The 72,089-nt window shown below is 35.3% G+C and overlaps 4 protein-coding genes across 4 annotated transcripts; 2 read left to right on the top strand and 2 right to left on the bottom strand.

Annotated features, from left to right (window-relative positions):
- The first annotated feature begins 24,102 nt into the window (after positions 1 to 24,102).
- On the top strand, positions 24,103 to 25,596 carry LOC131605997 (protein DETOXIFICATION 51-like). The gene has a single exon (XM_058878285.1). It carries the CDS (start codon positions 24,103 to 24,105, stop codon positions 25,594 to 25,596), a length of 1,494 nt encoding a protein of 497 aa, XP_058734268.1.
- Positions 25,597 to 32,797: 7,201 nt separating this feature from the next.
- On the bottom strand, positions 32,798 to 35,464 carry LOC131605996 (uncharacterized). The gene is made up of 3 exons (XM_058878284.1): positions 35,147 to 35,464; positions 32,909 to 33,501; positions 32,798 to 32,807 (listed from the first exon to the last, which is right to left on the bottom strand). Exons 1-3 carry the CDS (start codon positions 35,459 to 35,461, stop codon positions 32,798 to 32,800), a joined length of 918 nt encoding a protein of 305 aa, XP_058734267.1. The 5' UTR covers positions 35,462 to 35,464.
- A 171-nt stretch (positions 35,465 to 35,635) lies between these two features.
- Positions 35,636 to 45,025, bottom strand: LOC131605995 (uncharacterized). Its single transcript, XM_058878283.1, has 3 exons — positions 44,857 to 45,025; positions 36,181 to 36,837; positions 35,636 to 36,105 (listed from the first exon to the last, which is right to left on the bottom strand). Exons 1-3 carry the CDS (start codon positions 45,023 to 45,025, stop codon positions 35,636 to 35,638), a joined length of 1,296 nt encoding a protein of 431 aa, XP_058734266.1.
- A 3,464-nt stretch (positions 45,026 to 48,489) lies between these two features.
- LOC131605994 (uncharacterized) lies at positions 48,490 to 49,359 on the top strand. The gene has a single exon (XM_058878282.1). The coding sequence runs from the start codon at positions 48,490 to 48,492 to the stop codon at positions 49,357 to 49,359; it is 870 nt and encodes a 289-aa protein (XP_058734265.1).
- Positions 49,360 to 72,089: the final 22,730 nt, after the last annotated feature.

Below are 72,089 nucleotides of genomic sequence, written 5' to 3'. Positions count from 1 at the left end.
TCCTGGGTGACCCGCATGCGACGGTACTCCTCCGGTACCACATGATGCTGCCACTCCTCCCATATGGCAGTGAGCTGCACTCTGGTCACTGTGTCAGGAGCAGCCTCGAAGGGTGACCTGGGTATGATCTGCACGAACCCAAACTGCCGCATGCACCGCTCCGGGAGATACCGGACCATGATGCCGGTCCCGCATGCCAACCAGCCTGAATATAGAGCAACCCCGTCGAAGGGGACAACCTGAGCATAGTCGGCGAACGGCCTCCAGGTGACGTCGTCGTGCATCGTGCGGTCCAGGTACAGGCGGTATGGTCCCACCGCATCGTTCCCCCTCTGGAGGGCGTATCTGGCGGCCCTGGGCATGGCGTCAACGTACGCAGGATCGATGTGGAAGCCGTGGATGCGGGAGAAGTAGGAGATGATCCAGCTCTGAAACACAAATACGATAATGTATTAAAAATAAATACGAAACATAAATAAATAAATAAATACGAGAATGTGTTAAAATCAAACGTACCGTAAGCAGAGTGCAGGATCCGACCAGCTGCCTCGTCCTCCAGTTGGAGGCCTCATTCAGCTTCTGGTAGAGATATGCTAGAGTAGCTGCCCCCCAGTTCCACTGGTGAACGGTATCCAGGTCCATGAAATAGCGGAGGTAGGTCACGTCGACGTACCTGGCGCTCTTGTCCACAAAGCATGCAGCGCCTACCACATGCATGTACCAGCACCGAAGAGCGCAGCCGCGGTGATACTGTGTGAACAGCTCGTCACCCGCAGCCTCGGCCTCGGCAGCCGCGTCCAGATGGTGCTCAAAATAAGTCTTCAGTGTGGTGAACCGGATATGAGGCCCAGATGTCGTGGCGCACTCAAAGTGAGCAACCTCCTCCTCCATGCCCAGATAGAGCGTCATCCACTCGATGGCCTCGACCCTCTGGATCCGGGAGTGGTCCAACAGCGGCCCCCTAATCGGCAGGTGGAGAAGACACTGCACGTCGTGCAAGGTGATCGTCATCTCCCCAACCGGCAGGTGGAAAGATGACGTCCCCTTGTGCCAGCGCTCCACAAATGCCCCCTGCATGCCGGTGCTGATGGTGGTGTACCCGGTCATGCAGAGCCCGCTAAGCCCTGAACCTCGCACGTGGTCGTTAAACCACTGAGCTGCTGGTTTAAACAGACCGAAAATCTTCCTGGAGTGGTTCACCATTTTCAATGGCTCTCTCTCCTGTTAAAAAAAAACAAATAAGCGAGAAATAAACGGTAAAATTATAAAAAATGGTGACAAATAAACGGCTAAGTTAAAAAAAATACCTCTCCCTCCCAGATCCGCCGAGCGACGTGATCCTGGTAGTGAATCAGCAGGGAAGTGTCAAAAGGCCCTCCCGGAAAGCTATCCACCTCCTGCTCCTCCTGCTCCCCGACTGGAGGGTCAACATCCGGTATGACCTCCTCCTCCTCCTCATCCTCATCCTCCTCCTCTCGCTGGCGGGAAGAAGATACCCGAGCCAGCCTACTCCTAGAGCCTGAAGCAGATGAACTCTCCACCAAGTCCTGTGGAACGCGGACACGGCGTCCCCGTCCCTGCCCCCGTCCCTGGGTCGACGCCAGCTGCGCCGCCGCCCGCTCGCGTCTAGCCGACGCAGTCTGGGACTCTCTCCCCTGTCTGATGCGTGTTGGCTGGTCTGACATGATCCTGTAAACAATCGAAATCGATTAATATGCGAGACAAATGAAAAAACAAAAAAAAAAATGAACTTCTGGTACAGTTCGGAAGTTCATTTCCGAAAACTGGGATGGAGGTGTTTTCGGAAATGAACTTCCGAAACACCCCCACGCAGAGCTTCTCTGCAACCTCCAATGGCAGACCCAAAAACCTAAACCAAATCCATTTTTTTGCCTACTAAACATCCTAATATCAGTACTAAGCTATCTTAATGTCATTTTTTCAGATTCTAAACACCCTAATATAGTTTAATCAAATAGATCTAAAACTTGAAAAAACAATGATAAACTTACCAATTAGTGTTTAATGATGAGTTTGGTTGAGTTTGGAAGAAGAGTTTGGCTACTTCATACTTGCTTCTGCAGAAATTTCGCCTATGGAAGTGTTTGATGATGATTAGGGTAAATGATTTGGGGGAGGGGGAGAGTTCTGCTTAATCTGCAGAACGCGTTTTATTTCGGAAGTTCATTTCCGAAATTGTAGTTTCGGAAATGAACTTCCGAAATAAGACATTTTTTTCAAAAAAAAAGGCGCTTTCGGAGATGAACTTCCGAAAACACCTTTTTCATGCATTTCGGAAGTTCATTTCCGAAGTCAGGGGTATAATGGAGTTTTCACCAGAGGTGGACTAGAAGATAGGGAGGTGGCCAAAGAATTTCTCAACTAAAATGTAGCAACAATACCAACAAGATCTAACAGAAAGTATATTTTTACAAAGATACAATTATAAAATGATGATATTTCTAAAGCAAATGTGTGTCCTATATATATATAGCCAGAATCATAAGACCTTAAAAATCTATATCGTCTAGATAAGTATAATATAAATCAACATTTTTAAAAGCGGAATGGGAACATAATCATGTTTACTTAAGATTTTAATCTCAAACATGTTACAAGTTGCTTTATTTTTTTTCATCCAATTGGCATTCTTCCTCTTTTCTTTTACCAGCAACAAAACCGCATTAGAAGATTCATTTGTGTCAAAACAAGAAGAATAAAATGAAAAAAAATAGAAATTAAAAAATAGTTGAAGACAAATGAAATATCAAACAAATAGTTTATAGTGATGATTTTTCTCGTCAAAGTTCAAAGTAGTAATTAAAGATCAAATAGGAAATGATGGAATTGTGAAATTGATAAGTAGTTTAAGGTTTATGTTGTAGTATATAATTAGTCCATAAAATACTTAAATATTACCAAATTTTATAAAATTAATTTTCAAAAGAAGTGCTATATCGCACCAGCAGTTTGTTCCATAATTTACACTGATATATTTTGGGCACACACGCATTTAATGTGGAATTTTTTTTATTAATTTATTGAGTAAAATAAAGTATATAGCTTAAAATAATTATTAATAGAAAATAAAGTATATAAACTAAAATAAAGATAAATTTTTTTGTCATGATCTATATACTATAATTTAACTAAAAAATTTATAGAAAAACTTTCTGTTCAATTTACAAACAAAATCACACTGCTGGTATACAATATTTTATTCCTTATCTCATTCATATATTATTTCTTCTTCAATAAACAACAAATTTAATCAAAATAACAAATCATTGATACAACACCAAATTCTCCTATTTTCTTTTTAAAAAAGAGAAAATGGGTGATGCATTGACAGTGTAAAAAAGTTTTACACTGTCAACCAATCACGACCATGAATCAGGACAAGTCAGACTGTAATTTTAAAAAAACTTATATGACATGGCAAAACGATTTGTTTCTATTGGATGACAGTGTAAAACTTTTTTACACTGTCAGTGCACTACCTTTAACCTCTTTAAAAAATATTAGAATTTGAGAAATAATAACTCCATAATACATTAATGTAATAATGACAAAAATTAAGGTTTTTTTATATTTCTATAATATATAATTTCTCTGTTTCTTTTTATAAGAAATAAGTTATTTTCTTTTTAAGTTCACTGAATAATCAATATATTTAATTTGTTTATAGATTAAATATATTAATTATTTAATAAAATTAAAAAATGAGTTGTTTCTTATAAAAGAACAGAGGTAATATAACATTTATTTTCTTACGACTATGCATGATATCAAGGGTCATATTTGATAAATGAAGAATTTTTGTACGATATATATATATATATATATATATATATATATATATATATATATATATATATATATATATATATATATATATATATATATATATATATATATATATATATATATATATTGGGGTGATGTACATGTAGTTGTGTTATATCTAAATAAAATGCATGACTCACAAAGTCGTATTTAATGTATGAGAATGATGAAATTTATTAGGTGTGATTATTTAATATTAAAATTTATTTTTTATTTAAAAATAAATGACATGTTTATTGGCCTAAATATATTAACCACTTATTTTACTTATAATACATTTACCAATTGATGTACTTCATTAACCAATAAAATACTTTTTTTCCAATAAGAAATGGTATTAATCACAAGAAGGATGCACAAAAGCAAACAATTACCCCTTTATACAAGATATAGGTAAAATGTTCCAGTAATGAAAATTATAAGTCGTAAAAGAATCATTAACTGATCTAAACCACTTCCAACAAACGAGTACAATAGCACTATAACATTCGTCAAAGTTAAAGACATAACCTTTGAACAAGATGACATTTCTCATCACCCACAAATTCCACAAAACCGCAAGCCAGATAACCCCTACAGTTAATCTTTCGCCTATCGCCTTAATCTTATCAAAGTGATCCAAGAAACTCCTCAATTCAATATTCGACAATAAATGACCAACATACATAATATTAACCATTTTCAAACATTAAATTATAAAATGCATTAACAATCTTTATATTATAATGACCAACTTTATTTTACTACTTAGATATTTTTTTATGTTTGAGAACTTGTTAATGAAATTATGAATTGTATTAACAAACTTTATATGTATTATTTCATTCGGGAATCATAAATGAGTGCTCTAGCTCTACGAAGAGACCATAAACGCAGAGAGTTGGTTAACTGGTGAACTTAAACGATCGCTCTGATCTCATTTATGGTAGCGCGGAGTGGACATGCATGATTAGCACTTCAAGTCAGTTAAGATTCAAGATGAGTATAATGAAAGTGGAGATAAGAGTTTGTCCCTTACTTTTCACATGGGAACTGTTTTATATATTGGGTCGAGTATAGTGGACTTGATATAAATTGAGCCTTTGTTAATTGGGCCTTTGACTGGTCCAGAACAGTTGTCCCCAAGGCTTTGTCGGAAATTGAAAGAGTCGAGGGAAGCCTTAAGTATTATTGATCGACCTCCATATCATGACCCGATGTGGAATGAAACTGTATCGCTTGGGATTAGTTTTGAAAATGTATTGGAGAACAGACACATTTAACGATGTTCCATCATTGAAACACTTTAATACCCATTTGTAATACGGGCAATGAAGTGACCAGTTAGGACATGACGCACTTTAAAGAGAGTACTTGAGTACACTCGATTTGACGTGTATCCATAAATATAAATCTATTCGTTGATCTTGCTATTTCAGTTCATAGTTGGTCTTGATCTTTCAGCTGCCATTGCTTATAAATAGAGCGAGTTGAATATTTAGAAGTTTTTTTGCAACCTTGTAACTGTCAAGATTATAGTTTCTCTCAAACGAAACTTATTTTCTCCTTCTTCCCTGACAATATCATTAGAAGTGATTTAGAGATTCACTTAAAGTTTTCATCTCTTGTTTCATCATATTACATCAATCTCCTCTTATCAGGTACCCTTTTAACTCAAACTTTACCGTCTGCATTACTTGTTTTTTGACCAGGATAAGTGATATTAGTATTGATTTAGTGAGAGATTCTGAAGTGGAAACTTTATTTGGGTCATCCCCTGATTCTCCCCGTCCTTCTTTTAGTATCGGTCCCATAGGACCGAAAACCATATACATAGCTGACGATTATGAGTCTGAAAGGGAATCTAAGAACTCCTTGAAGGAAGAAGCTTCTTCTTTTAGGTCGTTGGATGCCCTTATATCAAATGTTGGCAGAAGAATAAATCGCGTCGAGATCCTTATGCACCTCCTAAATGGGTTCCTCCATCACTAATGATATTTCTTGGCGTGCCATGTCTAGAAAAAATGTTTTTATTAAAAATCTAGTCATTACCATAATATCATTAGTTGTTATTACTATTTCCTCTATCCATTTAAAGATATAGCCTACAGCCACAAGTATGTAAAGATTACCAAAGAATTGGAGAAAAGTCTCATAAAATCTATGCCCCACACATCAAACAATTCAATTTCCAAAATATTAGTGAGTGCTATTTCTTGTTTCATTGAGATATATCCTACCCTTTGACAAGATAAGACACTATAAAAAAAAAGCTTAAGTTGCTGAGTGAATATCACCTATCAAGTGTAAAAAGCACCCTGCAACTGAACAATTGCGGGGTAGACCAAACACCCCCACAAAAACGTTAGTTGCAAATATTTGCGGGATATAAATCATGCCGCAATGTTGCTAAGTAAAAAACACGCTGCAACGTTGCTAAATGAATATCACCCCACAACTTTTTTCCATATATCAGAGCATAGTAGAGCAGTTGGTGTTAGATGATGTATCGTGACATGTGTTTGCTGAGTGAAAAACACCCCGCAACATTTATATTTGAAGGGTGAAAAACACCTAGCAACGTTTAATATAATAAAAAAATGATATATTTATATTATTATAGATATTCATTTTAATATTTAAAATAATATAAATTCAGAAATTTATAAAAAAAATTAAATTCATTAATAATTAAAAATGAAATATTTATTATTTTAATTATTATATAAAAAAAACATATTTTCTAAATAATTTTTTTTACAATTTTATCGTTAAATATATATAACAACATTTCCATTCTCTTCATATTTTACATCAATAAAATCATAACTAATTTTACCACAAATAATTACTAACATATTATACACAAATTAAATCATCCCTAATTTTATCGTATAAAATTTAAGAATAAAAATCTAAACCAACTCATGCAACCCTGTATAAAATAAGACTAAAATTAATTTTATATGTGTACAAATGGGTTTGAAGAAAATCTTGGGAAAAAATTTTGAATTCACATAGCAACAGCAATAAAACCAACGTCGAATATTTATTGTATGAACATTCGATGTTGATCTATGTTGAAGATGAGAGATTTGAGAGCATTTTTTTGGTTTAAAGATGAGAGATTTGAGAGAGTTTTTTGGTTTAAAGATGAAGGGTTGTGTTGAAGAGAAAGAGAGGATTTTATAAATGAAAGTTACTGATTTTTGGAATGTGGGGGAGAAGTTGAAGTGGTGGAATATATAGGAGGGTTGCTGGGTGAAATTCACCCCGCAACATTTAATGTCGTTGGGAGTTGCGACGTGAATTTCATCCTGCAACATTTATTGATTTTCATCTCGCAACGTATGTGACAGAAAAAAACGTTGCGACGTGAATTTTACCTAACACAACGTTTGAACAAATCAGAACAGTCACATGTCCCACTGACGCCTCATTAATTGAGCCTTTTAATTCCCCCTCCCCCATTTTTCTTTAAAATGTTGTGGCGTGCTTTTCATCCCGCAACTTATTTTTCAAAATTTTTAAATTTCCCACCATCAATTGCGAGATAAAAAACGATATAATTTCTTTTAAAAAAATTTGCGTTGCAGAGTGAATTACACCCAACAAATATGTTATTTTGCTTGTAGTGAACCCAAGCAAAATAACAGCTCGATACTCTAAAAGGTATCTTTATTTCTGAGCAATGACACTATTCCGGGTCGGCCACGAGACCAAAGATAACAAAATCCAATCATGATGAAGCCTTGTCCAAGAGCATATTTCCGGGGCGGGCACAAATTTATCTCACTTCTCCGCATCAGAACTCTATTTCATTTCTATTTCATTTGATCTCCACCTATTTGTGATTGCGGTATACAACAATTACCTGCCTTAATTTTGGCACCTTTCTTTGCTTAATCAAAGAGGAAGCCTAAAGTATACTCTAAATAAGAAACTTTGTGTAAGTAGGATAATTTTGCTGTAAGTTCATGTATGAACAATATAGGGCAACTTTAGCCACTGGTAGGTGTAAATGTCTAACCAAAACTAGCCAGCTAGATATCATGCAACAACAAAAATTGCAAAAAGAAAAGAACTTCAAAAAGAAAGCCCGACATGAAGAAATAAATGGTTAAATATTTTACGTGGCATTATGTTAGAGCTGGGACCATGTTGAAGGAGGGGTTTTTGAACAGTGTGGGACAATGAGAGTGTGGCACAAACACAAGAAACAACACTGCATTATGTACACAGAAACATAAGGGTACGTTTGTTTCCTTTAATAGCAGAAAACAAAATGAAAAAGTGATGCCACTGCCTCCCAAATGTGAGACTGTTTTTGCTGTCAGATGGGGTTAGTAGGGACACCATTTTTCTGTGTCACATTCCATCCCTACAACAACAACACAATTCACCACATAATTAATTATTTTGATCTTCTTCACCTTCTCTATATAGTATTCATATCAGGATTTATGAGCAGAGGCGAACCGTCTTAAATTTTTGGAGATCCCATGTAAATTAAAGTTTAAAAAAATAGTCCCTTACAACGATAAAACGGTATTGGGAGATGCCTATACCAATATCATTATTCGATGTGTTTATGATAAAGAATAAATTACAGTCAATTCACACCGCGAAGACTGCAATCAACGTAACAACACTTATACTAACCGAAATCGCAAAACTTTTTACAAGATTGCAACGCGGCCGCAATTGTTATTTAAAGTCTCACCGTTTAATATTTTTATAAATGGTAAGAGCTTGTCTTACCAACTTTGACAAAATATTTGTAAAATCTTAATTAGTCACGGCTAAACTCGGTCAATTTTTAAGTCATGTGCAATAATCGTTCTTACACGCGCTCAAAAACGACATTGGCTAACCCTATGCATGTGAGACATAACAGTAACATGAGCATTTGGAGAACCGTATGATAATGCTATGACAATAACAGTCAACACTAATGAGTAATAACAACTCAAGACGATAGAGACAGATAGAGAAAGAAAGTTAAGTAAATATGATTGTTAGGGGATGTTTCCCTCCAACCTATCTGTTTCATAATATGGGAGCGGATGAATTGGATTTTAGTGGACTCTCATCCGGTAATTGCGCGAGTTTCCATGTGAACCAACATAAGTAACATGAATAACCAAATCATTATACATATTTACCAAACTTTGTTTCTTATCCCTTTGCCTTTTCTAGCCAAGATAAACTTACTACCATACTCTCTTATAAACATGCATATTTGTAGGGTACAACAACTACGAGATATATGACTCCTTTTTGCAATAAATAGCCCAGGCTTTCTACTATTCATGTTAGCATAAATATCTTCACCATTTTTTTGAAATATTCTCATCATTATTATATTAATCGTGTCTCAAGTTTTCAGAAGTTTTTTTTAGATTAAATACAATTTAATCTTAAAAAAAATAAATAGGTGTTCTATTTAATTACTTATGAAACCCTATTTAACTATAGTTTACTCCTGACAAATTTGAAGACCCGTGAGATAATCCATCTTGCACGTTCTCAAAGACGGCTCAGAAATTAATATCTGACAGTTACGGATCCGTTGACACCAGGTGTAAATCTAAAAGACTTACACTAAATCTCAACTGTTAAAAAACGTGATCAAACAGTCATTAACGGTTGAAATTTGGTGAAAGTCTTTTAGACTTACACTTGGTGTGAATGAATCCTGCCTTATATATATATATATATATATATATATATATATATATATATATATATATATATATATATATATATATATATATATATATATATAAAATCAGGATATGTTGACATCAAATCTTAATCATTAATAGGATTGAATCAAACGGTCATATTAAATGAAATAACAAAATACATAGGCTGCTTATATGATCGTTTATTTAATCATATTAACAATTAAGATTTAGTGTAAGTCTTTTAGATTTACACCTGACGTCAATGAATCCTAACTCTTAATTTCTAACTTTACTAGAGCCTAATATACCTTTTGCAATGTTGTATATATTGACAATGAAATAAATGAGAAAGGAAGAAAGAAATATTCTTACACCGAATTGTCTTAAAGGCGTGAAACACGAGTTATCACACATAGTCTGAAATTTATCATATGATTAAATCGTGGTTCAATAAGCTGTCATAAAATATTTGTCTTCACTAAACTATGGTAAAATATAAAATCTCTAATTATTTTGTCTTGGTTGAATTATGGCTTACAAATACATGCCCCTAAAAACTTAAGACGGGTTGGTTCTTACATGATATAAGAAGAAGGACAAAACTTAGGTACAATTTTTTAGGTGTGTTTCTTATTATTTTCCAATGAAAATATGACAAGTGTAGAATTTTTTCTTACACGTATGCAAATTTCTCCTATTTTCACTCACTAAATGATATTTAGTATATTTGTCATATTTTCATTGGAAAATAGTAAGAACCACGCCTAAAGAATTGTACCTAAGTATTGTCCTAAGAAGAAACATGACCCTAATCTTAATCAAAAACATATATGTGCCTATTTTTTTCTTTAATAGCTCAAAAACACATAATTTTAACTCAGACCGTTGTTGTAACAAATATCAAAAATTCCTTACTCGTCACTTTAGAAATGGAAACTAGTCGCTACACTTCATGGTCAGAAGTGTTCAAATCAATTGGATAATCTACCAGGTAGTAGCGAAGCCACGTTACGACAAGGAGAGCTGTAACACCCCAATTTTAATATTTTATTTTAATTGATTTTTGAAGTGTTTTAGTTTAGTTAACTAAATTGAGGAATTTTGAGTAGAGTTTTATAGTATTAAAATCTGTATAGAAGTGGGAAATTGGGGTTATTATTAAGTTAGAATTTAAGTTGTTTACTTAGTGTTTTAGTGGATTTATTGAATTATTTAATATTAGAAATAATAGAAATAATAGAGAAAATTAAATATTGGTATTATTTTAATAAAATTAGAGTAATATTTAATTTAAATAATAAAATAATAGTAAATAAGTTTTTTAGAAAAATATAAAAAATAAGGGTGTAAGGGGGATTGAGGGGTGAGAGAAGAATGGGGATAATTAGGTTAAATAAATAGTTAAGTTGATGGAAACTTTAGGGTATGTTTGGATTGATGGAAGAGAGTGAAATGGAACAGAATAAAATGATATAAATTTATGTTCCATTGTTTGGATTGATTAAAAACAGATGAAATTGAGCAAAATCATATGTAATGCATTCCATTTCATTCCATCACTTTCCATCATTTTTTATACCATTTGATATGGACGAAATGACAAAATCTCTCTATTCTGTCATAAAATACCCAAACAATGGAATGCCATATTTATTCTATTACGCTCCGTTCCACTCCATTCTGCTCCGTTCATTTTTACTATATTCAAACATAGCCTTAGTCACATTGTGAAATTTCGGGAAAAAAGGCAAAAGACTTAAAGCGATCGTGGGAGGGAACATATAGACAAACTTTCATACCCTAATTTTTACTCCTAAAATCCCATCCCATTTACATCATTGTATCAAGATCACAAATTTGGTTGCTTATCTCTCTCCCTCTCTCTCTCTCTCTCTCTCTTGCTTGCCATATAGAAATTACCAAGCACCCTCTTGTGTATCTTTTGATTTGTGTTTATATGCCTTTATACTTTACTAACCTTAACCAAAATCCAAAAATATGCTTTGTTTCTCTCATTTGATTTGCAAGGTATGGATTGGATCAAGAACATTAAGCATGGATTCATTAGTTAGGGTTTTTGATTGCAAGCTCAAATATTGATCAATCATTGATTCTCAAAGGCTTATTCATAAAGTCTTGACTTATAATCTTAGGCATGATCTCTTCAAGCATTATTTAATATCAATTGATCAACGATTGCTCAATGTTTGGTGACTTATTCCTCAAGAAAAGTTCAAGGTTCGTGTGTTTATTTTTATGCCTTCTTCATTAAGTAACCTCAAAATTTATCCTAATTCAAGTAAATTTCAATCAAGATTACATCATGAGGAGTTCATATGTATATCAAGATGCCTTGAATTGCAAGAAAAGCTCAAAGGATTCAAGTTTGATCAAGGTGGTTTGACCAAAAAGTCAACATTTCAAGTTCAAGTTCAAAATATCATAACTCACTCATGGTTCAACACTTTTGAGTAAATCTTTGAGAAAATGACTATTCTTGTTATCCTCAATAACTTCTCTTTACAAGCAAAGAGCCAATTATGTTTAGAGGATCATCAAAAGTTTGAAAATATTAGAGGTCATTATGTGAACTTAGTGAAATTTGACCTAATTTCTAGTGTATTTTGCCTAACTTTCCAAGATCATAACTTCCTCAATATTCAACATTTTTTAGTGCTTATTTTTGTAAAATATCATTCTTGATGTCTTCCACAAGATTGCTTCAATGATCAAAGGCCAATTATGTTTAGAAAACCATGAAAAGTTAGATGACATTATATGTCATTTTAGACTTAGAATTATTTTGACTTGTCGTTTTAGGTCATCATGCCAATTTCACAAGCTCATAAATTTTTGCTCAGACATTCAAATCAATACTTTCTTTGCATATTGAACTCTTTGTGATGATGTGAACATTTTGCAAAAGGAATGAACAATAAAGGTGCAATGTACAAGATTTCACATAGGGTAGAAGATGACCTCATGGATTGATTTTTTGTCTCAAATCCAGAATTGGAAATGCATTAAAATTCAAATGGGACCCATAAAACTTGTGCAAACTTACTCTAAATGGTAAAACACAACTCATAACATTGAAAAAGACCTAAAATTGTCGTGTTTTGATGACTTCATGGTGAAGAATAATCACACATTTCATGCACCCTTGATTCACATGCTTGACACTCAATTTCACACGTATGGATCACTCACACCTCAGCTAAAAATAGAGGAAGTTATTGCCTTCATTTTCAAGATTTGATAGCCCCTCAAACCCTTGCTTGAACTTCAAATTTTCACCAGAATTCTCTAAGATCGTATTCTTTTTTCAGACACTTTCAAAGTCATTTCTCATTTCCTTAAGTTCCATCACCACTCTCTGAAGCTTCTGCAACAATTTCCTAGCCTTGAGAGACTCTGAATGTTCTAACTTAGTCACCAGTTCAGCTACTTCAGTCACCACTTGGAAAAGTTAGTTAGAGGCATCATTTTGACTCAAACTCGATACCATTGTGTAGCTATTGGTTCCCTGATTCTTTCCCCCAACTTAGTTTGCATTGATAACTTGTTTTCATCATTTAATTTTAAATTTCGTTTCTAAAAATGCTTCTTATATTAAAAAATTCTCTTAACAGAGTTTGAAAAATTATATGGAGGTATTGGTTAAGATTGCACTGATGAAACGACTATAATGGAATTGGTTTTATGATCTGAAACTTCCAAATGCTGAACTCCATTGAGCAACTCAGGATCCGAGTTTGTTTCAAATGTCTAAGCCAATCAGGATGCCAATTGTTTTAATTCTACTAGTTGATTTAAAATGAATCTGATGTGTTTTTTCAATTAAATGCCATGGTGCGCTTCTATGTCTCAGCCATTAGATTTTCCAGCGCATTAAAATGATCCAGATCCAACGCTTCTGCTTTTTTTGGATTTTATTTTATTTTTTTAATTTAATTTGATTTTACTTCTAAAATTGATGTTAAATCGATTTTAACTCCAAAAGTTCTGAAAAAAATTCAAAAAAAAATATTTTACCTCATTTTACACCTTGTGTAGTTTTTTGAGATTTTTGTTTTTATTTTCTTTTAATTTTCTCATATTTGACTTGTTTTGATTGGTTTTAAAATAGTGTTGTGATTCTAAAAATATCCAAAATATTTCTAAAAATCATCTGCATCATTTCTAGTTTTTCTATGTTTTTATTTGACATTTATTTGATAATTTGATATTACTTTGTTGTTTTCTCTTTCATTTTCATGCATTTTAATTTGTATTAATGCATTTTATTTTTGTTTGATTGTTGGTTACCTTGGATTATGATTTCTTTGATTATAGGTCTCATCAATATCAATGAACTTTAGGTGTTTATTTAGTTTATAACCTTAATCCACCAAGAAAGGTGATTGATCTTGATAATGACTTGATCAATGTTGTGATCCAATTTGGTTTTTTCTCTCTATAAGTATTTTTTCTCTTCTTCTTTTTATTTTTGAACAATTGGATGATTAGTAGTTCATCTTGTTCATGAAGTTTGGATTAATGATTGATGAACTTTCATCATTTCAAATCTACCTTCCATTGATCATCAGATCATTTGAGGTACTTTGGATTAACGATAAGTTTGTCCTAATAAGTTATCATGAAGATTGATTGAAGTAATGGACTAATCTCCTTGCCTTTGTGCTTGACCCCTCATTGGTTTTTACTTGTGCTACTTGTTTTAGGAGAATGATTTTTTTATTATTTCTCTAACAAGTATTATACATAAATTTTTATTGACCGACCTCATACTTCTATATAAGTATATCTACGATTAGTTAACATAACGCTAAATTTATCCCAAATCAAATCATTAATACTAATACTAACATTAATATTGTACCAACTTTACTTTAATGCTATTTAATTTCTTACCATTTAAATTCTTGCAATTTACTTTTATATAATCTACTTTTAGCATTTTATCATTCATGTCATTTTATTTTATATCATTTATTTTTATGGGTTTCCATTTTTCCCCTTGGGCATTTCTTTTTCTTTTAAAAACATTAATAAAGGCAAAACTCTAAAAACTTTTCAATTGGACTATGGTTATTATCCTTTGCTATGGATATTTCGACTTTTGAACTTAAGTTAGATCTTTTTTTTTTACTTTCATTTAAGACCTAAAGTTCATCTGGACTATCCATTTGAGCCTAAGACTTTTAGCTGAGACCTTAAGAGATTCATCTGATACCATGAGTTTTATCTGTCTGTTTTGTGTTTTTATCTGATGCAAGGATTGTTAGCCGTGACTTTGAGATTTCATCTGATGCATGAGAATTTTCATACTTCATTTGAGAAGCTTGGAATTTCATCATGTATATATATATATATATATATATATATATATATATATATATATATATATATATATATATGGCTTAGCTTGATATTTTGAAGCTATGTGATGCTTTAAGATTCATCTAATGCTTGAGGTTTATCAGATGCAATTGGAGTTTCATCTGCTTATGGTTGGTTTTCTTTAATGCTTAATCCAAAGGAAGAGGAATGCTCATTTTGACTTATTTTCAAATTTTTGCTAATTGCTTGGTTAGATATTTCTATTCCTTAGCTTTTGTCAATATTTTAGGATAGTCCCTTCATCTCTTGCCAATCTTCTTCAATTTTCAAAATCTTCTCCCTCTTTCAAACCTAAAACCTTTTGCGATAAACATTGATTTTATCAAGTGACCGTAAAAACCTTTTTTCTTAATAAATGCTTCAAAACACTTAAGCATATCAAAACCTTTTCAAAAATCATAAAAAAAAATCAAAATCTCATTCAAATCTTTTGCCACTTGGCTTTTCATTTTAAAATCTTTTCTTAAAGATTAGATATTAGTCTTGCTTTAGAAGTGCTTGCAAACCATCATACTTCTACCAACATGGAAAAACAGAGACATTTTCCATTAATATGTTGAGATATGCTAAGTGGACCTAGTCCAAGATGTAAGCTCTCCATATTCAAGATGATGTAAATACTAATTTTTCCAAAATTGTGGAAAGTACGTTGTGTTTCCCACTCAGATAACACAACATGTCTCTTCATAAAAATTAATCAACAAACTTACGTTGTTTTCTTTTTAAGCAGAACTACAAATGCTCTGATTTTCCTATTGCACAAAAGGGGTATGTAGGCATATGATACCACGTCTTGTCGAGCATAATAAAAAATGTTCTTATCTCATCCCATCAGTCTTTCTCTTTTAAATATTACATTAATATAATCAATACTTTTTACTGCATTCTATTAGTTTTTCTCTTATGTTAAATATCCGAGTATCATTTTATACAATTTAGTCATGTATTGCATTTAAAACACATTATGGTATTTATAAAAGATTATATAGTACTTTAAAATGTATTATGTTAAAAATAATATAATTATTATTTTTATTTATGATAAATATTATGGGATTCTATTTTAATTTTTTTAAATAAAAAAGTCTGTTTAGGGTCGGGTAGCCCGAAACCAATCTAGAACTGGATTCGAGTAGTAATTTTCGAACTCATGTTCAACAAATTTTTTTGGCCTAACCCTATAAAGCTTCAGGTCCGCCAGAACCGTCGCGTTTAAAGTCGGGTAGCCCATTTAACAACTCTATCTTTAACCATTTTAAAGGTTTTTGGATTGAATTGTGCTTAGGCCAATTATATTTGTATTTATCATTTTAGTAATACTAATTTTATAAATTTAAAATAGTAACAAATGAAAATAAAATAACATATGAACAATCACATCAGTTTAGATGGCAACAAAATATAAAACATTTCAAAAAATTCAAGTCTTACATAATTTATCTTATTTACGAAATTATTAAATGTGAAAATATTGTAAAATAATTAAAAAATTAAAAGTGTTTGATATTATTTAAAAACTTAAATAATTTTAGTTTGTTATTAAATAATTTTATTTGTTAGTATTTTCTTAAATTGTCTCAATAGTCATCAATATATTAAAGAGAAAATTAATTTGTTAATACTAAACTTAATAAACTGAACTTTGTATTGAGTTGGTGTGGTCATTCCTTCAATTAGAACTGGTAAAATGGACTAGTCTATATGGTTCGATCCGTCTAGCCTAGAAAGTTATAGGATTTGGGTCTTAAAATTAGAGCCATCTTTTTTATGGTTTTTTACATCTAGCCCTGAAAAGTCTGATACGTATTACGGTTGGTTCATATGCATCGTCGCACACGTTAGACCCGCATAGCTATAAATTAAAAATAAATATATTAACATTTATACTGTCTTAATAAAAAATTGATTTTTCTCACCTCACTAAAATTTATTTCTATTTCGTGTTTCTCTTTTAAATATTACACTAATATAATCAATACTTTTTACCGCATTCTATTAGTTTTTCTCTTATGTTAAATATTCGAGTATCATTTTATACAATTTAGCCATGTATTGTATTTAAAACACATTATGATATTTATAAAAAATTATATTGTACTTTAAAATGTATTATGTTTAAAACAATATAATTATTAACTTTATTTATGATAAATATTATGTGATTTTATTTTAATTTTTTAAATAAAAAGTATGTTTAGGGTCGAGTAGCTCGAAGCCAATCTAGAACTGGATTCGGGTAGTAATTCTCGAACTCATATTACAATAAATATTTTTGGCCTAACCCTATTAAGTCAAGGTCTGCCAGAACCGTCCCGTTTAGAGTCGGGTAGCCCATTTAACAACTCTACCTTAACCCTTCTAAACGTTTTTGGATTGAACCGTGTTTAGGCCAATTATATTTGTGTTTATTATTTTAGTAATAGTAATTTTGTAAATTTAAAATAATAACAAATGAAAATAAAATAACATACAGACAGTCACATCAGTTTAGATGGCAATAAAAAAATGAAAAACAAAAATATATACTTAATCAGCATGCCACTTATGGGTGTTTGTTGAGTTGGATTCAAAAAAAAATATAAATTTTATAAGATAAAATAGAAGTCGCTCATATGACCGGTGAAATAGTATTAATAACCTTAAATTTTTAATACAAAATCTATAAGAACTAATTTCACTTGCAAAGTAAAAATCATATATAACGCAAAACCCATTTTTTATATATTATTCAATAAAGAGGAGACGTCACTAAATGAATGTGTGCAGCTTTCATGCTACTATACTCTTTCAAACAAAATAAGTGTCAAGTTTTATATGCTTGGTACATGTATGTAAAACAGGATTATGAGACAACTAAACCGTATTGAGATTATCTCAAAGCAAAGTGGGAGTGAGATAATTGATCTGAAGTTCTGAGAGAATAGTTCAAGTCACAAGAGTTCCAAAATTGTGTGTGCTAGGGCGTGATATTCAGCTTCTATACTTGAATGTGCTACAATTGATTGCTCCTTCGAACTCCATGAAATTTGGGGCTAAAATATAGACATGAAATGAATGTTGATCTTCTATCGTCCTGATTGCTTTCCCAATCATAACCACTATGCTCACAATGATATTTGATGCAGTGGATTATCAGGTGATAGCAACAACCAATGCGTAATAGTCTCACTTAAATACCTTAGTATGCATTTAACCAAACTCCAATACGACTCAAGTGGGGTAGACATGAATTAACATGTTTTTTTACACAAAAGGTAATGTTTGGTTGTGTGAGGGTCACATATTGTAGAGCTCCTATTGTTGATCTGTACAAGGCCAGATCAAGTAGCACATATGTACCATGTTTTCTTAACTTGCAGTGATTGAACATGTGAGTGGTCACTCCATTTGCACCTGACATGTTGACTTTGCAAAGTAAGTCCTTGATATACTTTGATTGCATAAGTAGCTTGGAGCCATTTGATTGATTATGAATTTCTATATCTAGGAAATATTTCAGGACGCCAAGCTTCTTCAAGGATAAATTTTCATGTAACTTGGTAATTAGGTCATGAATCAATGTAGAAGCAGTACCAGTTAATAGAATGTCATCAACATCGATCTACTAGTGAAATTGATGTTTTTCACACTAATCTATGGTGGCTTTGATACCGTATTAGAGTTTGGCCTAGCTCATCCTTACAAAATTCGACTTGTAAGATGAAGGGTACTACTCTATATGATCTCTTTCAAGGCTCTATCTCCAACCAATGCGGGACTTGGGCCAATGCTTAAACCCTATAAAAATAGGGACACCTAGATAATGTAAAGGAAAAGTTCCAATGCTCAAACCAGGGACATGGCCCAGATTCAATTGTTTTTTTTATAGTCATAGCTCCAACGAAAATGGAAGATTTGGAAGCATTGCAAGTTTGACATGAGCAATATACATTTATTTTAAGAAGCATCACAACTTACTTAATTGATTTAGAATTACCTTTGTAGAAGAGCTTGATGTCATCTGCATAAAGAATGTAAGATGTAACTTTCACATTTTTAGTCCCTTTCACAGGCATATTTTGTGGTCCTCAACCAGCTTGAAACTGCAATGTCTTTGCCTCATGGGTTTAAATTTTTTGATTACTTGTCTTTTTCTTTTGGTTTTGTTTATATCATTATTGAGTCTCCTTACTGATTGCACATATCAGAGTTGATTTTTAAATCAGTTTTTTCGTATGCATAAATCAAAGTGCTTGGTTATATTTAAGTAATATGTTTTGAGCAAATTTATTGAATTTTTGAATCAAGAAATATATTTGAGAATAGTTCAAGTCATGACAATGTTAGACTTTCAAAAATACTTTACATTTTGCAAAAATTAAGATTCTAGAGGTGTAATTCAAATCACATTACTATATGACTTGAATTAGAATTACGGAGAGCTCATGGATTAATTTCATGTTATCATTATTTGAATCACTTAATTGTCTAATTCGAATCACAGACCTTTTGATTAAAATCACTATATTGTCTTATTCAAATCACATTGAACTAGAATTTCATTGGTTTTACTTTTGGAACTCTGATTCGAATCGCACATTACATGACTCGAATCACACAAATGGTTTCTCATATATGTTTGCTTCTCGATTCAAATCACTTGATCCTTTGACTCGGATCATACTACTTACTTATTACTCGAATCATACACAATTTTTTCACTCATTTTTGTGCTAGATCTCTAGCACATATAAGAGTTTTTTCACTTACAACCTCTCACAATGTTGGAAAACATACACTTCCACTATTGATCTGAAAATTCACAAGAAATTTGTTCTCTCGTTTTCAAAATTGAGTGTTTTGCAAACAAAAGTTTCATCTTTTAACTCATTCTTGTTGCATTTTTGGCGTGAATATAAATCTCATCTTTGGAGATTTGTGATTGTTAAGTGTCACGACGGGAAAAAATTCGAACGAGAAAATGCTCGAATGACAAAAAAGTCGCCACCGAAGTTTATTTTTAAAGGAGAAAATGTTGATAAAACCCTAAAAGAACTAAAATATGGTCATCGTAACCAAATTCAGGTTCGGGAGTCAATTATGCATGGAGAATGTATTAGCACCCCCCAACATCTATTAAAATAACTATTACCTTTAATTAGCTTTACGAATGATAATGTTAACCTTAAAATGTTTGATTTCTCCTAATTATTAGGACACATTTATAGGAGGAAAAAATAGGTTTTTAATTAAGGTGATTGACAAGATGTGAATCTTGTTCCTATGTATGCCCATGTGCGATGGGAATTCAAAGCTACATAGTTTTGGGCTTGCAAAATCTTGTGCGTTGGTTGAGTTTAAATAAAAAATTTAATCGCATTATGGCGGTAACACAATTTCATTGGTCAATAATAAAAAAAGATTTGCTCGCACTATGGCAAAAAAATATTGTTTATCGGTTGAAAGAAAAAAGGATTTATTCATGCTATGACGGAAAGAAAGTTTGATTGGTTGTATTTGCTTTTAGAAGGAAGACAAGTATTCGAACTAGCAAGCTAAACAACTTGTGTTCCAATGCTCGAGGTCAGAGGAATATACATCCAACTGATCATTTTAATCCATTTTTGTATAGAAAATATCTTAGACAAGTCGAGCCATGACACCTGAAAGGAAGACAAGCATTCGACCGAGCAAGCTTTATGGCTTGTGTCTAAATGCCCGTGATCAAAGGGATATACATCAAACTAATCCTTTTTAGTCTGATTAAGGTAACAGACTCAAAATAATATTAATTAATATTTCTTAAAGAGATGACAAGCACTTGAACAACCAAGCTATACGACTTATATCTAAAAGCTTAGGGCTCAAAGGGACATACGTCCAATTGATCCTTTTTCATCCGATTTTAGTTTATAAAAAAGAAAATAAAGACGATTTATTCAAATTCAAATTTTTAAAGCACCTAATCCTAAAGTTCCTTAAAGATTGCGAGTAAGCAAAAATAGATGCGAAGTAACTACCTATAGATTAAATAGATTCTTGAGGAGATGACAAACATTCGAACATGCAAGCTATACAGTTTTTTTTTAATAAGCAATGGAATTAATTATAAGGAAGTATAAAGGATACTCCTCCCATAGAAACAAACAAAAAGCTCATACATTTCAAAACAAGAGAGCGGTAGAATATTCCAACTATAAAAATTACAAGGATCCGCCCGCTTGTAAAAAGAACAAAGCTAACTGCAAGAGGTAAACACTATCTCCGACTCCGACATACATTCGGTGCAACTAAAAGAGTCATTTTTTAATATCACCGCATTACGTTTGAGCCATAAACTCCAAATTGTAGCTAGCCAAATCACTGCCCCAATAGTCCTCTTGGTCAAGCATTTCAATTTGACACAATTATGAAAGAAATTCACAAACTCCTCTAAAGACAAATCTGTGTAAGTTCCTAACCACACAAACACTCTCCGCCAAATATATATGCATAGTTACCTCACAATTCCTAAACAAATGCGATATCGATTCTTCCTTCGTTAAACAAAAACACAAATAGAATCATTACCCTCCACCAAAATTCCCCTTTTAATCAACTGATATTTAGTGGCTATTTTATTAAGGATAAACCAGCAACCAAAAAATAGAATTTTAGAAGGAACTTTTATCTTCCAAAGATGAGATAAAGCCATTACCCGTAACATGATTAAGAGGTGGCCCCGAGAGCTTGTCTTTGAAACGGTCGTAGCAAGATTTGACCGAGAACACTCCACTCGTTCTTGGCCTACACGTGAAGCTGTCCTCGCCATTTTCCCTTAAACACTGCTGCTGCAGAACCGCTAGCAGCTCTTGCATCAGGAAATCCTGCGTCTGAACAACATGAGCAGCGCTGCTTGCACACACTAGAGCCGCGACATCCCATCTCCAAATGCCATCTATGAAAGAACCTGCATTCTTGACAGCAACCAAGTGATTTTCCACAAATTGAAACAGCTCAAGGAAAGCTTCCATGAGCGACTGCGTACCCGTCCAACTCGCATACCAAAAAGGAATTTCAGCCCCGTTCCCAACACTACACGAAATCGCACCAACAAATGATTATTATTTAGATTCTGATCGATTGATCCTTTTTCAATAATTTTGATAAAAGAAACAAAAAATTAATTGTTTTTTTGGGTTTGGATTATTAATTGTCACAATTCAATTGTCATGAACTAAGATTGACAAAATCTATCAATTAGTTCCACTTTATTAAAAAATTTAAATACCTAAAATTTTAATTTAGAATCATGAACGGATGAACCTCAAAACAAATAAAAATACTAATGGTACAACTAGTAACATGCATAGAATCCAATCCAAATATTAATCGTAAAAAAAATAATATTGTAAAATAACAACAGAAAAGAACACTAGTCAAATGTGTGAGCAAAAATGGACTTGAAGCCCAATAAAGTGATAAATAATAATTAAAAGAAAATTAATATATATATATATATATATATATATATATATATATATATATATATATATATATATATATATATATATATATATGAACCATTAAATCTTGATCGACGATCAATAATTACTTAAATAAGTGCGTCTATTTTTGATTGCATGAGATTTGTTTTCGAGTGTCGTGGGTGTCGTGGAAGTTGCAAATAGGAAGAGTAGAAAAAAGTTTTTGAAATTTGCACATAAAAATGTGGCGCAAGGTTGGTTGAAAGGAGGATTGAAATATCAAAATGACCGTTTAGGTCAAACTTTTATCCTTTGTAGAAATTGTTGTCAAAGTCTAACTCAGAGTCCATTGCATTTTTTATCATGCTCCACCATTTTTGTTTTCAGCTTTTTGTTAACTTTATCAACTGATTTTTTTATTTAATTATTTGAATGTTTTATAAATTGAATTTTATAAATTAACATTAATTATAAGATAAACACTGTATTTATTAATTTTTTACTTATTTTTTTAATTATGATTGAAACAATTAAACCATTTTTAAAATGTCTCATTGGTCAGTTCTTTGACCAGCTTTTTAAAACTAAAATAAATATTTTAATCATTAAATTTGGAAGTCAAATCCTTTAAAATGGAAATAATCAATCAGTTTTATTTTTTTTGTTGTTAACCATTGTCCTCAGAAGAATGGTTAAGCATTTCAAAAAAAGAAAAATATTTTATAGAAAATTTAATATTTTAATTTTCAAAGTATTAAATATCCAAATTATTAAAATAAATTTATTATTTTAAAAATCTTAACCATTGCTCTGAGGGTACTGGTTAGCATTTCTCTATTTTTATTGTTTACTAAAAAAAATTGATTGATGTTTCTTTATAGATATTTTGATTGATGACTAAATTCAATGACATTTTCTTACTTTTAGGAATTAATTTTCTATTTAACTAATTTGAAAGAATAAATTGACCGAGAATATTTCATGTGATATTTTATTTTTTAGTATATATGTTTATATTAAGTATTTAATAGAAAAATGAGAAATCTTTTAAAATGAGTTATTGAGACAGAGAAAAAGTAAAATGATCATCAAATATCATCAACAATGATGCATATTCAAAATAAAAATAAACATATATATATTAATTAATTCAATTATATATATATATATATATATATATATATATATATATATATATATATATATATATATATATATATATATATATATATATATATATATATATATATATATATATATATATATATATATATTACTGGCTATTGTGGAGATTATTAGAAAGAAGAAATGTGTGGTGGATGGAGTAGCTCAGCTGACACTTGATAGCTGATATGCATTGTCTTCTATTTCGTATTATCTTTATTTATATATAATAAAAAATATTTTTATAAGATTATTCATAAACAATTAACATAATTTTTAAATACTGAAAAGGTTTAAAATGTACTTTTTATTTCTCTATTTTTAAACAAATAGAGTCTTGATATCTTCGTTTAAAGAAAATAATTTTTTATTAACAATTTAATATTTTTCACTCTATATATACACCAACTCTCCTTCTCCATCTTCACTCTCTCTCATATAAATAGAGATAGAAAGTACCTATGCAGTAGTTTGCCACTTCCACAGTCCTTCATCTAAACTCACTAGTATACCCCCCTTATCATTCATTTCACCCCCTTGTCTTCCTCTGACCTCTGACAAGACACACAGTAATTATGGAAACAAAAACAGAGCAACTTCATCATCTTTTACCTACCAAAGAAAAAACATGTTCCTTTTCAACCATCATCATGGAAGAAACAAAATCTCTAATGACCTTAGCATTCCCAATCGCCCTAACAGCTCTCATTTTCTACTCCCGTTCCATGATATCCATGATGTTCCTTGGTTACCTAGGACAACTCGAACTCGCCGCCGGTTCACTCGCCATCGCCTTCGCCAACATCACCGGCTACTCCGTCCTCTCCGGTCTCTCCCTCGGCATGGAGCCTCTCTGTTCACAAGCCTTCGGAGCAAACAATCCTAAACTCCTTTCCTTAACTCTCCAACGTTGTATCCTCTTCCTCGTACTATGTTCCTTACCCATTTCACTTCTATGGCTTAACATGTCGCAAATCCTCGTTTCGTTACACCAACAACCAAACATCACAACCATGGCTCAAACCTATCTCATCTTCTCTCTCCCTGATCTCATCACAAACTCATTCATCCACCCTATACGTATCTACCTTCGCGCACAGGGAATCACTCACCCTGTCACTATAGCTTCACTCGCCGGAACTCTCCTCCATATCCCTTTCAGTTACTTCCTCTTCCTACACTTCGGCTTCGCCGGAGTCCCAGCCGCTTCCGCAGCTTCAAACCTCTTCATCTTACTCTTCCTCGTCGTTTACATTCGGTTAACCGGCTTACACCGCGCCACATGGATAGCCCCGAGCCGAGAGATTTTCACCGGGTCGAAGCCGTTGCTTCATTTCGCGGCTCCAAGCTGCGTTTCCGTTTGTTTAGAATGGTGGTGGTATGAAGTAATGATAGTTTTGTGCGGTTTACTAGTGGACCCCACTGTAACCGTCGCTTCCATGGGGATTCTCATTCAAACAACTTCATTTATTTATATCTTTCCATCTTCTCTTGGATTTGCCGTTTCCGCACGTGTCGGAAACGAGCTTGGAGCTAACCGTCCTTCTCGAGCGAAACTATCATCCATCGTAGCAATTTTCGTGGCTGTAATAATAGGATTCTCAGCAACGGTTTTTGCCACAATGATGAGGTTTCGCTGGGGGAGAATTTTTACTTCAGATGAAAATATTTTAAAGTTGACATCATTGGCGCTTCCGATTCTTGGACTATGTGAGCTTGGTAACTGTCCTCAGACGGTGGGATGCGGTGTCATTAGGGGGACAGCGCGGCCGTGTGTGGCGGCGAATGTGAATCTTGGTGCATTTTACATGGTGGGGATGCCGGTGGCGGTTGTGTTAGCGTTTTGGTTGGATGTTGGGTTTCGTGGGCTTTGGTTGGGCCTACTTGCGGCCCAAGTTTGTTGTGCGGGGTTGATGTTGTATGTGATTGGGGTCACCGATTGGGAATTTGAAGCTGTGAGGGCCCACATGCTTACTTCTGTTGATTGTGTGGAGAATGGGAAGGATAAAGATGATGGAGTGATGTACTGCCAGAAACCGTTGTTGACTGATATTGTTACTCAGACTTGACGGTTGATGAAGATTAACACCCATGCTATTGCTGATGGTGTAATGTTTAAAGTTTAATAGTGTTTTGTAATTTGTGCTAAAAATATATTTAATGTACATCTAATTTTTTTGGTGGGATCGGTTAATGATTAATAAATTTATGATTAATTTAATCAAATAGATTATATAGTTGAATTAATTATTAATTATAATATATAATATATTTGATTCAATAGTTATCCTCATGAAATTTTCACATCTTTTAAAAAAATAATTAATTACGAAAATAATTAATTACGTTAATTTCAATAATAGAATGAATCTCATTTATTAAAATAATCTTATTAATAATAGGCAGTGGAGTACTTAAATGAATTAAAATACAATAAATAAGGATAAGTTAGTGAATAAATAAATAAATCTCACATTGGTATTCTAAATGGACAAATAATTTGTAACAAATAAAAATAAGAAAATGAACCCCTATTGTGATACAGATGGAGTATTAGTTAAATTAACTTTATTTAATTAAAGTCGTTAAATTTTAATGTGATTAAAGATATGTCTAAGTTGTAAAATAAAATGAGTGTTTATTATTTTGTAACTTTATGAAAAATAATGTAATATTTATGAAAAATGAAAAGATATAAAAAAATGTAATACTTATAAGAATGGTTAAATTGACAAGAAGCTATCTCGTGGATAATTAATAAGTATATCAGTGTACATCTAGGGATTTTTATAAGATCGGGTGACAACTTCTAAGCTCGTCTCGACTTCTAATGGGCCGGGTTCTTGAAGGGTAGTCCACTACGGAGTCATTATGAGCAATTAAATGGTTGGTTCCGATACAAAGTGTTAATGGTCGGACCTGTTACAAACGACGCTAATAAATGCGACGATTATGAGTGGTTAGTGGTTATTAAACCCTGTTAAAACACCGTGACTCTTGGGCATCCAAGAGTAGGATGAGGGCAGTCCAACAATGGCTTTCACTGCCTGTCTCCCCTAGAAACACCTAAATTCCCTAGAATCTGTACAATTGTGGTCTCGCTCGATTCACCAGTTGAACTATCAATCCAAAGCACAAATTTAGAAATGGATTTTGATATCGAATGATGAATCCAATTCGAAATCATGGTGTTGCAATGAATCCAATGAGCATATAGAGGATCAGGGATCAGAGGCTTCTTGAGAGTTTCGTCAATGAACTTTTCGTTGTTATTGAAAATCAAAGCGATGTGCATTGATATAGCCCAAGTGTGGTAGTTCTTATCATCAAGCAACGGTGAAACAAGAACAAGAGATGGATTCTCATTTGGATGCCGATAGTATGAACTTGTCAAATTCCTAGAAAAATCAGTGAAGCTCTGGTATACCATTAATGGAAGAACATGAGCAAGAAGATACAGATGATTGCGAAACAAAAAAAGAAACAAATTTTTTAGATGAAATCAAGGATAAAGCAATCAAAGAATAAAAACAATAGCTACCAGAGCTTTTTAATATCTGATACCATGTTAATGGTGAAATGTGTTGCAAATCTTTTATGGAGGTAACTGTATTTTTCATATTGTTACCTTGCTTTACAAGATGCTATATATACAAGCATATATGTACAAGAATACATAAACTATCTATACAGATGGCACACTATATATACAAGCATATATGTACACATGCCACTCTATTAGTGGCTAGAATAATGTATGCTAATAAGGGTACTATCGCTACCGCGAAAATTAACAGAGTCGCCACTAACATATTTATCCTGAAAAGGAAGGGAATGCCAGCAAACCACAAAACAAAACAACGGTCTCACGACCAGAGAAAAAGGGTAATGGAGTCGGTTACGCGAGGGGAAGGTGTTAGCACCCCACGCGCCCATCGTACTCGATGGTATCCACGCCTGTGTCTAAAACTATGGGTGTGTAAGCAAACTGCGCTAACCTGGACTAAAATGAATGCAGAATGTAGGGAAAAGAAAGGATTGTGCTTGCACAGGCCCTACCCCGCTGCCTACGTATCTGTTTTGCAGAATCAGAGCTACCGTAGCTCGGCTAACTAATTTCTGTTTGTTTTGTGTTTTTTAGGTGAACAAGTTACATTCACACTCCGCTGCTCGACCTTTGGAGACTTATGCTGGGAATGGAGCGGAAATAACAAGCTCTTAAGAAAAGAAAATCAAAGAGTGTGGTTTGTGTTTTAAAGAATGCATGAGGAAAACCTAAGCTAAGGGGGAAAGCTTGCTACCTAATGTTATCATACAAAGGGTGCAAGTCTAAGCTAAGCTAGCAACCTACGGGGAGAAAGGGGAAAGCACACAAGAATATCACACAAACGAGCATCCGCTCGTAAAGCAAACAAAACCAACGGTACTGACCGAATGGTAGAAAAGCGGTCCCGCCATAGCCAAGGGGAGCAACTCAACCCAAGTCAACCAAGCATTAGACCTCGCGAAAATGACCGGGCCATAGACAAGAGGGCGGACCCCTCTCAGCAACCAAGCTGTCACGGATCGTAAAGCAAAACGGTGCGTGCGTACACCGAGCATCAACGTCGAGCAACGTGAGCTATAAGAAAGGCGGGGGTCCGACTACATGAACTCTTTTCCTGACATACTCGATAATAAGATCTTGTGCAGGTTCAGAAGCGAGCCACGCGTAGCGTGCGCATAATGAACAGACTCGATGAGACTAGGCGGGGGTTGATTGCTAACCCTTTCCGCATGCCTCCCATGAGGACTTAACGGAGTGCCATATAGGACTTATTACACCGTGACTCCCTGCCGCAAAGCACAAATATAAACACACCAACAAAAACAGAGCCTCTTTCGAGGGCTTGGCCAGATGCATGTCTAGGTCCTACTTCTCATGTTAAAGGATGATGCGAGAAAGCGATAAAGTGCGGAAAAAATAAAATGAAACGGGATCAATACCAAACGGATGATGATCCGTAAACTAAAGCGAAGCAAAGCGAAGACACTAAGAATCCCGCGAGCGAGCTAGCAAGGCAAAAGCAAATAGTCAGCACACCGATTAGCCATGAAAGCACACAAAGATCGACACGCGCGTCGAGCACAATCACAATACACCTGCAAGAGGAACAAGCAAACCAAACAAGCAGATATAGAGTAATAGAGATGTGTCTCCAGGATGAGAACACAAAGCAAGCGAATGAAATCGTGTCCCGCAAGTAAAGCGGAACACTCATAGAATGAGCATCGATCGGTGACCGTCCAAAAGCCTCGCACACTAGCATACACGTTAGAGATAACAAGACACCGCAATTGGAATTGCGTTATTGCTATTCTAAAATAAAACCGAACAAAGCAAACATGGAAAAGGTACGATAATACGCGAATAAGCATGCAAAAATCACACCGGAAGCCGACAAAAGTACCATCATGGAAAACACAAAATTCATAAATACAAATTATTCCACAAAATAGTATATCTTACAAGCTTTCCAACGATATAAAGAACATGCAAATCGGAGTTACGAGCGAGAAGATATGAATTTTTGAAGTTGAAATAAATCTGCCCACACTCAGTGGTAACCGGTTACTTGAAATGAGGTAACCGGTTACTTCAGAAATTTTAGTGAAAAACAGGGCAAGTAACGGTTACTCCAGACATGGTAACCGGTTACCTCAGTCAGGCAGCGTGAAGAAACAGGCAGGTAACCGGTTACTTGAAATGAGGTAACCGGTTACTTCAAGTCAGAAGTGCAAAAAACAGCCAGGTAACCGGTTACTTGAAATGAGGTAACCGGTTACTTCAAGTCAGAATTGCAAAAAATAGCCAGGTAACCGGTTACTTGAAATGAGGTAACCGGTTACTTCAAGTCAGAAGTTCAAAAAACAGCAAATTACATCATTCAAAAGCAATCTACTCATGCATCAATCAAAGATACTATCAAGCACGAATTGGCATCAATTCACACAACATTATGAACATCAAACCACCACAATTAAGCATCAATTCACATAGATTTCAACTCATCATCATTAACTACCAAACAACAAGTTCATGCAAGCATTATAACAAACACATAGTGCACCAAACTTGTATCGATATGCAATTGCAAGCAAAGTTTCAATGAATCTAACATTTAATCATCATCAACATCAATTAAACATCATCAACAACTAGATCTAACATTCTAATCATGTTAACATCAACAATTAAGCACTTAATTCAAGGTTCAAAGGCTTACCGGATGAAGATCTAAACCGAAGTACGAACACGAACGCGACACGAACGCGAACACGACACGAACTCGACACGAATGCGAAAGCAAAATCCAAGAGGGAGAGGAGAGAGGCGCGCGAGATGTAGAGAGGAAGGAGGAAATTCGAACTCGGAGTCTTGACCTTCAATCCATGTTGATCTTGATTCTTGAAGAAAATTGATGAATATTGATGAAAGATTTATGTAATTTGTGGTTTTGATTCAAGAGAATTGAGAGGGAATTGAGAGAAAGTGTTTATGAATTTTTTTTTGGTGAATTGAAATTATGAGAGTCCTCCCCTGATTTGTGAAGAGCAAAATGTTTATATATTGTCAACGCGAATGCGTCTTATTTTGGCTCGTTTTTAAGGAAACTCGGTTCGGCTCTCAATTCCGGAACGAAACCAATGCCACTATGAAGATGACCAAATTTGTGACTCATCGCCGCGATAATCACCTCAATCCGATAAGCGGTGAAGAAAATACGCCCGTTTGAATGACGAGAAATGCCGATTCATCTGATACGACTGTGCAAAATTTTGTGAGTACCGCTCAAAGAACTCGATAAAACCCTACCTTCGGCTCAAAATCTGAACAAGCATGTGTGACGAAGAAACGAAGCTAACGAAATTTTCGAGAGAATGCCGCCGGAATGGACTTCATACGATAAAAATCGAAGGAGTTATGAATTTTCGAACTCGGCGCGACATACTCGAAAACACACTTTTTACCGGAACAACGCGACGATCCTTAAAATTCTGGGAATTTTCCGTGCAGAATTGGCCTTCGGTCCGAACATATGAAATCTTGGTAATGATGGTACGGAGCTCCAGTTAAATTTTCAAGTGAATCCGGCGAGCGGATTAGGAGATACGAATTTTCCGAGGTCCGAAACCCTACATTCAACACTGTTTTTCACCACGAAACCTCAAGTAAATTGCAAATCTGGCGACCTTCCTCAAAGAATTGGCTTCCAAGCCGAACACGAAAGTTGTAGATATCGTCGAAACGGTCAGGAATCGCGGGAACTTAGCTCATATCACCTTCCAAATATGACTTGCGAATTTTCCCGTATTTCCACGGTTTAAACCATTTTTCACGCCTTTCTTCTTAAACCCATGAAAACTCTTTATTATTTTTCTTCAATTTTGGAATGACGAAATAAACGTCATTAATAACTTATAGCTCAAATAAAGAGGACAAATTTTGGGGTGCAACAGGTACATTCCTTGCAAATGTTGGGTGTAAGATTATTTTTTTTTTTTGGAATTTTTTCATTTCGTGTGGTGTAAATGTTGAATGGGAAATTAAAGTTACCGATTATGCGAACCTTTAAGTCTTTACAATAGTTTAAAAAATAATTTTTTTTAAATATTGTTGTTTTATAGGAGTGTGTTCATTGCAAAAATCAATGTAGTATATTGATGAGTTTTTAATTCAACTGAAAAATGTATGAGTTAACAAGATTGTTTTCGTAGGGGTTTCATCCCTGTAAATTTTAAAGTGGCTTACTCCTTGCAAATTATGAAAGCATCGTATGACTCTCTAGATTTGGGAAGACCCTTGCGGAAGATTTGTCCATGTGAAAATCACTTCATATTGAATGTTATAGTAAAATTTGAATTTGTATGACTCCAACCAAAATCGTTTACCTTTGATGTAAAAGCACAACTTTAGTCGAGTGCGGGTGCAGGTTAATGATATATAAATCTCAAGGTGGGGAAATGGTTGGGAATATTTAAAACCACCATGCACTCGCCATTTTAGTAACATATGTAATTTTATTAATAAGAACAAAGCAACACAACTTCATTGATTGTAAAAGATGATGTCAATAGATATTTAAAGATGAATGAAGGTCCATACTCTACATCCTAGAGGTGTAAACATATAATCAAAGCCTCCATATAACTTATTACTAATAGTAAACTAAAGGCCAATTAAAGGAAAGTTTGGCTAACTAACTATCTAAAAGTGAAAAACTTGCGGAACAAGTTAGTTTTTTAAATAACTAACTTATAACTATCTCATTATGTGTTATTCCCTAAGGCTGTGTTTGGGAGTTTTAAAACAAGGGGAGGGGAAGGCTTTGGAGGGAAGGGAAAGGAAAGGGAGGGGAGGAGAAAGAAGGGAAACCCCTTCCCTTGTTTGGGAGTTTAAAAAATAGAATCAAAAGACAATGAAGGGCTTTTATTGTATTATTACCTTTTTATCCTTTTTTTTAAATTCTTAATTTGTATTCTCTACTTTATAGTTCTTATCTAATAAAATTATTTAAAATAAATATAAATGTGATTTTTTTTTATAAAATGATAATAAATTAATTTTTTTAATTATAAAATTATTTATTTTATTATTAATTTAAAAAATTCAAAAAATGATAAATTTTTCTAATAAGATTAGAAACTATATCTAATAAAAAATTTAAAGTTAAACTACATGTAATTCGAAAAAACTTGATAAAATAATAATAAATTAAAATTCATTTTTTTTTAAAATGTGTTATTTTTTATTTCATTATTAATTTGAAAAATACAAAAAAGTGGTAATTTTTTTTAGATAAAATTAAAAACCATATATAATAAATGAAATTAAAATTAAAATACATTTAAATATGAAAAAACTTGATATAATAATAAATTATAATATTTAAAAAAAACTATAATATTTTTATTTCATTATTAATTTAAAATACAACAAAAAATTGATAAACTTCTCAATATAAAAATATTGACGATATTTCTTATTTTATTCTTGAAGTCCAAAATAAATAAATAAATGTACTAAAATTTTCTTAAAATCAATTTAATTGACAATCACAATGTAGATTCGAGTTTTTACAATTTTCATAAGTACCACATATATCGAAATTAGTTACAATTCAAGATAATGTATTCGAGTACAACTTATGCAACAATCACATAATATCGACTTCTTTCTTCCATCATCCACAAATTACTTCAATATTCAAACTTCTCTTTTTCATCATCTCATAAATTCCTACAATATTCAAAACAAAATAACAACATATCATCAGCATATATGCTTTTAGTAGAATTAGTAAGTATATGGAAAAATGTTCAAAACAATAGGTAAATTACCTTGATGGACGACCTTGACCAAACATAAGTTCAACTAAATAATTCTTTTGCATATCTTTGGGAAGTCCAAGTAAAGCTCTAACCTTTTCAGGGTATTCAAGAAGATAAGTATATGCTGGAGTGAGCATATGTCTCTCCACTTGCATTTCCTGTAAAAGTTTCCAAACATCTGCTTCTGAAATTGGAAGTTTGATGTTAGCTCTCTCATAAGCAGCAACACTTTCTTTAAAATATTTATCATGAGATGCAGTACTCTCTCTAAAAGCATCCGCTATGGTCAAAAGAGCAGATTTTATCCCTTCAATTTCAGCTTCATCTTGAGCCTTTTTAGATCTTTTAGCTTTAGGTTCTTGTGGAATTTGCACCTCAGGAGAAGTAACATCTTGATCATTGCCTCCCTCTTGCAAAGTCTCTAATGTCGCTTGCTCACTAGTTTCAATGGACTCTGACTCACGATTGAGTGGATGATTTTGTCGAATATCTTCATCATTCATAACTTTTTCTCCAGTGGCCCTATCATCTCCACAAGCAATGGACAACTTGTCATAATTAGGAACCGGTTTTGTCATCCATTGTGCAGCTTCTGGTTTTGCCTACATAAAACCAATCATCTAGTCATGCACCCACAAATCACATACAACTCATCTTCCAATGCCTTTCCCAGTTACAAATAAGAAATAAACATCAATGTTATGAAAGTAAACAATTGGAGAAATGCACATCAATTGAAAATCAGAAACACAACAGAAAAATAGTAGAAAGAGAACTACAAACCAAACTTACAACCACCAATTTAACTATGCATGGAGAAAACAGAATACTTAAGACATGATATAAACTCACAAATAAATAAAAAACACAAGAATTACACACATAGGAGTGAACAACAGAGTAATCAGTGTTTGCAAAGCATAATTATCCTTGATCACAAGTTAGGTCTAAACAGTGAACCTTGTAACTTGTAACAAGAAACAATCATAGATATAAAGTTCTCTCCAAAGCAGTGATAGTGGTTTAAGTCTATCTTGTGTAAAAATGATAGAATCTAGCTTTAAGTTTAATCTATTAGGATAGTAATTCCATCATCATATTCACCTCTTTTTCGCCAATTCCATCATCATATTCACTGCTGGTCCTAATTTTCAACTAGTATTGGTCCCTGTCCCAAAAACAAATATAATTCATATATATAAGGATGGTTTACAAGACAGGCAACACAAACCATCCTTGCATTTCTTTACCTGCATTTTACAATCCCAAAGTATAACCAATGAAAATACTTATCGGATAGTTTCTCAATTATGTCATGGACATGGCTCTACAAATCAAACACAACAGCCATTTCCAAAACAAATCTAATCCGCCAACAAACCAGTGACAGTGATTCTAAGATATCATAATCAACCCCAATATAACGAACAAGCTTTGTATTGACAGTTGACACTTAACAATATCTCAATCACAGGTTTCTCCATATGCTTATATACTATGAATCTAGGATGTAAAATGATAAATTAATCATGATTTCTTACTACTAATCCAGTGAAGCATCAATACAATGCTTCTTTACTATATTGGGATTGGTTATGAATTTTTAGAATCAGTCACTAGTTTGAAATCATACTTCTACCATATGCTTCTTTACTAGGATGGAAAATGATAAATTAATCATGATTTCTTACTTCTATCCATTTTGAATAATTGTTTCACTAAAGTAAAAAGTTACAATAGCAGAAGTAAGAAAGAAATGTTTTAACAGGTCATGTGTATATCTATCTTTCACTAATTCAGTAATTTCTTTTGGAACTCCAGTTTCAGGAAATCCTTGTCTTACAGTGCAGCTAAAAGTGAATCACACAAACAAATAACACTTTCAATAAACATATTACAAAACAGTCACAAGCTATATCCAGTTCAGAGTACAATCATGCTCAAGGTTAATCTGTCTAACCTAATTAACCCAGTTACAGCCATACTATACAATCAAAATTAATTAACTGTCAAACCAGCCCTGCATTTCTAACTACACTAGCTACTAACAGTAGCTAACATTTTATTTTTGAACCAATCTAACTAACTAATTTACATCCCAATTTGAAACTAACTTACACCATTAGCCCACATAAAGTTTAACAATTAATTGATGACATAACACAAATTAATTCAGAATCAAAATGACATACTTCATTATAATTATTGCTTAGAATCCATGTGGCATAATTAACAAGCAAAACATACCTCAATTAGTGTTTTCCAAACTTCAGGTTCAGCAATCCAACGATGTGTGTTTGAATCCCAAGCAAATCCACTCAAGTTCTTGAAAATGTCATAACATTTATGAAAATTTCTTTTCACTAATTTCCATCTACCTTTCACCTTCTCCTTTTGAAAAGGCCTTTGAAACTTTTCACTCATCTCCTTTGTAATGTTGTTATACGCTTTTGATGTATAGGTTCCGTTGACTTTGTTTCCCTCATTTACTTGATGCACAAAGGCATCAATAAGAGCATTGTCCATATCCGTTGTCCATATCTCTCTTTCAGAGGTTGACATGATTCCTGATATATTACAATTGCAGAAAAATAAACATGATAGAGAAATAATGATGATATATAAAGGAATTCATTACTAATGAAATAAATTCAAATCGGACAAAATACATCATAATAACCACCAACTATGTAATGTTTCACATTGCACTAATCATAGAATTTCTACAAATTTTCTCTAATCGTGTGTTATGTAATCGTTCCACATTGCATTAATCATAGAATTTCTAAAAATTTGCCCTAAATGCGTGTTTTGTTCATCCTCGTCTACTTCTAAATGTCCATGATTGGCTTGAGGAGCACTTTGATTGCCAATTTCTTCATCTACCTCAGCAATCAAGTCTTCGTCGGGATCTACTTCCATCAAATAGTTATGCAAGATGCAACATGCAAGAATAATATAATTTTGAGTGTCGACTCCATAAGTCGCTTCAGCACCACTTGAGATGATTCGAAATCTTTTCTTCACAACCCCAAAAGCCCTTTCAACAACATTGCGCAACGATGAATGACGAAGGTTGAATAACTCTTGAGGTGTTCTAGGGGGGTTTGTGATGGAGAACTCTTTCAAGTGATAACGTGTTGATCTAAGTGGTGTAATCAACCCCTTTCTCAACATGAATCCAGCATCAAGAATATAAAATTTACCTATAAATAAAAATTTTATTACTAACATTTCTAGGAAAAAATTTAAATGAGAAAGAATCAATAAGTATTAACTACCTCTAGGTATTTTAAGACCATTTGTTCTCCGTAGAGCATCTTTTAATATTCTAGAATCGGAAGCAGTGCCCTCCCATCCAGGAAAAACATAAGTAAACCTTAGATCAAATGAGCATGCGACCAACACATTTTGTGTAGGAAAGTCTTTCCTACCACGATATCTTGAAGCTTGAGCCAATGGTACTTTTACACGAACATGAGTACAATCAATTGCCCCAATACAATCTTTAAAATAAGGGTAAAATCGATTGTTTCCAAGAATTTCTGCAGGAATGCGTGAACCATCTGGTTGTTTGAGATATGTACGTCCTATCTCAATTATCGACCTAAGCACACGATGAAAATGACGACTAGTAGTCTCACCAGAGCGTCGAAACCAAAACTGAATATCTCGATTTCTAACATTGTGAGTTAGAATATATAGCGTCTTAGCAACTTGTTCCTCTACTGTTACCCTTTGTGTTTGTCGAAGACCGCCCTCTTGTTGTAATATAGAACATAGGTCCAAAAAGGCTTTAGGACTCATTCTTATTATCTTCCGACCTTCACTAGTTGCAACTATATTCATTATCTTATCGCGTACTCTCTCTTTCTCTAGCGTCAAACTACGATCAACAATCCTAATTCGAGATCGAATTTTAATTATGCAGTAATAAACTACAAGACATAGAACATGAACAATAGTCATTTGTAGTCTTTCTCTCCATCTGCTCAATGCATTAATTGTTCGATGATCCATTTAACAATTGAAACCTAAATCCAATCAAACAAAAGTGATTATGTTTAAATAATTTTATACTCCAATACCAAAATCAGTAGCTATGGTTTATGAAAATGACAATAAAACTATGGTTTCCATAAAAAACTAGTGCTAGCTACCTCTTATTAGCATTTTTTTCCAGAAAGCTTCATTGTGAGAAGAAGAATGACAATAAAACTATGGTTTGCAAAGCATAATTGTTCCTAATCTGAACATGGGTAGAAGTAAGAGTGAGAGAGATTTGTACCAGAAGCAAGTTGCTCACGAGTAAGAGAGAAAGGTCGCCGCCGGAGATTGTCGCAGAGACCGTTTTCGTGAGGGATTGTCGCAGAGAGCCGACAAATTGTTGTTCTGCGAGAGAAATCGCGAGTGAGAGAGAAGAAATTGCGAGTGAGTGAGAGAAATCGCGAGCGAGAGAGAGAGAAAAAACTCACCGGAAATCGCCGGATTCGTGAAGGTTGAGAGAGGCGACGACAACGTTTTCACAGAGAGAGAGACGTTAGTTTCTGATCCATGAGATTAGGGTTATGTCTGAAATTGGAATTTTGAAATAATTATGAGGGTAAATTTGTCAATTCAGTCATAAATCCCCTAAAACCCTCCATATGGGGGAACTCTAAAATTGGGTCAAATGAGGACTTTGGAGGGTTTTAAAAAATCCCCAAAACCTTTCTCTCTTTTTTTTTAACTCCCAAACAAGGGTTTATCATCCCACAAACCTCCCCTTCCCCTCCCTTCCCCTCCAAAACCCATCTCCCAAACATAGCCTAAGGGTGTGGGTTCAAGTCTCAGCCTTGTCATTTTATGCTTTTTTTCATCTTTTTACAAAACTAGTAACAAACCCGTGCGTTCGCACGGGTTCTGGTACGGGACGCGCATTTGTTTCACATATATATTTTTTAATAGAAAAAAATTAAATTAAAAGTAATTAACATTTTGTGGAAAAAAATAAGAACAGTTAACATTAAATTGTGTCTAAAAAAAATAAGGAACAAAATTAAATTGTGTCTAAATAGCCTTTTGTAACTTCACGTTCCCGTTAATAATCAATATTTTGACCAGTAACTTCATGCTCCCATTAATATTTAATATTTTGCTCAGTAACTTCGTTCCCGTTAATTTCAAAATATTTTGATCAGTAACTTCATGTTTCCGTTAATATTCAATATTTTGATCAATAACTTCGTGTTCATATTAATATTAAATATTTTAGTCAGTAACTTCAAGTTCATGTTAATATTCAATATTGTGATCAGTAACTTCATGTTCCCGTTAATATTTAATATTGTGATCAGTAACTTCATGTTCCCGTTAATATTCAATATTTGAATCAGTAACTTCCGGTTCCCGTTAATATTTAATATTCTGATCAGTAACTTCATGTTCCCGTTAATATTCACTATTTTGATCAGTAACTTCATGTTCCCTTAATATTCAATATTTTAATCAGCAACTTTAGATTCCCGTTAATATTCAATACTATGATCAGTAACTTCATGTTCCCGTTAATATTCAATATTTTAATCAGTAACTTCAATTTTCCGTTAATATTCAATATTGTGATCAGTAAATTCATGTCCCTGTTAATAAAAAATATTTTAATCAGTAACTTCAGGTTCCCGTTAATATTCAATATTGTGATCGGTAACTTCATGTTCCCGTTAATATTCAATATTATGATAAGTAACTTCATGTTCCCGTTAATATTCAATATTATGATAAGTAACTTCATGTTCCCGTTAATATTCAATATATATATATATATATATATATATATATATATATATATATATATATATATATATATATATATATATATATATATATATATATATATTGTGATAAGTAACTTCATGTTCTTGTTAATAAAAAATATTTTAATCAGTAACTTCAGGTTTCCGTTAATATTCAATATTGTTCAGTTAGACGAATTTGGATACATAATTTATTTTAAATAAAAATGTTAAAAAAAAAAAGAAAAAAGTTAGATAATTAATTGATTATTTCGTATATAAAAATATTTAGATCAATAATAGATTTTCTCCCGTATACCATTTTTGGATTAAAAATATTTAATCATAAATACCATTTCTCGTATATAAAAATATTTAGATTAATAATAGATTTTTTTGTCCGTGTACAAACTTCATTTTTGTTTATGTATCATTTACAAAAATATTTGGATCAATAGTAAATTTCGTATATAAAAATATTTAGATCAATAATAAATTTTTTCCCGTATACCATTTTTGAATAAAAAATATTTGGGTCATAAATACCATTTTTTGTAAATAATAGATTTATTTCCATATACAAATATTATTTTTGTTTAGGTATCATTTACAAAATTATTTGGATCAATATTAAATTTTCGTATATTAAAATATTTAGATCAATAATATATTTTTTTCCTTATACAATTTTTGGATCAAAAATATTTGATCATAAATATCATTTATCGTATATAAAAATATTTAGATCAATAATAGATTGTTTCCCTGTATACAAGCCTCATTTTTGTTTAGGTATCATTTACAAAAATATTTGAATCAATAGTAAATTTCGTATATAAAAATATTTAGGTCAATAGTAAATTATTTTTCCGTATACCATTATGGAATAAAAATATTTGGATCATAAATACCATTTTTCGTAAATAATAGATTTTTTTCCATATACAAATATTATTTTTGTTTATGTGTCATTTACAAAAATATTTGGATCAATATCACATTTTCGTATATAAAAATATTTAGAAAATAATAGATTTTTTGGCCTATTCCATTTTTGGATAAAAAATATTTGAATCATAAATAACATTTTTCGTAAATAAAAATATTTAGATCAATAATAAATTTTTTTCTCGTATACAAACTTCATTTTTGTTTAGGTATCATTTACAAAAATATTTGGATCAATAGTAAATTTCGTATATAAAAATATTTAGATCAATAGTAGATTTTTCTTTTATATATCATTTTTAAATAAAAAATATTTAGATCATAAATACCAATTTTCGTAAGTAATATAATTTTTCCGTATACAAATATTATTTTTATTTAGGTATCATTTACAAAAATATTTGGATCAATATTAAATTTTCATATATAAAAATATTTAGATCAATAATAGATTTTTTGAATAAATTTTTCCTGTATATCATTTTTTACTAAAAAATATTTCGACCAAGAATATCATTTTTCGTATATAAAAAATATATATCAATAATAAAATATTTTTTGTGGAAGAAAGAAGTGAGAAAGTGATGAAAGATAAAAAAATAGAGAATGGAGAGAGATTTGATAAGTTTAATAAAATATAAGAGTTGTATTATTTTAATAATAAAATTAAGAACTTTTTGGTGCAAAGACCAAAAAACCACAATTTTAATGTGGTGGCAAAAAACTAAATAAGGGTGTTTTTGACTTTTCCACAACCATTAATTTTCTTATATTATAGATTTCCTTCATATTTTCATAATAATTTCACCTTTAACTAAATAATCAAAACCCTAACCCTAACTAATCAATATTAATTCTAATTTCACATAAAAATTAAAATCAATTTTATTTCTTTAATTTATTTATTTTTTCCTTTTTGTAATTAATTAATTAAATCCAAACTTTCACTTATACTGGATTTTTAGGTTTTGATCAAAATTAATATTTTTCTCAAATAAAACCTAATTGGACATAGTAATTAGAGTTGTCGCTCAATTCAAATTTCTCTTTCATAAATTAATCATGTAATTAATTAATTAACCTTTAGACTCTAGTTTTAATTTAATCAAAATTTTCATGACAATTCCAAATTTAATTATTTTCCTAAATATTAATCTTAGTTCTAGAATAAATCTTCTCCATCTCTAATTATTCATATCTCATCTCATTTCTTCTCGATTTTATTTTTTTATGCGCGTTATTTAAATTTTAGAAATCTTGTATAGGTTGCAAAGTCTTATTGTAATTTATTTTCTGCATCTTAGATATTTTGTATAGGTCGCACGGGCGACACCTTTATATGTAATAGCGTAGGACCTTTATATTCCTGCACTTTACTTTTTGCATACCATAACTGCTTAGATGTATGTTAATTAGGATTGTATGGCAAGATTAAAAATGAATATAGCTCACCTAACAAAAAGATAAAAAAAAGGCATGAAAATAATCATTTCACACACTCTCAAACTTTAGGGTATGCCTCTCAGTCGCAATCAAGAAATAAGCAGCAGAGTCAAGTCCTAGGTCCCTAATTGATCTCCCAACTTCCTCATAGTTGGGACGTTCAAAATTAAAATAAAAAACGGAATTGACCCGATAATATCCAACACTTAGGTTGTTCATTAATCGATAGTGAATTAGTCTTATTAATCAAAAGGGATAGAAAATAGCAGGAAATAAACCTAAAGTAGGGTAGGTCACTTTTAATCGCTTGCTCATCTTTTAAAATACTTTTTGCACCTCACACTTTTAAAAATAAATTCAAACAAACAAAAGGTAAAAATTTGTGTAACATTCGTACAAGGATTAAAAACAAAGTTAACCCTACTTTTTCTCAAACTCTTTTTCTAAACACTCCTCCACTTTTCAAACAAAACAAACATCAAAGAGCTAAGAAATTAAGAGCCCATGGATAACCATGGATGCGAAGGGTGCTTGCACCTTCCCTTCGCATAATCTACCCCCCAAACCCAATTTTCAAAATCTCTAAGGTTTTTCCTATTCTTTTCTCACATTTCCTTTGGATAAAAGAAAAGTCGGTGGCGACTCTTGCACCGCAACATTTCAAATTAAAATAAATAAAAAAAGTCAGTTCACCGAGTAACAATTAGCTACCCCTATTCAATCTTCTTGAACCTGATAAGTGAGAAGACACGTCGGCTTCTGAATGTTCATGGTGGAAGAGGATTGAATATTGAGTGAACTCGAAAATTTGCGCTTTGAAATATGAGTTTTTCTGAATTGTTGATTGAGAATGTAGATGTTTTTAAGAAGAAATATAGACGACCCAGATTCGGGATAAATCTTCAGCATGGCTGGATGTTGTAGACGACCTATCAGACGGCTCTTCAGTATGGACTAGAACAGTGCATGGGTATTCATGGTGATGGAACATACCTTCGGTTTCGCTCACCGGTAAGATGCACTTAGAAAATCCTTCAGGTTCAGGACATACTTTTCCGTTTCGTTCTTCGGAAATTTGTGCGACGACATTTCTGGCTCGGACCTCTCTTCAGTATGGACTGGCAAAGTGCACAGGTAGCCATGGTGATGGGACATTCTTAGGTTTTGCTCACCGGTAAGATGCACTTAGGAAATCCTTTAGGATCAGGACCTACTTTTCTGTTTCGTTCTTCGGAAATTTGTGCGACGATCTTTCTGGCTCGGACCTCTCTTCAGTATGGACTGGAAAAGTGCACAGGTAGCCATGATGATGGGACTTACCTTCGGTTTCGCTCACCGGTAAGATGAATTTAGAAAATCCTTCAAGATCAGGACATACTTTTCAGTTTCGTTCTTCAGAAATTTGTGCGACGACCCTTCTGGCTCGGACCTCTCTTCAGTATGGACTATTAAAGTGCACAGGTAGCCATGGTGATGGGACGTACCTTCGGTTTTGCTCACCGGTAAGATGCACTTAGAAAATCCTTCAGGATCAGGACGTACTTTTCCATTTCGTTCTTCAGAAATTTGTGCGACGACCCTTCTGGCTCGGACCTCTCTTCAGTATGGACTGGTTAAGTGCACAGGTAGCCACGGTGATGGGACGTAACTTCGGTTTTTCTCACCGGTAAGATGCACTTAGAAAATCCTTCAGCTTCGGGACGTACTTTTCTGTTTCATTCTTCGGAAATTTGTGCGACGACCCTTCTGGCTCGGACCTCTCTTCAGTATGGACTGGCAGAGAGACGACCTCATGGGGACGAATCTTCGGTATGGACCGGATGCAATATACGACCCTTTGGGGACGACTCTTTGGTATGGACCGGATGTAGTAGATGACCCTTTGGAAACTAATCTTTGGTATAGACCGGATGAAATGAATGAACGACCCTAGCAACAGGAAATTCTTCGACTCGGACAATCATGGACGACCCTGGCGATGAGATGTGTTTATCCTTTTGATTTGGGAAAAACATGGACGACCCTGGCGCAGGACGTGCTATTCCTTTTGGTCTTGGAAAAATATGGACGACCCTGGAGATAGAACGTGCTTTTCCATTTCTCAGGAAACTAGCGACATTTCTCAAGAATACCAATGATTTGAAGCTTTTTAGTGGCTTCGCAGAAAAAGGACAAAATGCTTTATGCAATGATGTATGTAATGCGTATGTATTGTATGTTTGGATTAGTAATACCCCATGATTGTTGGAAATACTACTGGGAAAATGTATGTTATGTAATGATGCATGATTTCGTCGAGGGAAAACACCAACATATAGAATTCCCAAGACGTTTGTCTTGCTATTATAAACTTCGTAGGGAATCTGCAAAAATAAATTTCAAGATCCTTTGGAGAAGACAAGATTGAATTGTTTTGAAAGAACCCCACTGGGGAATATATGGTTTTGAAGCGAGCCAATTAAGCAATTCCATCGAGGCATTAGAATTTGTGTATGTTTGCTCGAAGAGAATCAACTTGTTGATCTTACGCTAGAGAAGAGAGACCTTATGGACATAACTCTTGTTGAGGACGAGGTAATCTTCGATGGCGGAAACCTCTATTAAGATGCTATTGTTGGGAAGATTAGAACTCTTCAAATAGCAAGTCTTGAGAGAATAAGTCTGATGAGAAAATAAGGAAAGAACTATGTGGGGAACTTCCTTAACAAGAATATGCTCTGTCGGGGGAGAACGGAGAATTTCCATATATGAATTCTTGGTGTCAGAGAAAAATCTTGGATGAGATTAACCCGCCGTGGGTTTGAGAAAACATGGGTTCAGGCATCGCAAAGCAGCGTTGCTGGATGTAAACGAGAAAACATGGGCAAGGAAACTCGAAAAAAGACCTCTATTAGGGATTAGGGTTCCCCTTAGTCAGTACTCCGCTAGGGAATATCCTCCATCCAACTTGCTAGGGAGAAATAACTTGTCAACCTCTCAATGGGGAAGACAAATTTGGCTTGTTGGGAATAAGAGAATTCTACTAGATAATAAGATGACTCTGGGGCGAGAAATCTTAGAGCAACTTCGTTGAGGCCACAGAAGTATTAGATAAGATTAAACTGTCGGGGGTATATGAAATCCTGGGCAGGAGTCTCAAAGTGACACCACTGAGGGTAATGAAGAGTCTTTGGTGAAGACAAATCTCGGAAAGCAATATCTACTGAGAAGAAGGATATTCATCCAATCACGATGATTATTCTGTTGACAATGCAGGGGAGAAGATGATAGGCTTCTGTAAGATTAATTGACAAGCGTTTCAGGCATCGGTATGGTAACCGGAAATAAACAATTAGTAAGGTTATTGGCATCGGTATGGTAACCGAAAAGAATGATGCAAGGTCAAGCAAGCTAGCAGATCGTAGCAACAAGGAAATATGATTTGGAGAAAATCTGTTGAGGAATGTCAACCATATGAACATGAATCCCTGACATCTGTTGAGAACAAGGATCCTTATAACTCACAAGTTATTTAGCTTGTGACTGGACTTAACCTGATCAATCCTAGCAGAGGGGGAAATGCCCCTTGTATACTGTCTTGCCCCAGTCTGTAAGACTTTTGAAGAAATTCGCTTCGAGAGGACTTTGATAGATCTGTGTTGTTATAGATAACTTGCCCCAGACTTGTAGGACTTTAAGAGACCGAACCTCGACTCGGTTGCCCCAGGTTGGCTGGAACTTTGAGAGATTGAACCTTGACTCGGTTGCCCTAGGTTGGCTGGAACTTTGAAGATATTTATCGACGTGACTTACCTAGATTTGTTGGAATATTATTGGGAGAATACCTTGCTCCAAGCTCAACGGAGTCTCTAGCAACATGCCCTTTGATTTCATCGATTCTCTTGAAACAATTGGTTTCTAATTCAATGTCGTGATCAAGTCTCTCTTCTTTGACAAGCTTAAGCTCTTTACTGATGTTCATTGTGTAATCTCTTTTGAGGTCAAGCAGTTGTTTTGTATGTAGAAAAATGTTTATTATGAGAATGACAATTAAAATGCAAAAAATATGTAAGCCTTGAAGTTTGAAAACACTGAATGAAATAAAGTCACAACTCTGTTGTGAACGAGTTCACTGGCTAGAGTGCGACGCTTGAAAATCTTTTTGTTTTATAAGAAAGATAAAATGTACATAAGATACAAACATAGACATGTGACACATCTTTTGGGAGTCAGGAAACGCTATCTCGTCGTAGCATACCTTCGAGCTAAGCCCTATTTCAGTTAGGACTTTTGAGGGTTGTAACATGGTTTGGTTCACGGTGAAATATGGATGTTTAGGCTCAAAATATTTTGGTTCCCACCCCCTTCATGATGTTCTCCAGTCCTAAGTTCAGTCGACTTGATATGAGCATTCATCTCTCAAGAGGAATTTGCATCTTCCAACAGGAAGTTGAAACGGTTGATGGACCAACACGAAAGTCTTTCGATCATGGCAGTCACTCACTTTACGGCTTCGCATTGTCGTGGTGTTTGACCACACGACTTTGTTCTTACTTCTCATTCCTTTTTTTTTCCTTTTCATTTTTTCCTAAGTCATTTTTCATTCAATTTTTTCAAGCTTCGACTTAGAGTTTTTTTCAAGTTAGAAATTTTTTTGTTTCGTTTTTTTTAACAAGTCGTGCAGTCTTTGTATTGTCTTTGATTCGTTGGAAGTGATCGTGACTGTAACGCCCCATTTTATTTAATATTATATTATATTAATATTTTTGAGTTACCGTTTGATGTTTATTTTTGCGACGAGAATTTTTATATTAACCGATATACCCGTTAATATATCCGGCTACGTTTTCGAGGGACCGGTAATTATTTTATTTGGTCCGGTATTTATTTTGAGAGACCGGTAATTATTTTATTTGGTCCGGTATTTATTTTGAGAGACCGGTTTTTATTCCGTTCGGTTCGGTAAAATATTATTCGGACCGATATTTTATTATTTGGAGTTATTTTAATTAGTTGGGTTAATTATATTATTTAGTGATAATTAGTGGAGATATTATTTTTTAAGAAGGGCTTGTTGGTAATTTTGGCCATGTCTTGCAAGACCATAAACAAACCCACACCATTTGTTATATGTCATAACACAAAGAACACACTTAGAGAGAGTGAGAGAGAGCTAGAGGTCTTGGAAGGAAGAAGAGGAACAAGAGCAAGAGCAAGAAGCTAGGGTTTGGTTGGTTGAAATCATCAAGAATCATTCAAACATTTGAGGTAAGGGGTTTGATTTTCCAATGCTTATAGTTAGGGTTTGATGAATATATGTTGGATTTGGGGGAAATTTGATGTTAGGGTTTGAATTTATGGATGAATTATTGGTATAGAAACTGAGTTATAAGAATTGCAGTAATTAGAAACGGTCTGTTTGTGAAAATGGAAAATTGTCTGTTCTTAAGTAACTGCGTTAGAAATTGAAACAGAAAATGTATATGCACAGTGAGGGGGGAGACGCCCATCTCCTCACATGCCTTGGAGTGGAGACGCCCATCTCCTCACATGCCTTGGAGTGGAGACACCCTTCTCCTCATTCTTAAAGGGTGGGAGACGCCCACCTCCATTGGTGGGGCGTCCGTCTCATTAATTTTTGCCGTTTCCATTTTCTGTTCCCAGTTCTATATTTTGCCTTGTTTCTATTTTCTGTAATGCTTTCTGTTTCTTGCCAATCTCCATAAATATCATGTTATATGATTATATTTAATTAAAAACAAATATGACATAAGTTAGCTGATTTAATTTGGAACCCGATTATGTTCCGATTTCCCAATTTCGGCAATTTCGGCAATTTTGGCGACGGAGCAAGTTTCTCTGAATTGAACGAAAATTTACGTGCTAGCTAATTTTGACGTGTAGAACATCGTGGTGAGGTTAGTTTTTCAAGATTTCGAGTTTTTACGACGCGAACCGAAATAAGTTGTGTGACGGTTAAGTTGAACCGAATTATGTTTTAGTTGGTTTAAGTCGCGTATGGACAATCCGATTGTGGTGTTGATAATTATAATTGATACCGATTATTGTGAATGACTTTTGCGACGATTATTGATGTTTGATTATTTTTCCATGTTTGGAATTAAGTGATTAAATTGATGATGTTGTATGTGATTGGTTATGATGTTGCGACGGTTTATTCATAATGAACACTTGATGACATGCGATGCGATGATATGTTTATCTTGATGTGGATAAATATGGCGACGTAGGCTTTATGCCAAATTTTGATGTGCGATGATGATGTTGTTTGTTGTGTCGTGTTTGTGATGTTGTGTTGTCGAGTCACATACATTGCATATGCGACGAGGGCTTTTATGCCAAGGTGACGTGGGCTTTTATGCCAAGGCGACGATGGACTTTTATGCCAATGTTCCTTAATGGACAAAGCGACGAATTGGTACCACATGCATAACATAGTCGTATCTCATGGAGTCGGTTATGTTTACTTTGAGTCTTTTGGAATTGAGTTTATTTGATGACTTATAATAAATTGCGATGTTATATGATACTTTATGTTGTGATGATTTTTGGTGTTGAACATAAAGCGAATATATGTGATGGTTTTATGATGAGTAAGCGATGAATATAACATGACGGTAAAGTGACGATATGAGTATATGGCGATGAAGTTCATGTATTATTTTTGACATGATTATGGTGATTATGTGATGAAATTAAAGTGTTGATTTTGTATACTAGATTATGATTTAAAGTATGTGAGAATCAGATATTTATCGACATATTCTTATTATCCTATATCATTTATGATTCCAAAACTATATATATATATATATATATATATATATATATTTTATCATGCCTTCAATTATATGTTTTGGAGTATCTCACCCTTTACTTGTTTCGCCGTTGCCTTTATATTGGTAACGTGCAGGTGATCCACGAGGATGACGAGGATTAGCTCGAGTCTCTTTATTTTGATGTCGCTCTGCTCTGATAGTAGTAACACTCGGGTTGTGGGCGACGTTATTATTTTTGGATAGGATAGTTTATGTGTACTATGTTATTATGTCATAACTTTATGTAATGATGATAACATGATGGCATGTATATTTTTGTGAACATATCCACTGTGCTGTGAATATTCATATGTTGATATGATGATATATGATATGGATCGGTATATCCGACTTTTGATTTTGATGATGTGCATTATAATGCAAAGTGATGGAAACATGAATATGTGATACCTCAATTTATGTTTGGATGAAATTTTAAAACTCTGATTTTATTATTAAATTACGAGGGGTAGAATTGGGGTGTTACATTAGTGGTATCAGAGCAGGTCGGTCTGTCCGGCCAAGTTGTGGAGTTTGTTGTTGTCTAATAATCAAGTATTGTTATTTGTTGATTCTAATCCTTGTTTTGTTGTGATCAGAAGTTGTTATGGCGGGGAGGAACGCTGGTAGGAATAATGAGGCTCTTGTTGCTACTGTTGCTATGCAGGCAATGGCTGAGGCTTTCCAAAACCCGCCGAATGCTGACGAGAATGTTGTATCTCGTAGTTTGGAAACTTTCCAAAGAGAGAATCCTCCTGTTTTCCGAGGAAAGTTTGATCTCGAAGGCTCTCAAGATTGGTTTCAAGAGATAGAAAGGATATTCAGGGTCATGGATTACACTCTTGTGCAGAAGCTTCGCTATGGCACTCATAAGTTAATTGTTGAAGCTGATGATTGGTGGGTTGAGACCCGTCAAAGGTTGGAACTTGCTGGTGAGGAAGTGACGTGGGAAGTTTTCAAAAGGGAATTCTTGAGAAAGTATTACCCGGAGGATGCAAGGGGAAAGAGGGAGATGGAATTTCTTGAGCTAAAACAAGGAACCTTGTCCATTACTGATTATGCGGCGAGGTTTATTAAGTTGGCAAAATTCTATCCACGTTATGATGGGCCAGGTGGGGAATTCTCTAAGTGTGTAAAGTTTGAAAATGGATTGTGTGCTGACATTAAGAAAGTTGTGAGGTATCAAAAGATCTGTGTCTTTGCGGATTTGGTCGATAGTTGTAGGATCTTTGAAGAAGATAGAAATGCTCATTATAAGATTATGTCTGAGAAGAGAAACAAAAGGGCATCTAGCAGAGGTAAACCTTATGATGTTCCAGCTGGTAAAGGGAAACATAAAGCGTTTCAAGGGAGAAGAACTAGTGGGGGAGATGCTCATGCTAGTATTGTTTATTACAAATGTGGGAAACCTGGCCACAAAAGTAATGTTTGTCGAAGTGATGTGAAAGCTAAAGAGGATGAGGTGAGATGTTTCTGATATGGTGAAGCGGGTCATATGACTCGTGATTGTAAGCATAAGGATGTGGTTTGTTTTAACTGTGGAAAAGGAGGTCACATTAGTGCTCAATGTAAGGAACCTAAGAGGACTCATGGAATGGGAAAGGCGTTTGCTTTGTCGGGTGCTCCGACGGCAAACGAGGATGGTCTTGTTTGAGGTACTAGTTTCATTAATAGCATTCCTCTTATTACTATTATTGATACTGGTGCTACTCATTGTTTTATTGCTGCGGATTGTGTAAAGAGATTGGGTCTCACTTTGTCGTCTCTGAATAGAGATATGGTGGTAGAATTTCCGGCTAAGGGAACGGTTACTACTTCTTTTGTGTGTGCAAGTTGTCCTTTATCAATCTTTGATAGAGACTTTGTTGTGGATCTTGTTTGTTTACCACTTGTCGGGATGGACGTGGTTCTAGGTATGGACTGTTTGAAAGCTAACTATGTCCATATCAATTGCTATAACAACACAGTGATGTTTTCTTCTTTAGAAGAAGAAGAACGAGCCATGTTGGTGTCGACGATGCAACTGAATGAATTCATGAAGGATGAGGTGTCGGTTTTCCTGTTAATGGAGACTCTTTCTATCGAGAGTCAAGCTGTGATTGCAAACTTTCCGGTGGTGTGCGACTTTCTTGAAGTATTCCCCGATGAGATTCCTAGTGCACCTCCAGAGAGAGAAGTTGAATTTTCTATAGACCTTGTACCTGGTACCAAACCTATCTCTATGGCACCGTACAGGATGTCTGCATCCAAGTTATCTGAAATGAAGAGTCAATTGGAAGATTTGCTCGAGAAGAAGTTTGTCATACCTAGTGTGTCACCGTGGGGAGCTCCTGTGTTATTGGTGAAGAAGAAAGACAATAGTATGAGACTTTGCATTGATTATCGTCAGTTGAATAAAGTGACTATCAAAAATAGGTATCCACTTCCTAGAATTGATGATTTGATGGACCGATTGGTTGGCGCTCACATGTTTAGCAAGATTGATTTGAGATCGGGTTACCATCAAATAAGGGTGAAAGAAGAAGATGTTCAGAAAATCGCATTCAGAACGAGGTATGGACATTACGAGTATTTGGTGATGCCTTTCGGTGTTACTAATGCACCGGGAGTATTCATGGAATACATGAATCGTATTTTCCATCCTTACTTGGATCGCTTTGTATTTGTTTTCATTGATGACATTCTGGTTTTTTCTAAATCGGAAGAAGAACACGTAGAACATTTGTGTATTGTGTTAGAAGTTCTGAAAGAGAAGAAGCTTTATGATAAGTTGTCAAAGTGTGAGTTCTGGCTAAGTGAAGTGAGCTTTTTGGGGCATGTCATTTCTGGTGATGGTATTGCTCTGGATCCTTCTAAAGTTGATGCTGTGTTGAGGTGGGAAACTCCTAAGTCGGTTACTGAGATTAGAAGCTTCTTAGGATTGGCTGGTTACTATAGAAGATTCATTGAAGGTTTTTCTAGGTTGGCACTTCCTTTGACAAAGTTGACTTGTAAAGGAGTTGCGTTTGTGTGGGATGTTAAGTGTGAGGAAAGTTTCGTAGAATTAAAGAAGAGGTTGATAATGGCTCCAATCTTGATTTTACCTAATCCTGAAGAAGCGTTTGTTTTTTATTGTGATGCTTCTAAGATGGGCTTAGGTGGTGTGCTTATGAAAAATGGCAAAGTTGTTGCTTATGCTTCTCGTCAATTGAAGATTCATGAGAAGAATTATCCTACGCGCGATTTGAAGCTTGCGGCGGTTGTTTTTATGCTTAAGATTTGGAGGAATTATCTTTATGGTTCTAGATTTGAAGTATTTAGTGACCATAAAAGTTTAAAGTACTTGTTCGACCAGAAAGAGCTTAATATGAGGCAAAGGCGGTGGCTTGAATTGTTGAAGTATTATGATTTTGGATTGAATTACCATCCTGGTAAAGCTAATGTGGTGGTCGATTCTTTAAGTGGAAAGACTTTGCATATGTCACTTTTGATGGTGAAAGAGTTAGAGATGATTGAGCAATTCCGCGATATGAGCTTAGTAATTGAAGTGACGCCAAAGAGTGTTATCTTGGGAATGTTAAAGATCAATAATGATTTCCTTGATAGCATAAGAGAAGCTCAGAAGCTTGATGTGAAACTTGTTGATGTGTTGGTTAGTGTCGGACAAACTGAGAATGAAGATTTCAAGTTGGATGCTCAGGGTGTATTGAGGTTTCAAGGTAGAATTTGTATTCCCGATGATATAGATCTGAAGAGGATGATCTTAGAGGAAAGTCATAGAAGTAGTCTGAGTATTGATCCAGGAGCGACTAAAATGTATCAAGACTTGAATAATTTATTTTGGTGGCCTGGAATGAAACGAGATGTGGCTCAATTTGTTTATGCTTGTTTGACTTGTCAGAAGTCTAAAGTGGAGCATCAGAAACCTGCAGGGTTGATGCAACCGTTAGAGATTCCAGAATGGAAATGGGATAGCATTTATATGGATTCGTGACGGGGTTAGCGAATACACCAAGAGGACATGATACAATTTGGGTGATTGTTGATAGGCTTACGAAGTCGGCTCATTTTATTCCTATTAACATTACTTATCTCGTGTCAAGGTTGGCGGAGATTTATACGAATGTGATTGTGAAGTTGCATGGCATTCCTCTATGTATTGTATCAGATAGAGATCCAAGGTTTACTTCTGATTTTTGGAAAGGTTTGTAAGAGGCTTTGGGTTCTAAGTTGAGGTTGAGTTCGGCTTATCATCCTCAGACTGATGGTCAGACTGAGCGGACTATTAAATCATTGGAGGATTTGTTGAGAGCATATGTTCTTGAGCAAGGAGGTTCGTGGGGACACTTATCTTCCATTGATAGAGTTCACTTACAATAACAGTTACCACTCTAGTATTGGAATGGCGCCTTTTGAAGCGTTGTATGGTAGGAGATGTAGGACTCCGTTGTGTTGGCATGAATCTGGTGAGAGTGTAGTACTTGAACCTGACATTGTTCGAGAAACTACTGAGAAGGTGAAGATGATTCGTGAGAAGATGAAAGCTTCTCAAAGTCGGCAAAAGAGTTATCATGATAAAATGAGAAAAGACTTGGAATTTCAAGAGGGCGATCATGTGTTTTTGCAAGTTACTCCTACAACCGGTGTTGGTCGAGCTTTGAAGTCGAAGAAGCTAACTCCTCGCTTTATTGGTCCTTACCAAATTACTTGTAAAGTGGGAAAAGTGGCTTACAGAGTGGCGTTACCGCCAAATCTTTCGAATTTGCACGATGTGTTCCATGTGTCACAACTTCAGAAGTATGTTTCGGATCCTTCACATGTGATTAAGATGGATGATATTCAAGTTCGAGATAATCTTACGGTGGAGACGATGCCTTTAAGGATCGGAGATCGTGAGATAAAGTCTCTTCGTGGTTGAAGTGCCTCGAAAATTAAATAAAGATTTAAATTTTCTATAGACAGAGTCGCCATCGAATATTTATTTTATCCCTAAAGAAAAGGTAAAATAAACGAATAAAACCTAGAGATTATGGATTCGGGTGTCGATTATGCGAGGGGAAGGTACTAGCACCCCTCGCATCCATCGTACTGTTTCCTTAAAAACCGCGTGTTTTATTTTATTATTGCGCTCGTATCGGATTCGAATCCGACTGCCTACGTATCCTCATTTGTGTATTGAGGAATCAGAGTGCCGTAGGAAATTGAAAGATGAAAGTAATAGAAATAAGAGAAACCTCGGAGGTTTGTACCCAAATTAGGGTTTCATAAAGAAAGGCGACAGAAAGTATTATCATGGCAAAATAAACAAAAGAACAAGGCATACAAGGCATGGCGAAGTAATAAAATAGTTACGGGAAAGGGATGTACCAAATCCCAAGAAAAGAAAATAAGATGAAGAAAATGAAGACAGATAAAAATTGCAGAAATAAATAGATAAGGGAAATAGGACTGTGTACCTGATATCTTCCCCGCTGCAAGAAATGTTAGTGACAATGCAAAATAATTTACAGTAAATAAAAAGAGAGGGAAGAGGGGATGTGCACCTTGTATCTTCCCCAAAACAAAACACTCAAAAAAAAGTTAGCAGACAAACCATGTGACTATTTGTAATGAAAACATAAGTAGTAAGAGAACAATCGAAAGTCAGGGATTAATATGAATGAAAACCTCGGAGGATAAACAAAAGAAAAGTTTAAAATTCATATGAATATGATCAAGGAATCATGACAAAGAATATAAACCTAACCCTAATCTTATTTAGATGAATTGAGAAAATTAGCATGTTAATTATATTTACAAGAATTAGTTAGTAAAGAATTAAGTCAACATTAGTTATTACATGAGAATCGAATTAATCGGAATCCTAATTCTAACAAGTTAATTATTGACAAAAATTTAAAATTAAGTCCTAACTCTAACGTGAATTAAATTACAAACAATTAAAGAAATTTTTTGTGTATTTTTAAATAAATCATGTTAAAAGAAATATTTACAAGATTCTGAAATCAGATGAAAGTTTGAAAATCTAAGTCTAATAAAATTAAATCATCATTTTAAAAAAAAAATAAATTAGAAGTCTTTTCCCCTTTTTTAAAATAATTAAAAAAAATACTAAAAAGAAGTAAGGAAGATAAAAGAATTGTAACCTGCAGCATGCCAGAATCGAACCCAGGTCCTTGCCTTCACATTACCACAACTCTACCTCTATGACACAATGTTTCCTTGAACAGTGTTCCAACTTTATGATATCTAAGTGAGTGTAGTTTTGACATGATAAAACGAGAGGGAGTTATCCCCAATTTTTCTACTGTGTCTCTCCTTTCCCAATTTTCTTTCACGATAAAAAAACTTCCTCTCTCTGTATATTTCTTCTCCCAAATAATCCTTCAAATCTCCATTTACCTCTATCGTTGTTGCTTGCGGTATCGGAGGTCTCGCACGGAGGAGGTTGTTTGCGTCGCCGACAGTGAGGAACGACGGAGAGAGTGTGTTCGTTGTTGTTGTGTTGACGGAAGGGCCCGCGACAGTTGGTGGAGGGTGTGTTGGCTCGGAGTGGCTGCCGTTTCGTGGGTCGTGACTGGGCAGGGAGAAAGCCGAGAGATGTGTTGACGGCGGAGTCGGAAAGTGACGGACGTTGTTGTCGATGAGTGGTGATGAAACTTCTCTTCCTGAATCGACCTGCCACAACAACAAGCATAAATTTTGAACAAAATTATTAGTTTTAAAGAATTAATAGTTTTATTCGTTTGTCTTTAGAAGTGATGAAATTTGACAGATGCTTTAAAGTAAGATTGGCAATGGCTTGAAAATATGGTGGTATTTTGATTGCAGATGGATTGGTTTCGAAGAAGTTATATGTGAGCGATGGATGGAAAATTATCGACAAGAGCGTTGGTCCGTGGAAGCGCGATGATGGAGACGGATGCTGCTGGATCATTGACGAAGGGAAATTTGATTTCTTCTATCACTTCTCCTCGGCTTATATTGATAGCTGTTAAATATACAAACGAGACATCATTAGCATAAAATCAAACAAAAATTAGTAATAAGCTCAAGCTACATGATTAGTTAGTAAAACAAAACCGATTTTATGTATGAAAAGGAAAAAGAAAATCAAGGTTAGAAAACTCCCTCTGAAAGTGAAAATATGGGTATGGTTTCTTGAAGGCCAGTGGAATAAGGTTTCGAAAAGTTAGGAGGAGTATGTACATGAAAAGGAATTGGTTAGAAAATAAGGGTTAGGAAATTGTTAGTAAATTGTTAGTCGGTACATAAGGGTTTCTGTATGCTGTCTGTACATGAAAAATAAGGTTTAACAACATCCTTTTTATAGATGGGAATTAGGTTAATCTGGCGGGCTTGGACTTGAAATTTGATTTATGCAAGATTTGATGAAAAAATAAGTTTTCCAAGATTTGATTCTATTTTCTAGTATTTTATTTAAATTAAATCGAATTTAAATGATTAAATTCAAAATAAAATAAATAATAATAATAAAAAATAGATGGCAAGGTTTATCGATCGTGGATAGCTTATAAGTCAAGTTTCAAAACCATATTTTAAGCTCGTGGACTTGAAAAAATGAATTCGGTCATATTGTCTTTTATGCCGCTTCTCAAATCTGGTCAACTTCAAAAATACGTAACTTCCTTAATTTCGATCAGAAAAATGCGTTCTTGGTCTTTTTGGAAAGCTTAAGATGTAATCTAACCAATGCCTTTGGTCTCATGTCCATTTGATCTGTGATGCTCAAGTTGTGAATTTTTGAAGATAATGTCTGTTTGTTGACTTTTGAAACGGACCTATAATGTCTTAAGTCATATCTTCCAAACCATGCATCTTTTGGTTTCAATTCTTGAACCATGTTTTTAAGGGAAAAATTCTCTTCAAAATGAGCCTTGGTTGGAATTTTTCTGATGAAGTATGAGTATTTGATTAATTTTCCCAGTTTGGCTGCTTTTCACAGTTTCTTAGGAAACAGTAACTTTTGCAATTGAGCTTTCTGAGCTTTCCTTGATTCATCATGATCAATCCTTGATCAAATGATGATTTTAGGACCACGAGGATGATGTTGACCAAAAATCTCGAGCATTGACTGCTGTTGGATCTGAATTGACCATTCTGTCTTTTTAGAATCGACTGTTGATCTAATTGACATATGAGCCACCAAACCTGTGCCGTTTGACTCGAAACTTGACATGAAGATTATTAGGAGCATATGTGACCTTATGAAGCCATGCCAGACCTTTGATTGATCCATTATCCGTGTGTATACCAAAACCCTAATTTTACTGTCTCTAAGTTAGGAAGCGTTACTGTTCATTTGATCATATTTAAGACTTGAGCTTCTGCGGATGTGCTGGGCATATGGAGACTGTTAAATCAAGTTGCCCTTGAATAGGTGAGGGCAAATTTTAGGGTACAACAGTGGTAAAGAGATTCCTTTGGTTAAAGTTGTTTGGACAGGAGCAACTGGCGAAAGTGCGACGTGCGAGTTAGAAAGCAAGATGCGGGATTCCTATCCCGAACTTTTCGAGTCAGGTAATTTCGAGGACGAAATTTTATAAGTGGGGGAGAGTTGTAACGCCCCATTTTATTTAATATTATATTAATATTTTTGAGTTACCGTTTGATGTTTATTTTTGCGACGAGAATTTTTATATTAACCGATATAAATATATCCGGCGACGTTTTCGAGGGGCCGGTAATTATTTTATTTGGTCCGATATTTATTTTGAGAGACCGGTAATTATTTTATTTGGTCCGGTATTTATTTTGAGAGACCAGTTTTTATTCCGTTCGGTTCTGTAAAATATTATTCGGACCGATATTTTATTATTTGGAGTTATTTTAATTAGTTGGGTTAATTATATTATTTAGTGATAATTAGTGGAGATATTATTTCTTAAGAAGGGCTTGTTGGTAATTTTGGCCATGTCTTGCAAGACCATAAACAAACCCACACCATTTGTTATATGTCATAACACAAAGAACACACTTAGAGAGAGTGAGAGAGAGCTAGAGGTCTTGGAAGGAAGAAGAGGAACAAGAGCAAGAGCAAGAAGCTAGGGTTTGGTTGGTTGAAATCATCAAGAATCATTCAAACATTTGAGGTAAGGGGTTTGATTTTCCAATGCTTATAGTTAGGGTTTGATGAATATATGTTGGATTTGGGGGAAATTTGATGTTAGGGTTTGAATTTATGGATGAATTATTGGTATAGAAACTGAGTTATAAGAATTGCAGTAATTAGAAACTGTCTGTTTGTGAAAATGGAAAATTGTCTGTTCTTAAGTAACTGCGTTAGAAATTGAAACAGAAAATGTATATGCACAGTGAGGGGGGAGACGCCCATCTCCTCACATGCCTTGGAGTGGAGACGCCCATCTCCTCACATGCCTTGGAGTGGAGACGCCCTTCTCCTCATTCTTAAAGGGTGGGAGACGCCCACCTCCATTGGTGGGGCGTCCGTCTCATTAATTTTTGCCGTTTCCATTTTCTGTTCCCAGTTCTATATTTTGCCTTGTTTCTATTTTCTGTAATGCTTTCTGTTTCTTGCCAATCTCCATAAATATCATGTTATATGATTATATTTAATTAAAAACAAATATGACATAAGTTAGCTGATTTAATTCGGAACCCGATTATGTTCCGATTTCCCAATTTCGGCAATTTCGGCAATTTTGGCGACGGAGCAAGTTTCTCCGAATTGAACGAAAATTTACGTGCTAGCTAATTTTGACGTGTAGAACATCGTGGTGAGGTTAGTTTTTCAAGATTTCGAGTTTTTACGACGCGAACCGAAATAAGTTGTGTGACGGTTAAGTTGAACCGAATTATGTTTTAGTTGGTTTAAGTCGCGTATGGACAATCCGATTGTGATGTTGATAATTATAATTGATACCGATTATTGTGAATGACTTTTGCGACGATTATTGATGTTTGATTATTTTTCCATGTTTGGAATTAAGTGATTAAATTGATGATGTTGTATGTGATTGGTTATGATGTTGCGACGGTTTATTCATAATGAACACTTGATGATATGCGATGCGATGATATGTTTATCTTGATGTGGATAAATATGGCGACGTAGGCTTTATGCCAAATTTTGATGTGCGATGATGATGTTGTTTGTTGTGTCGTGTTTGTGATGTTGTGTTGTCGAGTCACATACATTGCATATGTGACGAGGGCTTTTATGCCAAGGTGACGTGGGCTTTTATGCCAAGGCGACGATGGAATTTTATGCCAATGTTCCTTAATGGACAAAGCGACGAATTGGTACCACATGCATAACATAGTCGTATCTCATGGAGTCGGTTATGTTTACTTTGAGTCTTTTGGAATTGAGTTTATTTGATGACTTATAATAAATTGCGATGTTATATGATACTTTATGTTGTGATGATTTTTGGTGTTGAACATAAAGCGAATATATGTGATGGTTTTATGATGAGTAAGCGATGAATATAACATGACGGTAAAGTGACGATATGAGTATATGGCGATGAAGTTCATGTATTATTTTTGACATGATTATGGTGATTATGTGATGAAATTAAAGTGTTGATTTTGTATACTAGATTATGATTTAAAGTATGTGAGAATCAGATATTTATCGACATATTCTTATTATCCTATATCATTTATGATTCCAAAACTATATATATATATATTTTATCATGCCTTCAATTATATGTTTTGGAGTATCTCACCCTTTACTTGTTTCGCCGTTGCCTTTATATTGGTAACGTGCAGGTGATCCACGAGGATGACGAGGATTAGCTCGAGTCTCTTTATTTTGATGTCGCTCTGCTCTGATAGTAGTAACACTCGGGTTGTGGGCGACGTTATTATTTTTGGATAGGATAGTTTATGTGTACTATGTTATTATGTCATAACTTTATGTAATGATGATAACATGATGGCATGTATATTTTTGTGAACATATCCACTGTGCTGTGAATATTCATATGTTGATATGATGATATATGATATGGATCGGTATATCCGAATTTTGATTTTGATGATGTGCATTATAATGCAAAGTGATGGAAACACGAATATGTGATACCTCAATTTATGTTTGGATGAAATTTTGAAACTCTGATTTTATTATTAAATTACGAGGGGTAGAATTGGGGTGTTACAGTGACTGCACGAGTCTTTGGTGGATGAAGGATTACCATTTTGGCATCATCATTTAGTTGACCTCCTGGTGTGCGAGGGATACCCGTTAGGATATGGTCCTTCTTTGATGCATATTGGTGATAGACGAGAGATAACCATTATGGTTTCTACTTTGCTCAACCTTTGTAAAGATAACCATTGCTATATCCTTAGATGCGCACTCCTGTTGAGTTTTAAATGCTCAATCAGATTAACTGAACACTACCCTGCCCCGGTTTAAAAATAAGGGTTTTTTCTGAACAGAAAAGAAACTCCTACTTCGAAGGCTCAGAGAGGTTAACGAGGGTTTCACTCCCTTATATCTCCAGTGTTTAGGGATTTGAAACAATGCATGTACATCTTCAACAGGGCTCTACTCAAAAGCATACAAGCTGAGATTTTGCATTTTATTTTTCATCATTCTCCCTCCAACTTTTGCTTGGGCGAAAGGATTGGTAATGTTGGTATCAAAATGCCAAAAAAAAAATTTTATGAGTGAAAACGAATGGATGAGTGCAAACAAATGGATTAAGTAAAACTAAAGAATTACTTTAAGACAAACATAATCAATGTATTAAAATTAACATTAAAAAATAGACAAAGTTCTACATGCAGACAATGTTTAGACAATAAAGCAAGATACAAATGAAAATGCAGTAAGGATACAAAAGATTGCCATCGTTGAGGAAACTTGGCCTCCGTCTGGACTTGTTGCTCCTGGCGGTGCACTTTGCGGTTTTGACATTTGTTGAGTCAAATGAGAATTCAATTCTGGCTGTCTGGTGTGAAAACACTAGCCTTTGAATCAAGAGGGTCTTGTACATTATCTCTGAATGACATACAACATTAAATTAGATGGCCAGGTGCACCGGAATGATAGTCAAAGTAGGCGTCAGGATCAATCCTCGTAGGATAAGGAGGAATGAAATGCTTCAACTGTTCGGTTTCCTTTAATGAAAACTTGGGCAATAGAGAGAATAAATGAAGATGAGGCCCATGAACTATATCAAACCCATTTATTGGTTTCCTCGACCCTTGATGATCTGCATGAGCATTCAGATGATGCGGATTCTGATTTATCAATTGATTCTCGCAACTTGGAACAAGCAATGAGTGTTGGGAAGTGATCGGAAAAATAGCAAGTGTACTATTTTTACGAAGTAGTAATAAAAGGTTGAAAACCAAGTATCGATCACGAGGACTGCGTTGGAATATAAGTTTTATAATTATTCAATTAAACAAAAAGGCAACTGGTGTTTTTGATTGATTTATAAGTTCTAAATTTAAAATAAAAATAGCGGAAAGTAAATTTAAGCTTTTTCACTAATATGAGTGAATGCCAAGTCAAGGTGTATAATTTGCTCTGTAATAACTCTGAATCCTTATTTGAGATCTTTTCAACAAGTTCATGGTATTCAATTACTACCTCTTTAGAGTGTTTGCCCCTAAATCCTTATTGGGCAAACCTTTGGTTTTTCATCTACAAACCTAAGTCCTTAGAGAGAACAGATAAAACCAAGCTTGTTTTCCATCAAGAATTCATAGTGACCATAGGGTATCCCTAGTCCTAGGTGATATCTACTATGGTTCAATTTAATACAAATCTTAACAATTGCGAGCCAGCAACTTGTTAATCACAGAACAATCTTTATTGGTCCGATAAAGAAGGCATTAAGAACAGTATAAAATTGAATTGAATAACATAAACATGAAGTTGATCAGATCAGAATATCAAAAGTCATTACAAACCAAATCAGGGACACCCCCCTAGCATTGGGGGGGTTTAGCTACTCATATTGTTCAAAAGAAATTCAAAAATATCAAAGTTAAACATTACAGATAATCGGGGAATTTGTGATCTTCAATTGCTCTTGCTCATGAATGATCTCTCTTCTCCAATAATCTCATACGTTGCTCTGCTTCAGATTCAATTCCTTTGGTTGTGTCAAGATATCCCTTCTCTTCTCAATTCCTCACTATATATTGCAAACCCTTCTTTTTTAAGTCGTAAAGTCCAAAACGCCCTTCTGGATCACTTTTTGAGTGAAAATCATAAAAACATGAAAATCTGCGTAACCAGCCAACACGGGTCGTGTTAGGCAACACGGGTGCCCGTGTTGGTCCTCTGGATCCATCAAAGAAACAACTTGCGCTCAGTAACAGCAACACGGGTCGTGTTAAGCAACACGGGTGCCCGTGTTGCACCACTGCTTTCTCCACTTCTTCTTTTCTTGACTGCCCAGCAACACGGGTCGTGTTCCTCAACACGGGCGCCCGTGTTGCACTGCTGATCTTCTCTTTTCTTCTTTCTTTTGCTCTTTACGTCCGACACTTCTTGCACAGGTTCGCGTAACGAATTTCCTAGATCTGAAGTACCATTGAACAACCAAACCAACGCATAAAATGGGAAAATAAACTCGAAAACTAACAAACGGATAAAACTTGCAAAAACAAACAAACTTGCTTAAACAGATTAAAAAGACTATACTATGACATTAAACAGTGCAGAATACCTGGATTATCATCAGGAAAGTGACAAAGACATAGTGAGAATCGTGACCGATCACAACCCCAAACTTACTTCATTGCTTGTCCTCAAGTGATGCTCGAGAACTAGCAGGGATCCCCCAATTTATCCGCAGATATCGTACCACAGTACTGCTGAGATCTTTCGCAACTTTTTTTTTGTTGGCCTTTCGATTGATTCCTTCTTCCCTGAATTTAGCGATTCAGCCCTACTTCCACAATGAGATGTTTCTTTACCTGTAAGCTTATTCACACTCTCACCAAAACTCTCGGGTTAAAGTGTTTTCACTCAAAGATCAAGGCATGCAAAGTCAGCTCATAGGTTTGTATAACATTTATCTTCATCTCCTACACACAAGAAACACACTTTTTGAGGTCTTTTACGGTTGTAACGGGGCTAAGGGACAAGGTGGGATCAACAAACAAATGGGAAAACTAGTGGCTTTTGGCTTAGAATCAGAGTTATTATCTCGCTCACTGTGTTAGTATGGAGTTCACAATTACCAATGTCGGGCACCGTTTCTTAAGATCCTTCACTGACTACTCATGTATTTCTTTGAGCATCTCTTTTCCTTCGCATTTTTATTATCAGATCAAATTCTCCTATAGGTAAGTGCCCCTTTTTGTATTTATCATTTCTTTTTCTCTTTTTTTTTTTTCTTTTTGGTTCTTTTGCACTTACCTACTTTTCTGCTTTCGGTGTACCGACCCCAAACTTAAATTGTTTCACAGCTTGCAACCATAACAACTCTTATCTAAGCAGGGTGAGGAAGTGTTTGGGTTATTGGTTAATTCATGCATGTAATCAAACAAACAAAAGGATGTATGGCTCAAACGGGGTGAACAAGGGATAACGTGAAAAGGTTAGCTTGAAAGGCTCAAGTGTAAAACAAACAAGTGCCTCAGTGTGTAGACATGTGCATAGGAAGTTCCAACAAATACTTACACAAACCAAAAGTGACGATGACATACCTGACAACTCTCATGATGATTTTTGTATTTGGCCTTTTATAATCCTCACCGTGTTTGGTCATGCTTACAGGATCCAGGAACACTTCTTGTGTGGTACAACCTTATCGCCTCATCAGTTCTACAGGTCTATCGTCCGGTCCAAAGCTTAAAAGTGCGTCCGATCATTAAGCTCAACAGTACCAACTCTTTGGGGTTCCTTTCATCACTGTGAGGTGCAATTCAGTTCACTATCTCAGGTTCTCATCACTTGTCCTGCTAACAATATCAACATCCTGCACTGACATGTCATAGCTAACACACAAACTAACATAAAGTACAGAAAACAATAAATAACAAAAAAAACGAAATAATAATGAAAATGAAAGGAAAATACTGAAAAACAATAAAAGGCTCCCCCCACACCTAAACGAAACATTGTCCGCAATGTTTTCGCACAAGCATGAGAGGCACATACCGGACCTACTGAGGAGGGGGTGGAAATTGCAACATCAGGCGTTGCATCATCTCGTGCATATCAGTGATCATTATTCCTTGACGGGTCTGCTCTTCTCCCTGCCGGGCTTGCTCAGTTCGCAGATGCCCAATTTCAGATTGGACCCATTCCCATTGATTCGGAGCCATTGAAGAGGGTCCTGAACCATAAGTATCAAAATGAGAGGGCTCCTGTGGAAACTGATGGTGAGTCGGGTCGTCGCCGTCTCTTTGATTACCTGCATCAAAATCAACATCTTGGTCGTCTCCTTCCGGAGCGACATTAGAGTAAAGCCAGTTAGCACGATTAAACGGGCTGGCTTTTGCCGGGTCAGGTAATTCAAACAAGAATCCACTTCTGCTTGTCAACCAATAGCCACCATTGGAAATAGTAATCATGGATTGATGAATAAGAGACTCCATATCAATCTTAGTTTTACCTGCAATAGGAGTGTCAGTGTCCAATAATTCTTTGTACCCAAAATGAACCGCAATTTGGGTGATAAGACCACCCACAGAAATTCCACCCGACGAGGCCCGACCTACCTTGCCCAGAAAATCAGCCACGAACGCGGCGGCATTAAGCACATCCTGATGAAGCATTGCATAGAGGAAAAAGAGTTCCCTCATGGTCGCAACGCCATGACTATCACCCCGGCCAAATACAGTGTATGCAAGGCCTTTCTGGGCATAGCGAATACATGGATTCTGAATCCATGAGGACTTAGCACTCGCGGCGACATACGCCTCCAATCCTGTGATATCGCCCCAAAATTGTTGTCCTGGGAATTCATCCGGAACAGCCCCTGGTCCATAGATGGGCAATTTGAGGATACCCCCTAATTCCTCTACTGTTAACTCATGGGTTTGGTTAAACAAGCGGAACTTAAGAGTACCAAAGAAATACTTAATAGCCCCGTTCCACTTTCTTTCTAAATGAAACTCTATGGTGCTTAGAAACTCAAGAGTGAGGCGTTCATAGGATGGTGCCTCCATATACATAAATTCCAGCATGCCCACAGAATGAAATAGCCTATCAATATCAGTTTTAATGCCAAGAGTATTCATGGTGTTTTCACAGATATACCTGGTGGGAATGAGCTTCCGTTTGACATGGTTCAAATATCTTTGGTGATGCTTAGGGTCTTCAAAGAGAATGTCATGCGGGTTGGATTGGCGGACCGGCCTTTTGCGAGTGCCTGCAGCCTCGGCGACTTGCTTACCCGTGTTGGTTCTTTTCTTTGGTGGCATTATGTGTACCTACAAAAACAAAAATTTGCAAAACGAAAAATTTAAGAATTAGGATAAAAAGCTACCGTAGGGTTGGAGAGGATGAGGAGTGGAACGATTTTTGTGAAGGTTGATAGGGGTTTAGAGTGGTGTAGAGGAAGAAGGTGGGAGCTTTATGGAAGGGTTGTAATGGAGGTTTAGGTTTTTTGGTGGAAGAGAGAGGTTGAAGAAGGGGTTTAATGAGAGAAAGAGAAAGAAAATAAATTGAAAATAGGGGTAAATGAGGGAAATTCGTTGCTGATTGGATGGAAAAGAGGTGGGATGGGTGGGGTCCATGGGCCCATATAAAAAATTTTTGAAAATTTTTTCACGCACAGGCAACACGGCCCGTGTTGCGCAACACGGCCACCCGTGTTGCCTCACTGATTTTGTTGATTTTTTTTTTCTTCTGAAAACAGCTCGCTCCCAGTGGACGCAACACGGCCCGTGTTGTGTAACACGGCCACCCGTGTTGCTCCACTGTTTTCACCCTTTCTCTCTTCTTTTTTTCCCATATTTCGCCTGGGGCAACACGGCCCGTGTTCCACAACACGGCCACCCGTGTTGCACCCCTGGTTCCACTTTTCCAACAAATTTCTTCTTCAGTTTTTTTTTCTTGTTTTTCCTCCCCTTGTGACCACCACTAGGATCAGCTTTTCCTGAAACATTAAAAAGAAACAAAACACACATAAAATAACACAAAGAGAATACGTTAGAAATATCCGTGGGTTGCCTCCCACGAAGCGCTTCGTTTAACGTCGCTTGGCTCGACGATCGTTCATCTTATCCTGTAAGACGAACACTGTGAATCAGACCACTTTCTTGTCCTTGATAATACGGCTTCACACGCTGTCCATTCACTTTAAATGTATCCCCGTTGGTTTGATTTTTTAATTCTATTGCTCCATGAGGGAATACTTTGTGAATTAGGAATGGTCCTGACCATCGTGACTTTAACTTTCCAGGGAAAAGTTTCAACCTGGAATTAAACAGCAATACCAATTGACCCTCCCGCAGTTCCTTTTTCTGAATCCGCTGATCATGCCATCTTTTTGTTTGTTCCTTGTAGATTTTGGCATTCTCGTATGCTTGATTGCGGAACTCTTCCAGTTCGTGAAGTTGAGTTGTTCGAGCTTCACCGGCTTTCAGAAAATCACAGTTTAGGAATTTAGTGGCCCAAAACGCTTTGTGTTCGAGTTCAAGCGGTAGGTGGCATGCCTTTCCATACACCAATTGATACGGAGACATACCTATCGGGGTCTTGTACGCTGTTCTGTATGCCCAGAGAGCGTCATCTAACTTGGTCGACCAGTCTTTGCGAGAGGCACTAACAGTTTTTTCCAGAATTTGTTTGATTTGCCTGTTAGAAACCTCGACTTGCCCACTTGTTTGGGGATGATACGGGGTGGCGATCTTGTGTTTCACATTGTATTTTTTCAACAAATTCTCCATTAGTTTATTTAAGAAGTGAGTACCTTCATCACTAATTAGTGCCCTGGGTACTCCAAACCTAGAGAAGATGTTATGCTTGAGAAAAGTCACCACCACTTTCGCATCATTGGTGGGTAAAGCTACAGCTTCCACCCACTTTGATACGTAGTCAACTGCTACCAAGATGTAATTCTTCCCGAAGGATGGGGGGAACGGTCCCATAAAATCAATCCCCCATAAGTCGAACAGTTCCACTTCCAACATAGCATTCTGAGGCATCTGATTTCGCTTTGAGATGTTACCTGTTCTTTGACATCTGTCACATTCTCGAACAACATGGTGAGCATCCTTAAATAAGGTCGGCCAGTATAACCCAGATTGTAAGACTTTCGCAGCAGTTCTATCTCCACTAAAGTGTCCCCCATAGTCTGAGTCATGGCATGCTTTTAGTACATCCCTTTGTTCCTCCTCTGGTACGCACCGTCTGACCAACCCATCTATCCCTTTCTTGTATAGGAAGGGGTCATCCCATAAGTAGAACCTGCAATCATGAAGAAACTTTTTCTTGCGGTTAGAATCAAAATCTTCTGGAATTACCCCACCTACCAGATAATTTGCATAATCGGCAAACCAAGGTGCACCAACAACAGCAAGGATATGTTCATCTGCGAATTCATCCTTTATTGGGCGTTTTTCCTCTGTCTCCTCGATAGGTGACATTCGAGAAAGATGGTCTGCGACTGTGTTTTCACACCCCTTTTTATCACGAATCTCCACATCGAATTCCTGAAGGAGTAAGATCCATCTCAGAAGCCTTGGCTTAGAATCCTGTTTGGCAAAAAGATACTTCAAAGCAGCATGGTCAGTGTAAACAATAACTTTGGTACCCAACAGATATTGCCTGAATTTATCAAAGGCATAAACAACAGCTAGCAACTCTTTTTCAGTTGTTGCGTAATTTATCTGTGCAGGGTTTAAAACATGACTAGCGTAGTAAATAACATGTAACAATTTGTCCCTACGCTGTCCTAGAACCGCCCCTACTGCAGTGTCACTTGCATCACACATGATCTCGAAAGGTAGAGACCAATCTGGGGCCACAACAATTGGTGCCGAAACTAGTTTTTTCTTAATTGTTTCAAATGCTGCGGCACACTCTGTATCAAAATTAAAGACCCTGTCCTTAACCAACAAAGTAGTTAAGGGTTTAGCTATTTTAGAAAAATCTCTTATGAACCTGCGGTAGAAACCCGCATGCCCTAAGAAACTTCGAATACCTTTCTCATTCATTGGTGGCGGTAGCTTTGATATGACTTCTATTTTTGCTTGGTCAACTTCTATTCCTTTGTGGGAAATTTTGTGACCCAACACTATACCTTCACGCACCATAAAGTGACACTTCTCCCAGTTGAGGATCAAGTTGGTCTGTTGACATCTTTCTAACACAAGAGCAAGATTAGTTAAACAATTATCAAAAGACTTACCAAAAACTGAGAAGTCGTCCATGAATACTTCCATATGCTTTTCAAGCATATCATCAAAGATGGCTTGCATGCATCTTTGAAAAGTAGCTGGAGCATTACATAACCCGAATGGCATCCTTCTATATGCAAAAATACCAAACGGGCAAGTGAAAGCCGTCTTTTCTTGATCTTCTGGTGCGACCGCTATTTGATTATACCCCGAATAACCATCGAGGAAACAATAGTAATCATGACCCGCTAACCTTTCTAGCATTTGGTCTATGAAAGGTAACGGGAAGTGGTCCTTTCTTGTCGCCAGATTCAGCCTTCTGTAATCGATGCAAACTCTCCATCCTGTTACTGTCCTTGTAGGGATTAACTCATTTTTCTCATTTTTTATTACCGTGGTTCCTCCCTTCTTCGGCACTACATGTACAGGACTCACCCAAGCACTATCAGATATCGGGTATATCATCCCCGCATCTAATAGTTTCACCACTTCTTTTCTGACTACTTCCTTCATTGCTGGATTCAACCTTCGTTGAGGTTGGACTACCGGTTTGTGATCGTCCTCCATGAGAATTTTATGCATGCAAACCGTAGGACTAATACCTTTCAAATCGTCAATAGACCATCCCATGGCCCCTTTGTACTTTTTCAGAACTTCAACAAGTTTGTTCTCTTGGATAACTTCAAGGTGTGAACTTATGATAGCCGGACATTTGCTTTCTGTGTCTAGGAAGACATATTTTAGGTTCTCCGGTAATTGTTTCAATTCAGCCCCCTTCTTTGGTTCTTCTTTCTTTTCCTCTACTAATGGTTGCCTTAAATCCTCCCACCGATTTTGTCGAGAACTTTTAAAGAAAGGTTTTGCCTCCATCATATTCAACACTTCTATCTCTTCTTCGTCAACCTCTTCAGTTTCGTTGAAAATTGATAAACTCAACACTCTTTCTAAAGGTAATTGTTGTGACTTCAAAGCATTCTCATTGTGAACAATTTGATCAATCACCTCAATATGTTGACTAGTAGCCACATCATCTTTGTATTTCATGGTGTTTCGCACATCAATTTTTAACTCTTCATCATACACCTTCAAGGTCATCGTGCCCTCTTCTATGTCTATCAAACATCTCCCGGTCTCTAAGAATGGTCTTCCCAGAATGATCGGGATTTCTTCATCTTCTGGCATCTCTAGAATTACAAAATCTACTGGAAACACAAACTTGTCTATTTTTACAAGCACATCTTCTACTATCCCGTACGGTCTTTTTACGGAATGATCGGCAAATTGGAGTGTCATTCTTGTATCTTGAACTTTACCAATTCCCAATCTCTTGTAGATGGACAGCGGCATAAGGCTAACACTTGCTCCTAAGTCAATAAGAGCCTTTTTAAATGATCTATCCCCAATAGTACAAGGAATAGTTACAGAGCCTCGGTCTTTCTTCTTCACCGGAATCTTCATACCCTGCAAAATAGCACTACAAGTTTCAGTTAGAATAATCGGATCACAATCGGTTGTCCTTTTCTTGGAGATGATATCTTTCATGAACTTGGCATAGGTAGGCATTTGTTCTAACGCCTCCAGGAATGGAATGTTCAACTCAAGTTTCTTAAACATTTCCAAGAATTTTTGAAAGTTTTTCTCGTGCTGTCCTTTCTTCTTATTTCTTGTTGGAAAGGGTAATTTGATTTCCGGTTTTTGTTCACTAGTCTTCCCTTTAGTTGTTGGTTCCAACACACCTAAGTCTTCAACTTGTGCTTGATTCTCTTTTATTTCTACATCTACTTCAAGCAATGGCTCTCCTTCTTTAGCAATCTCCTCAACAACCTCTTTCGCTTTACCACTCCTAGTTACTATAGCGCTCACATTATTATGGTCTTTGGGATTTGTAACTGTGGCACTAGGCAGAGCACCAGGTTGCTGAGGGCTTGCCAATTGTTGTGCTATTTGACTCATTTGAATTTCAAGATTTTTAATTGATGCTCCTGTATTCCGAAAATTACTTCTTGTTTCTTCTTGAAATTGGGAGCTTTGAGCAGCCATCTTTTCAATGGCGATCTCCCAATCTGCTTTTCTTTGCCCTTGTTGCTGGAATTGTTGTTGAGGTTGCTGATACGGCTGTTGATAAGGTTGTTGTTGTGGTGGCCTATATTGTTGCTGTTGTTGTGGAATACCTTGATAAGGAGCAGCCCCTTGTTTTGGAACGTTCCCTTGTTGATCTTTCCAGGAGAAATTCGGATGATTCTTCCATCCTGGATTGTAAGTATTTGAGTAAGGGTTGTTCTGTTTCAAAAAGTTAATTTCTTCCACCTGCTGGGCTGTTGCCACACAATGCACGGCAAAGTGAGGTCCTCCACATATTTCACAATTCACTACTTGACTCGGTTGAACCGGCTGAACTTGAGCCACCGTTTGTTTTTCAAGAGCCATTTGTTTCATTCTACGCTCAACTTCAGCTGCGATTTGCTCTTCCATCTTAACAACTTGATTTGTCAACTTCAAATCAACTAACCCTTCTGGTTGATTTACACTGCGGTCATACAGCTCTAAGTGTTCGTTTGCTGCAATAGCATCAATGATCTTCTTTATTTCAGTGGCTGTTTTAAAATTTGTTGAACCACCAGCAGCTGTGTCAATGAGTTGTTTAGTCTTAAGCTTAAGACCATTCACAAAATTCTGCATTTGCTCGGTTGCATCCATGTTATGAGTAGGACATGCAACCAATAACCGCTTGAATCTTTTGTAAGCATCTCCAAGTGATTCTCCTTCCTTCTGTTTAAAATTAACTATATCATATCTCTTGCGGATATACACAGAAGCTGGAAAATATTCATTCAGAAATGTTGTCTCCATTTGTTGCCAAGTTGTGATACTTCCAGCAGGTAAAGAGTAAAACCACTCTTCAGCATCGTCTGATAATGTAAATGGAAACATCACCAATTTCTTGGCTTCTTCAGAATGCCCCTCTATCTTCAATGATGTTGTCATAGTAAGAAACCTTTGTAAGTGCTTATTTGCATCTTCATTGATCCTTCCAGAGAATGGTTTCTTTTCAAGTTGTCTTATTGTTGCCGGATGTAGCTGAAAATGGGCAACGTTGACCGGTTGGTTAACAATTGTCATCCGGCCAAGAGGTGCATTTGCCCCTCCATAATCACCCAAAAGCCTTTCCACAGGAGGTGGGTCTTCGGCCATAGTTTCAGGTTCAGAATCTGAATGCTCAGAATGTATTGAATGAGTCTTCTCTGTTTCTGGGTCTGAAACTATCAGCGGTTCTTCTTTTGCTTCCAGTTCTCTTTGTTTAGCTTCTCGGCGTCTTGCTCGAAATAATCTTTCTGGTTCTGCGTCAAAAAGAAGTTCAGCTGAGGCCTTACCTCGCATACAAAGATTAGATGAATATTAGTATGAGCAATGAAAATTACAGAAAATAAAATTTTGGTTGCAGAGCAACAAAAATTCAATTAAATTATTATTTAACTTATATTTGGCAGTCCCCGGCAACGGCGCCAAAAACTTGATCGGAAAAATAGCAAGTGTACTATTTTTACGAAGTAGTAATAAAAGGTTGAAAACCAAGTATCGATCACGAGGACTGCGTTGGAATATAAGTTTTATAATTATTCAATTAAACAAAAAGGCAACTGGTGTTTTTGATTGATTTATAAGTTCTAAATTTAAAATAAAAATAGCGGAAAGTAAATTTAAGCTTTTTCACTAATATGAGTGAATGCCAAGTCAAGGTGTATAATTTGCTCTGTAATAACTCTGAATCCTTATTTGAGATCTTTTCAACAAGTTCATGGTATTCAATTACTACCTCTTTAGAGTGTTTGCCCCTAAATCCTTATTGGGCAAACCTTTGGTTTTTCATCTACAAACCTAAGTCCTTAGAGAGAACAGATAAAACCAAGCTTGTTTTCCATCAAGAATTCATAGTGACCATAGGGTATCCCTAGTCCTAGGTGATATCTACTATGGTTCAATTTAATACAAATCTTAACAATTGCGAGCCAGCAACTTGTTAATCACAGAACAATCTTTATTGGTCCGATAAAGAAGGCATTAAGAACAGTATAAAATTGAATTGAATAACATAAACATGAAGTTGATCAGATCAGAATATCAAAAGTCATTACAAACCAAATCAGGGACACCCCCCTAGCATTGGGGGGTTTAGCTACTCATATTGTTCAAAAGAAATTCAAAAATATCAAAGTTAAACATTACAGATAATCGGGGAATTTGTGATCTTCAATTGCTCTTGCTCATGAATGATCTCTCTTCTCCAATAATCTCATACGTTGCTCTGCTTCAGATTCAATTCCTTTGGTTGTGTCAAGATATCCCTTCTCTTCTCAATTCCTCACTATATATTGCAAACCCTTCTTTTTTAAGTCGTAAAGTCCAAAACGCCCTTCTGGATCACTTTTTGAGTGAAAATCATAAAAACATGAAAATCTGCGTAACCAGCCAACACGGGTCGTGTTAGGCAACACGGGTGCCCGTGTTGGTCCTCTGGGTCCATCAAAGAAACAACTTGCGCTCAGTAACAACAACACGGGTCGTGTTAAGCAACACGGGTGCCCGTGTTGCACCACTGCTTTCTCCACTTCTTCTTTTCTTGACTGCCCAGCAACACGGGTCGTGTTCCTCAACACGGGCGCCCGTGTTGCACTGCTGATCTTCTCTTTTCTTCTTTCTTTTGCTCTTTACGTCCGACACTTCTTGCACAGGTTCGCGTAACGAATTTCCTAGATCTGAAGTACCATTGAACAACCAAACCAACGCATAAAATGGGAAAATAAACTCGAAAACTAACAAACGGATAAAACTTGCAAAAACAAACAAACTTGCTTAAACAGATTAAAAAGACTATACTATGACATTAAACAGTGCAGAATACCTGGATTATCATCA

Source organism: Vicia villosa, linkage group LG5, assembly GCF_029867415.1.
Source record: "Vicia villosa cultivar HV-30 ecotype Madison, WI linkage group LG5, Vvil1.0, whole genome shotgun sequence".
Classification (NCBI taxonomy): domain Eukaryota; kingdom Viridiplantae; phylum Streptophyta; class Magnoliopsida; order Fabales; family Fabaceae; genus Vicia; species Vicia villosa.
The sequence above is the reverse complement of the archived record's forward strand: the minus strand, read 5'-3'. Positions and strand labels throughout refer to the sequence as shown.

Excerpts from the sequence above, each read along its gene's own strand:
- LOC131605997 (XM_058878285.1), top strand. The coding sequence starts at position 24,103 with ATGGAAACAAAAACAGAGCAACTTCATCATCTTTTACCTACCAAAGAA.
- LOC131605996 (XM_058878284.1), bottom strand. The coding sequence starts at position 35,461 with ATGTCAACCTCTGAAAGAGAGATATGGACAACGGATATGGACAATGCT. Across the intron at positions 33,502-35,146 it reads TTTGGAAAACACTAATTGAG|GCAAAACCAGAAGCTGCACA; the intron begins GTATGTTTTGCT and ends GGTTTTATGTAG.
- LOC131605994 (XM_058878282.1), top strand. The coding sequence starts at position 48,490 with ATGGCGGGGAGGAACGCTGGTAGGAATAATGAGGCTCTTGTTGCTACT.
- LOC131605995 (XM_058878283.1), bottom strand. The coding sequence starts at position 45,025 with ATGAACATCAGTAAAGAGCTTAAGCTTGTCAAAGAAGAGAGACTTGAT. Across the intron at positions 36,838-44,856 it reads TAATATTCCAACAAATCTAG|TTTATTACTGCATAATTAAA; the intron begins GTAAGTCACGTC and ends TATGTCTTGTAG. Across the intron at positions 36,106-36,180 it reads TGGTCTTAAAATACCTAGAG|GTAAATTTTATATTCTTGAT; the intron begins GTAGTTAATACT and ends TTTTATTTATAG.